The sequence below is a fragment of the Anastrepha ludens genome, chromosome 6, assembly GCF_028408465.1.
Source record: "Anastrepha ludens isolate Willacy chromosome 6, idAnaLude1.1, whole genome shotgun sequence".
Classification (NCBI taxonomy): Eukaryota; Metazoa; Arthropoda; class Insecta; order Diptera; family Tephritidae; genus Anastrepha; species Anastrepha ludens.
This window is the reverse complement of record NC_071502.1, coordinates 103,969,880-104,027,381: the sequence shown is the minus strand read 5'-3', so window position 1 is coordinate 104,027,381 and position 57,502 is coordinate 103,969,880. Positions and strand designations below refer to the sequence as shown.

General features: G+C 37.3%; 5 protein-coding genes and 1 pseudogene across 8 annotated transcripts in view; 5 read left to right on the top strand and 1 right to left on the bottom strand.

The window, feature by feature from the left end:
• Positions 1-3,626, bottom strand: part of LOC128866910 (ubiquitin-associated domain-containing protein 1) — a 6,842-nt gene extending 3,216 nt beyond the window's left edge. Inside the window, exons 1-6 of one of the 3 annotated variants that reach the window (XM_054107960.1) lie at positions 3,087-3,626; positions 2,422-3,029; positions 1,653-2,160; positions 1,385-1,590; positions 1,173-1,302; positions 798-1,101 (exon numbers count right to left, since the gene is read on the bottom strand). In XM_054107960.1, the coding sequence (XP_053963935.1) occupies positions 798-1,101; positions 1,173-1,302; positions 1,385-1,590; positions 1,653-2,160; positions 2,422-2,804 (1,531 nt within the window). In that variant the 5' untranslated portion in view covers positions 2,805-3,029; positions 3,087-3,626. Of the gene's footprint in view, positions 1-797; positions 1,102-1,172; positions 1,303-1,384; positions 1,591-1,652; positions 2,161-2,272; positions 2,376-2,421; positions 3,030-3,086 lie in introns of those variants that run through there. The other 2 variants (XM_054107961.1, XM_054107962.1) reach the window with 2 other exon arrangements.
• A 793-nt stretch (positions 3,627-4,419) lies between these two features.
• Positions 4,420-9,278, top strand: LOC128868952 (poly(A) polymerase type 3-like). 2 transcript variants are annotated; one of them, XM_054111608.1, is made up of 8 exons: positions 4,420-5,041; positions 5,761-5,952; positions 6,252-7,048; positions 7,112-7,308; positions 7,370-7,584; positions 7,662-8,019; positions 8,084-8,308; positions 9,015-9,278. In XM_054111608.1, exons 3-8 carry the CDS (start codon positions 6,268-6,270, stop codon positions 9,276-9,278), a joined length of 2,040 nt encoding a protein of 679 aa, XP_053967583.1. In that variant the 5' UTR covers positions 4,420-5,041; positions 5,761-5,952; positions 6,252-6,267. The 2 variants fall into 2 exon arrangements, with proteins under 2 accessions (XP_053967583.1, XP_053967584.1); XM_054111609.1 differs by lacking the exon at positions 4,420-5,041 and adding an exon at positions 5,171-5,429.
• Positions 9,279-9,519: 241 nt separating this feature from the next.
• LOC128868953 (probable WRKY transcription factor protein 1) lies at positions 9,520-16,267 on the top strand. The gene is made up of 3 exons (XM_054111610.1): positions 9,520-9,975; positions 15,135-15,307; positions 15,412-16,267. The coding sequence occupies exons 1-2, from the start codon at positions 9,522-9,524 to the stop codon at positions 15,137-15,139; spliced, it is 459 nt and encodes a 152-aa protein (XP_053967585.1). The 5' UTR covers positions 9,520-9,521; the 3' UTR covers positions 15,140-15,307; positions 15,412-16,267.
• Positions 16,268-25,760: 9,493 nt separating this feature from the next.
• On the top strand, positions 25,761-28,309 carry LOC128866859 (poly(A) polymerase type 3-like). The gene is made up of 6 exons (XM_054107874.1): positions 25,761-25,892; positions 25,975-26,753; positions 26,834-27,030; positions 27,107-27,321; positions 27,402-27,759; positions 27,874-28,309. Exons 1-6 carry the CDS (start codon positions 25,858-25,860, stop codon positions 28,114-28,116), a joined length of 1,827 nt encoding a protein of 608 aa, XP_053963849.1. The 5' UTR covers positions 25,761-25,857; the 3' UTR covers positions 28,117-28,309.
• A 6,846-nt stretch (positions 28,310-35,155) lies between these two features.
• LOC128866765 (poly(A) polymerase type 3-like) lies at positions 35,156-37,884 on the top strand (annotated as a pseudogene).
• Positions 37,885-47,832: 9,948 nt separating this feature from the next.
• Positions 47,833-50,205, top strand: LOC128866872 (poly(A) polymerase type 3-like). Its single transcript, XM_054107905.1, has 6 exons — positions 47,833-47,962; positions 48,045-48,823; positions 48,904-49,100; positions 49,177-49,391; positions 49,472-49,829; positions 49,944-50,205. Exons 1-6 carry the CDS (start codon positions 47,928-47,930, stop codon positions 50,184-50,186), a joined length of 1,827 nt encoding a protein of 608 aa, XP_053963880.1. The 5' UTR covers positions 47,833-47,927; the 3' UTR covers positions 50,187-50,205.
• Positions 50,206-57,502: the final 7,297 nt, after the last annotated feature.

The window sequence follows — 57,502 nt, the reverse complement described above, 5'->3', positions numbered from 1 at the left end:
TTGTTGTTGTTGTAGCAGCGTCCTAAGCGTGCCTGTCAGTGCAATGTAATTACTGGCCGTCTTCGTCTAGCTCATCTCACGGGAGGCCCAGCAAATTTGCTGTTTCGACAGGCTGGGTCCAGAGGAATAAGGGTGTTAGATGAGTGGGTTTGATGGGCTAAGTGAAAAGATGATTAGTATCGTGTGGGTTGCGTTTACATGCTGAACATATGTTTATTATGTCGGGTTCAATTCTGGATAAGAAGGATTTTAACCTTCTACAGCAAAAAACTCTTTCAATCGTTTGGTGTTTCATGCCCTGAGTTTCGAACGCGGGCACTACTGAGTAGTGCTGGTTGATTTGTAAAAAGATCTCACTTAGACCCCTAGGATCCATTGTGTTGCTAGTATTTAGACCATAACAAAAGTGAAAATTCAACTAAATGATTACACACATTTTGCAAAATCTTCCAACTTCCCTCCAGACTAGCAGCAGTCGAATAGACGCTTTAGTTAATGCAAGAGAAGCAGAATTTTTTTCTTGCTGTTATAAAGCATAAAACATTCTTCATAAGTTTTTGGTAAATATTGCCTTGGCGTGATATAAATTCGTGTCGCTTCGGCAATCCAGAGATGATTCTCGTCAGATTGTCGATATTCCGTAGTTGTTCCAAGGAGAAATTGCTTGCTGCACATGATCTTTTGCTCCTTAACTCGTAGTACACACCCCTCAGCGTGTAAGAAAAGAGTTCTGCGGGTGTTTTGACGCATCTGTAACTTCCTTCACTATACTAAACAAAACTCTATTTTAAACTTACCTATTAGTATTTTTGGATTACTTAAGTTCATCTGGACTTGCGGCATATCAAGTATGGCTTTGAGTATTGGCGAATCTTGTGATAGACCTTCACGCAATTCGATCAAACTACCAGTACGATTTCCACACAACCATTCACATGCCGCTGCTTTATTGTTGCAAGTCTTCTTCAAAGCTTGCAGTACTTCGGTCTCCTCGAAACCCATTTCCACTAATGAACTAATAGTTTCCGGCGTTGGTGGTATATCGCGATGACTATAAATGCGCACTATCTCTAGTAATGCTTCGGTGTTTTCAACAATGCTCTATTATGAAAAAATGTATATAGTTATTTTAATAATAGTGTAAAAATTATTCAATAACAGTGTGTTTTTACGTCATTAGTGATTATGCCCGAAGGTGAGAGCACTGATAAACTCTTCTGTAAGCTCATGGCTGTCTCCTCCATCGAACCCTCCTCACTTTGGTGTTGTATGAGCCATTCGAGTGCCGCTGAGTAAACACCTCTAAAAAGTGAAGCAATATAAGAATATAATATAAACGCATATAAAACGAATCGAGTTATCTTATTACTGAGTTATCACTTACTGATTGATCTTAAGCGCATACTCCGCTTTCTCCTTTTTAAAACCCATATCTACAAGGCACTGCAGTGTATCATTCTGATAGTTTCGTTTGTTGATCAGCTTTTGTTTCAGCATCGAAATCAGTCGTGTCGCATAAGGACCAGCGCCTATGATCGCCGCAGACGCTTGCGCCAAGGATATGAGTACTTTGCGAACATCAAATTGCAGCTGTAACAGAAATATAGCAACAATAAGTAATTCAAAGTTAAGCAAATATATTTTGTACTCACATTCGATTGCTGAAATATCTCATTGATGTCCACCATGGGCATATCGATGGTATGCGGCAGAATATTACGCGTAGCGGCGTTGATTTCCATTTCACGCGGTGGCTGAATCTCGCGCGTTACGGCAGTCATTTGTTGTAGATTTTGTCGCCGTGGCACCAACAACAGCATGGAGTTGTCCTCAATTTTCAACTGCGCAAGCGTCATAGTTTCATTTAGTTCGGTACCCTGATATTCCGCGCGCATGATGCGATAACGTGGTCCGAGCTGCCGGACATCCGGCGCAAATAGTGGCATGGCGGCGGGATCGTCCGATAACTCCAACATTACCTCGTTTTTAAGCTCTGTGATTCGTTTACTTACATCTGTTTCGAAAATAAGTATACGTGCACTTGGACAAACGACGCGCACTCTGATGATTTGTTTGGGAGTATTTCGATCGATGTTATCGGTGGAGCCAGCCGTAGCAGAATCTGTGCCCGAGAGACCCGATGAACGACGTGAGCCCCTTCTGCGAAATGTAAATTTGGGAAGGAATATAAATTTTCATTTATCAGGAAAGTTATCAGATGTTATAGAATTGCGGATAATGCTGCTAGACACCTTTAGGCGGATAAGCATACTTTGAAAATAAATTTCGTAGTTTCTGCATTTTTAGATGCTACAGCTCTTCGGGTTGTTAAATGATTTCAAATACAACTAAGAATTTTGACAACGAATTTAGAAGCGAAGAAAACTGAATTTTATTTTATTTTGTTGCAAAGGTACTCACATTTTGGGCACTCTGCGTGGCTGCGGCGTCATCAGTGGACTAGAGTGTTGCAGCTGCTGCGACTGTGATAGAGACTGCATTATCGTCGTATGTGCAACGCGCGTTCCAGTCTGGGGGATGCCGCTACGTGAAGGTGATGTCGGCATCGCGCTGCGACTTCGACGTTGTGGCGGTGCAGTGTGACGTGCGGGTGAAACACCATGTTTAATATGTGGCTCGCAAGCAATCGTAGCCGTATTCGCAGTAGGAGTCGAATTGGTACTTGTGGCACGTATTCTGTCTCGTCCTGTTCTGCTACAAGCGGCTTCTGCAGCATCAGCTTTATCTTCACTGGTGGTTCGTTTGCTGCGCGCCGCCCACCTAGCGCGCATCCAAGGGATCATCGGAATATATTTTGGAAATCGACGCAATTGGAAATAAACAAAATCACGCAAAGAAGGCGGCGATTTCAGTTGTATGGGCAGCGAGTTGCAGACGATTCGGACGCATGTTTCAGGTTATTGTTTAGGAAATGCAGGTGAAACGGATTTTCGCCTACTGCACCACTGAAGTATGTTTGTTTACAACGCCGCATAGCTGTTCGGATGAATCAAAATATAAAAGGTGGGCTAACCAAAACTATAGTGGAGTTGAGTTCAGCCGATTTTTTTTATTCTTGTACTCACTGAACTTAGTTTTATTTGCTTTCTTATCAATCGTTCCTTGCAAAGACAAAATTCATTAAGCATTCCACTGGAGATCCAACAAATTTATTTTATTTATATTTTCGAATAATATTAACTTTTCCACTTTTGTTTTGCTATTGAAGTATTTTTCCTTATCAAGCAAGATTAACACGCCGTCACCAGTTCCCAAATGACGGCGTTAAATTCAATACAACCATTCGGCCAAATTCAATGACAGGTTTGTTCGGCTAAATTTAGAGTAAATATTATCCAGCAACGAAATTCCGGCGAATTGGCATTTAATTTCTCTCAGAGATAAATATATTCAAAAAAAATAAATGAACAAAAAACCACTAAAAACTTCCAAGTTCCACTAAAAACGCCAATTAAGTATATATATAAGAAAATTGAAAAATTAAAAAAAAACTGGGCATAATGTGTTCTCTACTCCGAAGAGTAGAGCATAGCGAGTACTAACTAAAGTAGGATATTAAGTGTTGTTGTTTTCAACGTGATTCCCTTAAGTCATATCTGATTCATCACTTCCCCGATCGCTTGATGAAAAATTTGCTTGCGAATGCAACAACCAAGTTATCTGGCATGATTCGGCACTAGCGAGTATGATTATAGGCCTTCACCAGTTCTCTGCTCTGCTCACTGGATGAAAAATTTACTTGTGAATGCAACAACAAAGTTATCTGGCATGATTCGCCACTAGCGAGTATGATTATAGGCCTTCACCAGTTCTCTGCTCTGCTCACTTGATGAAAAATTTACTTGTGAATGCAACAACAAAGTTATCGAGCAAGATTCGCTACTGGCGTGTATGGATATACCTCATGAAACTGGTCTAACTCATTATTTAAAAAACAAATTTAAATCTAAGGCAGCTCTATTCCAGCGCTGCCAAGATATGTTTATTTATAAGAGTTACTTCATCTATTCGTTACTTGCTAACGCTTGGCGAAAAGAAGAGGCCTTATGCTTCATATAACTGGTGTAACTCATTAAATTCAATGCTGTCAACTCTCTTTCCTTATATTAGGCAAGCCTCACTATTAATAATCATGAAATACTTCCAAACAAATGCCTTTTTTGACAACCTTTTTCTAGTGCAATTAACGTATGTTTATTTATTCCAGTTGTTTCACCTATTCGCCCTTCGCTAACGCTAATCGAAGACGGCTTAAATGTACTAGTACTATTTTTGATGTAAGATCCAAAGAGCTATAGCTAATTAAAAAAAAAGCATTTTTAAACGACTAATTAGCTTTGAGTCAAGATCAGTGAAATCATGAAGCAACCCTGCACTAACTTAACGACAATTTGACGACGGAAAATTCGTTGTGTGTTTTTCGATTTTTCTGCGTGAGTGAGCATTGTTTGTGCTGCTGGGATTGAAAATTTCTGTTGTAAAAACTTGCTTAAAAATCGATGACAAATATAAATAAAACTAATATATGTTAATAATTTAAAGCAAAAGTGTCTTATGAAAGTGATCGTTTGTGAATACGAATTACGGAAAGTATTTATAGGTAACGGAAAGTTTTGTGTGGAAAGCAGAAGTTATGGTTACATGTGTGCGTGCATTGGATGGAAAATAATCAAGAGAGAGTGAACAACCGAAAATTGGTGGAAAGAATAGCAGTCGACAAAGGGAAGAATCGCCATCGCTACCGACGACGACGATGATTACGGTAGCACAATAGCTGTAGTGTTATAATGGAAATATTTATACATATTTAATAAATACGACGCATAATTATATCTATGTGTGTACAAATGAACAAAAAGCACTTGGCAAAACTTTAGCATAGAAAACGAAAAAACAATATAAAGAAAATGCTTGGTTAGGACGCGGCAGCAGAGAAAATAGAAAAAAAGTAGATAGCCGAACACGGAAAAGGGATACATAGGCGTTCACATACACGCTCGCACCTCCGATAAATGAACAGGTAATATTTTGCTATGGTATTCCAGGTATACACTAGAGTGAGTCGTCGCAAAACTTGACCGAAACATCTTTTTTGTGTTTTTTTTTTTGCTCTGCTCAACACTTCTGCTATTACAAATGAATAAGCGCTCTTAGCGTTAGTAGTGTGTTTTTATGTGTCAGTTTCAACATAAAGAGATTGCCATTTTTTATAATAGTTTATTTGTGCTCGTGGCAATTATCTCGAAACTTTTCGTTTATATGCTTTGTATTGCGTTTATGTTTCCAATACTTGATTTTGTGTTGTGACGTTTTACCGCTAGCTGTCAGTGCACCGTCGCAGATCTGCGTACAATGCATCAGCACAACTCGTAATATTCTTAGCCTATTGGACGATGAACGATTATAAGGTAACACAATTTGGGTAAAATTGTTTTAGTGAATACGAAATGTGCCCTTTTCATTATTATCTTTCGCCATTTTTCTAAAAGAGCCGTTATTTCATTATTCTCGAGAAGAATTCCCAAGCTTTCTCTGGTTTGGTGTTATGATGCGGCCGATGCAATTGGCGATTGTAGCGTGTGAACTGCTTCCGGCTTTCGAAAACTACAGTTCACTTCGTCGATGATTTTTATCTCTCGCGACTTGCTAGCAACATTTTTGGATAGCTCTGTAGCAGTTATATTCTTAATAAAAAATGTTTAATATATTGTAAACTAATTATTACTCTAATTTTTACAGAATTCTACCAGTTACGGATTTTTCAACTTTACTTAATATCTTGATCGAAAAATCCAAGTTATTTATATATCAGTGCACTACCTAAATAGTAGGCCATAGTCGTTAATTTACTTATAAATTAAAGGCTAGGATCACAGGTGGCGCAGACCAAAAAAAGGTGTTAAGTATTAATTGAGCCCTCGTTAATACCAGGTAATTGAAGAAATCCTTTAATAAACCTTAATCACTTTTTCCATGAAATATATTTTACATCAAATGAACCCTTTTATGATATAAAACTTAAAGTAGTGTAAAAACTGATGTTAAAAATTATTTAGAGTTAAATCTTGGTTTGATAAAAATGGCAACATTGTATTTTTGTGCCTAATACATTTATTTAAAAATTGCTAAATAAAAATGTCTGCCTCTAACGAAAAATTATATATATTTTATAAGTAAAAACTTGCTTTATTTAAACAGAACACTAAACACACTTCTACTTTTTCTTCCAGCTTATACTATTCCACAATGTGGAACTCCGATTCGCGTTCACAGAACGGTGTTGCGACAACATCAATGGGTTCGCCCATATATGGTAGTCACAATTCTAGTAATGGCAATGGTAGAAATGGCTCACCACAGCAGCAGCAACAACAGCCCGCCAAACAGTTGGGCATGACATCCGCCATTAGTTTGGCTGAACCTCGAACCGAGGATTTGCAGAAAACTGATGAATTACGCAAAGCTTTAGAACCATTTAAAGTGTTCGAGAGTCAAGATGAGCTTAATCATCGTATGGAGATTTTGGCTAAGCTTAATACGCTTGTCAAACAATGGGTTAAAGATGTATCAATGGCAAAGAATATGCCCGAGGCAGCTGCCGAGAAACTCGGAGGGAAAATTTACACTTTCGGTTCATATCGTTTGGGTGTACATCATAAGGGCGCTGATATTGATGCACTCTGTGTCGCACCACGCAACATTGAACGCACAGACTATTTTACGTCGTTTTTTGAATTACTAAAAAAACAATCCGAAGTGACAGAATGCCGTTCAGTTGAAGAAGCTTTTGTACCAGTCATAAAAATGAATTTTGATGGCATTGAAATTGATTTGCTATTTGCGCGCCTATCACTGAAAGAGATACCAGATGATTTTGATTTACGTGACGATAATTTACTTAAGAATTTAGATCCACGTTCAGTACGCAGTTTGAATGGCTGTCGTGTGACTGATGAGATATTGGCGCTAGTGCCAAATATAGAGAATTTTCGTTTAGCGCTGCGTTCAATTAAGTTGTGGGCCAAAAGTGAGTAAGAAAGTTTAAAAATTCGTGAAATACTACATGTTTTTTGTTTTGTTTTAATTGCAGAACACGGAATTTATTCCAATTCTTTGGGCTACTTTGGTGGTGTGACGTGGGCTATGCTAGTGGCGCGCACGTGCCAGCTCTATCCTAATGCAACGGCCTCTACGCTCGTGCATAAATTTTTCTTGGTATTTTCACGTTGGAAGTGGCCAAATCCCGTACTGCTCAAACATCCCGACAATGTTAATTTAAGATTTCCGGTAAGTAAATGCTGTTTGCGCGCATATTCTTAAACAATTGTTAATTTAATTTTTTTCATAGGTTTGGGATCCACGTGTTAACGCTTCGGATCGTTACCATTTAATGCCCATTATAACACCGGCATATCCGCAGCAGAATTCAACTTTCAATGTGTCGGAATCAACAAAGAAGGTTATACTTAATGAATTTAATCGAGGAATGATTACCACAGACGAGATTATGATTGGTCGCGCTTCATGGGATCGACTCTTCGAAGCACCGAGCTTCTTTTACAAGTACGAGAAATTATATAAAAGTTAAAGAATGTTCACTTATATATTTCATATTTTTTCTCTGCTACTACTCTGGACAGATATCGTCACTTTATCGTGCTTTTGGTTACATCGCAAACCGGTGACGATCAGTTGGAGTGGTGTGGCTTAGTCGAATCAAAGATTCGTCTATTGGTTGGTAATCTAGAGCGTAATCAACACATTTCATTAGCACATGTAAATCCTACATGTTTTGATTATAAAAAAGGCGCTGCCGTCACACAAAATAACAGCGGAAATGAGGAGGATAAAACACAGCCGAGCGGCAATCCGCCAGTTTGTACAGCGCCATTCTGTTCGATGTGGTTCATCGGTTTGGAATTCGAACGCACAGAGAATTTGAATGTGGATCTTACAGAGAGTATTCAAAATTTCACCGAACATGTTATACAGCATGGGGTGAGTGCAGACAATTGTTGGAAGATATTTAAAAATATTTATTTATAAAATTCTTTGATTTTAGGTAAATATAAAAATGCTGAAAGATGGCATGAACATCGAGGCGCGGCACGTAAAGCGTAAATCGCTTTCGCAGTATTTGGATACGGATTTCTTAAAACGCGAACGCAAATCCATGGAACAACATAATAATTTCAATAACTCAATTTTAGCCAATCGTAAGCGTTTGTCGACCGAATTGTCAACACAGAAAGATGTTGCGACTAAAAAAGCGCGCTTGAGTGAGTCGGTGAGTGCAAAAGACAAAGCGAATTTTTGGACCGTGAAATGCCAGTTGGGAGAAAATTTTTTATGTTGCTACAACAACAAAGCGAATACTCAAACTGCTGTAGAGAGTAAATAAGGCTTGCCAACCGCTTCTTATTGTGATAACGTAACAACTTATTAATATTTTTGGGGAAAACAGCTAAATTGATAGGGTGTGTTCGAGCTATCAATATTGTAGCCGTTTTACTCGCTTGATATTCCATTGCAATATTGCTCAAATTTTTTAAGTATAGAACGCAATATTTGGAAAATTTAGAAAGAAGTATTAGCCTATTTAATAATTGAGGAGGTAGCGGTAATAACGGAGGTAAATGAAGAGTCTTCTGGCGTAAACTTCATCGATTTCATTCATAGGTTGCGGTCATGTACACGAACTTCCTTTAAATTTGGTGCTTCAGAGAGGTAAAATCTGGAGTATGAACTTTCTTTTTGTCTAAACTTGCGGAAAGAACTAAAATTGTTCTTCTCATTTTCAAATGTGGTTTCCGCTTTTCCGACAATTCCATTTCATTCGTCATTAATTTTTCGGTAAAAGAAAACAGAATTTAGAAAAATATAATATTTATTTGAAAACTCGACGCAATATAAATTATTGGCATTAAAAAATAACGCTGAAATATTAAATAATTTACGTCTACCCATAATAATTATTTTCTTGTGTCCTGCAGCAAACAGAGGAGAACTCAAATACGAGTGATGGCGGTGTTACAACGCCGACCACGCAGCCTACCTCAGCGCCTAATTTTACACCGGAGGCAAAGAGTACCAATAATGATGGTTCTGACTCGAATTCGCCTCGTAACAGTAATGGCACCAATAGCAACAGTGTCAGCAACCAGAATCAGAGTAGTAATAGTAACAGCAATAGTAGCAGCAGCAGCAGCACACCGGCTGCACCTGCCGCAGCTACTGCGGAAGTGGCCTGCTCGTGACCGACGCTCAGCATAGCACCGAATCCAACACCGCCGCCGCCGCCGCCGCAACCACAACCGCATTATTTGTCGCATTCACTTCACACTGCACACTCCGCACACTCTACACATCATGCACACTCATCCATAGTTTCACATTCACAAAAATTTCGTAAAAATAATAATGCCGCAGCAGCTGCTAATTCAAATAGTATATTTAGTCAGCGCGCAACTTCAATCCCAGGTCACACCAGCACAGCTGCAATGGCATTCAAACAAGGCTTACTACCCACGGCATCGTCCATCTACCAAAGGAACAATAATCGACGGTTGCAAAATATGAGTGTATTGGGTAGTAGTGTTGGTGGTGGTGGTGGTGGTGGTATAATTGGCGGCGAGAAACCGTTGACATTTTCAACATCCAAATCGACAACTATTAATGCCAACACCAATCAGAATCTGATACTTCAAAATCATTATACAAATTATACAAATTGCGACAACCAAAATAGAAATAGTTGTTACAATGCTGCTGCCGCTGCCGCCGCCGCTCCCACAGTCACAGCCACCATTCCCAATAGCAACGACAACAACAATTATAGTTTTAATAGTTCATGCAACACAACCACTGATGTCAATAGCCACGTGAACGCTGATGAAGCTGATGACAACGACGATCTGTTGATGATGACCGATAACACTACAACAACTATTAATTGTAAGTTTTTAACACTGCAATACTATTTATTATTGGCTTTTAGCGACAAACAAAAAAGTACTCTGACTGGTGGATATCAATTTATCAATTTACCTCTATGCTCCTATTTTTCCTTTAACTGTACCTATTTATGTATGTATTTTATCGATTTACTTTGATTTATATATTACTTTTGTTACAATTTTACACGTAACATTTTTACAAAAAATATTTCTCAGCGAAGTATAGAAAAATAAATAACAAAAAAAAAAAAAGATTAAAAAAAAAGAAAATTAAAAAAGAAAAATAAAAAATAGAAACGAAAAAAAAAAAAAATTAAAAAACACAAAAAAGAGATATATTTTTTCAACAAAAAATTATACAATGGCATTTTTACAAAATAATACAAATAAAAAGAATAAAAAAAAAAATAACAGGAAAGTACAAAAAAGAAAATAAGTAAAAAAAAAACAAAAAACAAAACCAAAATCTTATTTTATTATTAATTTCAATTGATTTATTTTACTGATTGTACATATCTGTGATCGCAAGAGATGCTGGTGAAATGCCAAGTAAATATGAAATTTAAAAAAATAATAATAATTATTTCAAGCAGAAGAAAATCATAGCTCTCTTGCCGTCAACGATATGTGTATGTATGTATTAGAAGAGCACAGGCAACTTCTCAAACGTGTTGTTTAGGACCTTTATCTTAATGAATTTACTGGGAAGTGTAGCTTTAATTAGGTGGGTCATACATTCCAATTGGCTGGTATTTTTCATCCTTAGATCCTCTTAAGAAGCAAAAGCAAGTTGTGGCAAGCTTTTTTATTGGAGAAATTCAATGTTGTTGTTGTAAGATCATAAAATATACACAATCCCCATATATTTTTGGGGAATGTTGCCAAATTATTTGCCCTCTCCGGGTATAAATCCGTTCGTTCACGCAGGAGTTTTGTCATTGGCTGTCGGATTGCGACCTTTATTAGAAGCAACTTTTACCGCCGGCCTTCTAAAATATTTTTTCCAAAAATACATTGACTTACGAAAATCATGACCAACGTTTCGTTTCAAGTAGATAAAAAATCACAATTTCATAAAATTAAAATTTTCGTTAGTCAAAAGCAAAACCGTCAAAGTTAGTATACAATTGAAAGAAGTGGACAAAAATTGTCGAATCCACGAAGAGTGGAACTGCGACCCGAAATATCTTTTCTAGCGCGATATTATTCATAACCTGGAAAAAGCCTCATATCTCTAAAATAATAGCTTCTTTAGCGTAAAAATTTTTTTTCGAAAAAAAATAAATAAAATGCGTGATACGATCTTAAAAAAAATTTTGGATTCGAAAGGTTTAAAATATGAAATAAATTTATCATAACGCTCACGTAAAATTATAACTTTTTAATTTTGAGGTTATCGGTGGGTAATTTTGTAAAGACTTATGTATCTCAAGTCTGCTGCTGAGATATAATAAATAATAAAAAACAACATCGCAAAGTTTGTGTCGCTAATGATTGGAATTTTTGTTCTTTTTTTACTTCAGTATTTTTGTATTTTACTTCAAAAGTCAGAATTAGGCTTAAAAACTACTTCAATAGAAATTAAAATATATATAAAAAATAAAAATAAAAATAATAAAAAAAATAAAAGAAAAGAAAAACAAAATTAAAAAAATTCCACGATTAAGCACAAAATTTAAATAAATGCAGTTGAATGTTTCAGTGGTGGCGCCTTTGTTAATTTTTGAGTTATTAGTTTATGATATCACAGCTCAGCGTTAATGCTTGACAATATTTGTGAAAAAAAAACATCGTATACACTTCAGAACTATAGAAGATCGTCGAATATAATTAATATCGCAAAAAAAACTGTGCATCATTTAAATGGATATCGCTGGTACCTCCGACATCTGGTAGAACCAACGTTCCGGTCATTCAATGTTAAGTCAACACTGGTCAGCCAATGCTAAGCCTTCAAATCCTTTGCTAGTTCGAAGGCGGCTTACATTTTCAGTGCCCTCCATTTGTTGGAAAATTATAAAAAAAAATAATACAGACGAAACTTCCCACGGACTTACTACGGTCTAATTAAAGCCGTTATAATGGCATATACAGTCAACATCAAAAGAAATGGTACATCGCATATTGACAAGTTTCGACTATTTATTTATTTATTTTTTAACTTCAATTTTTGTTTTTTTAAATAGAGTTCATACTGCAATAAAAACGATATAATATAAAGCAAAGTTTCGAGCTTTGTATAAATTTTTGTAAATTTCGGCAAATCTCCATCGAAACAACTTTTTACTCAGTTTTGACTATGTATTTATTTACTTTTCATTTCAATAATTTTTTTTTATAAAAATATAGTTAATACTACAACAAAAACGAATAAAGCAAACTTTCGAACTTTGTCTAAAATTTGTCAAATTTTCATCGAAATTTCAAACTTTTTACTCAGAGTTTTTAGTAAAATTTTGGATATACAATTTTATGCATCACTCAATTTTGGCACAATAAAGTGCAAATTTCAAGTATATAGAAAATCACACTGATTTTTGAGAATTTTTTTTCGGTCGCGGTTTTGTGCATTTTCTCCATTCAACGCCTACTCAACATTTTTTTGTATTGTATGTATCGAAATTTTTGCACTCAATGATCTATAAAAGTGCATACCCGAAATTGTTCTAAAAAAAAGTCAAAACTTACCTGTATGTGGTGTACACTTTTTTGGCGCTTACAGAATGTAATACTTCTATATTGGCAGTATCAAAAAGTGCAGTCAGCAAACATTACCGTACAGCTAACAAAAAAAAAATTAAAAAAGGACAACCGAGTACAAATGTATTTGTCACATATATTCACATACATACAAAACCTGCGCATGCGCGAAACGTACATTTGTATCTAAACTATTTTCTTTTGATTGCTGAAGCCAAACACATTGCGCAGTTATAGTAGGTTACTGTCCAAGAATGATCGAGAAATGATAGAGGTGCTCAATTCGCCTTGGTTACTGCCAATATAGAAGTATTAAATAGCAAATGTATATTGGGCGCGACAACAACAACCACTCGTTTCCAATACACAGCAGGATTACAGAGTATTTGAAGCTCTAAAGCTCAAGGAGAAGGTAGAAGTAAAACAAAGTGGTTTAAGAACTGCATTAGATACTGAAATTCATTACACTGAATACTGCTGATTTATTGATTATAAAAACCATTTAATTAGAGAGAGTTTTTACTATAAAATAATGTCTTGAAGACTTGCAATTTGATAATTTGCCGCCCAGGAGCAGTTGAGATTTCTTTACACACGACTGGTCAGCAGTTATGTCTATAGTTATTTCTATTTCTCTGGTTTCTTTTTTGTCCAAGAGAGAATAACTTATTCTTGAAATATGTAGTTATGCATAAGGTGGCACAAAATTAATCATCCAATTTTTGTTTTGAATAACTACTTTTTACTAAATAAAAAAAAAGATTTTGAGTGGTGGAAATCTGTATTTTATCTCTCCGCACTCCATTGCTTGTCTGTTTATATACTGCAGCTGTCTAGTTCACAAGTGTCAAATATGATTCACGTACTACGCCATTTGCCAAAATTATAGATCTTCCGATAGGGTGCGTCACCTTGTATATCGTTTGTCTTAGAGAGAACATTTCTAGAGAAAATTAAAGCGAGAGAAAGTTAAAGCGCGCAAAAGCTGGTTGATTATAGTTTGATATGATATCGAAGAAGATCAGGTGTTTTTGTTATTGCAGTTGCAACTCCATAAACATTGGCGGATTGCTGCTTGAGTGACAGCCCTATAGAACAACCAACTTAGACCATTGCCGATCCGTTGCGATAAACTTCGGTCGTTCCGGTAAGGAAAAATCGACTGACGTAGATCAGTGCCATTCTTGTGCTGACACTGGTCATGTGTTGTGTCCTGTCTGTTGGGATTTTAATAAAAACACATTTTAACTCTCCAGCTGGCCTAATCTCTTTTAGACCTGCCATCTAAAATGCTATACTTTTGCATTGACAATGACTCGATAAATGCCTGTAAGGTACACAGTTGTGATTTTTCGGGATCGACTTGTACAATTTTTTTTTCCATTTCAATTCGGTTCGATTTGAAAAGCGAAATGCTATGGATTTTCCTAATTGTGGGGTTGTTTTTTCAACTCCAAAGATCGAAGACTAAAAGAAAACATCGATCGCAAATGGACTAACGATTTCTGAGCAAGTTTTTAGAAATCGAAACCAAAAAATAAATAAAAATAAAATATCGATCGTAAACTGACTAACAGAGATTTGAGGAGTTTTTCGAAATCGAAAGCACCAAAACATAAATATCGATCATAAACGAACTAACAGAGACTTGAGCAAGTCTTTTGAAATCGAAGGCAACAAAAAAATATATATACATATATATATATCTTTGGTAAACAGACTAATAGAGGCTTGAGCACGTTTTTCGAAATCGAAACCAACAAAAAAAAAGAAAAAATATCGATCGTAAACGGAGTAACAGATACTTGAGCAAGTTTTTCGAAATCGAAATCAAAAAAAAAAATATCGATCGTAGACAGACTAACATAGACTGAGCAAGTTCTTCGAAATCGAAACCAACAAAAAAAAAGTAAAAATATCGATCGTAAACGAACTAACAGAGACTTGAGCAAGTTTTTCAAAGTCGAAACGTAAAACCTGCCTGATAGTATATTTATGTATATTCTTCTGTATGAATTCTTTTAATTTCCTCGCATCGATACAGGTAAGGCAACTAGGCGCAACTACTTGAAGGTTTAACTAACTGTTTTTAGATTTTTTTCCCACAGTCAGATTGTTCTCCAGCGTTTCAAGATACTTTTTTTTTGTTTTATCGGGTAGATTGTTCCTATACTTTTCTTCTATTATCTATTAGAATTAGTTATACAACATATCACTGATATCACCGTATTCAACTATTGGGTAAGCTACGTAATTCAGTTGTAAGTAAAACAAAAAAAAAAAAAAAAAAAAAACAGCTACGAAATACCTCAGCTGAGAAAGGCAGCATTTATTTTTGAAATTAGCATTTTCCTTTAAAACTTTAATGCTGCAAATCATTTCAGTACAATAAAAACTTAAATGACATTTGTTTATATTTTGTTCTGCTCTCTCTTTTTTGCTCTCTTTCTTTCACAGCGTAAATCTTATACTTATAAGGATTCATATATATACATACATATATAAATACATCTATATATATAGCCTAGTTTGTAAGGACTCTCTGGAAGCGAGTAGGTCTGGTTATGTTAACCACACTCATTTGCGTGTACAAAAAAGTACAGCATATGGAATAACTCCTCAACTCGTTTGTAAGTACAACTTAAAGTCACATACATGCATGCGTGCATATCAACATACTATATGTACATACAAGTTATTAATATTTATTTATTTTTGTTTTTTTCATTTCCAGTAACTTTTAACTACAATCTTTTTGGTGTTTCGTACAATTTCACTGTATTGATCTATCTACAAACATACATACAAATATGATGGTTTATTTTGGAAGGATGCATAAACTTCCACATCCAGCACTAGCACTAGCATATTGTTCGATTGACCCGCTATGCGCTTCTGGGCACGTACTACGGCCATCATGCAGGGAATGCAGTGACATTGTTGGCATTTTGTCTTATTGGCCACACATTAATTGGCAACACATGGAACCTTCTCCCAACCCATAGAACCAACCCTCTTAAGCAACTCTACGCGGATAACAATTCGTAATAATTGTTATTTAACTCTTTTTTTTTGCAGCGCTTGTGCAATGCAGCAGAGAGAGAGAGAGAAAGAGTGTGTGATGCAAGCGCTGTTGCACCATCTGACAACAAAAGCAACAATAACACCAAGATCAAAAACCAAGCGATTTTTTTATTTTAGGGTTTATATCATCAATCGACCAATGATGACCAACCAACACATGACTTGACTATGGTTTTGGTTATGGCCTACTTCCACTATCTCTAACTCATACAATCTACATAGACTAGACAACTAAATACTGCTAAAGAACATTTTTTTTACTACACTTTTTGAAGAAAATGAAAAACAAAAATGACTATCTTAATAACAATCACAACCTTCTCCACACCATTTCACTTCACTCCACTCCTTTCCACTCCACTCTACTATAATCCATCTCGGCTCGTCTTAACGTAAAATTTAAGCTCGCCTGTTAATTGAAATTAAAAACAAATACAAAATGCAAGTATATTGAAAGTGTTACTTAAAGCTGAAAAAAGCCGAAAAAACAAAGAAGCAACAATGAAGCGAAAGAAAGAAAGAAAACTGGAGAGAAAAAAAGGTAAAGAAAAAATTTAATAATTACAAAAAAAGTTTCAAAATATTTCCAAATTACATTTTATGCATAATTTACATTAAATAAAATAAATAAAAGAAAGTTACAAAAAAAAAGCGCAAAAAAAATATAAAAAATAAAAATACTCAAATCTGGATTTAATTTATTTAAGCGTGGAAAATGTAAGTAAAATAAAATACTTGTTGCAGTCTATAGGCAAACCAACAAAGCTAATTGAACTTTTTATTATGACCCTTACAAATACGACAGCAAAAGTTATAGTGCAATGAGAATGTACGGAAGCGTTCTCTATTGTCTCAGGAGTTAAACAAGGAGATGCCCTCTCAATGCTGATATTTAACCTGCTGCTACATGCAATACTAAACGAAATAAACCCGAATGGAAGCATCTACAACAAGCCATTTCAAATGTGTGCCTATGCAGATGATATACTAATAGTGGCGAAAACTAGAAACGAGCTGCAGGCAGCGTTCAAAAAGCTGGAGGAAAGAATACATCTAGCTGGACTGATAATTAATGCAGAGAAAACTAAATATATGGTCCGGTCAAGATCAAACATTGTATCCAATGATCTGGAGTGTGGTGCATACACATTCCAATGTGTAAATGAGCTCACCTACTTGGGCATTACATTATCAGCCAACCAAGACATGTCGGTAGCAATCAATGGCAGAATACGGGCAGCAATAAAGCGTATAATGCTGAGCTAATGTTACTCAGATCTAAAATATTGTCGCGTGAGCAAAAATTAAGAATGTATAAAGAACTGATATGACCTGTGCTTACATTTGGCTGTGAAATATAGACACAAAGCTAACGAGACAACAGCTAATGTGAAAGAAGAGGGCTCCGAAAGATCTATATACGGTCCGCTTAGACTGGCAGATGGCACTTATCGCATTAGGCACAAAGCCGAACTGGAAGAAAGAAACTATAATAAGATTTATTAAGTCTCAACGACTTAGATGGCTGGGACATGTGGCTAGAATGCCAAGGGAGCGATTAACGAGAAAGACATTAGAACTAGACGAGGAAATGATGGCTAGAAGATGTGAAAGCAGATCTTGGGAAAACGCGTGTGCAATGTTGGACCGAAGTGGCTGTAAATGGAGATCGATGGCAAGAAGCTGTGAAGGAAGCAATGGTTCACCAAGGACTGCGACGCTAAGAAGAAGAACGTTTCCGCGACAGTCGGTTCTACGTTACCGAAACGACCCGGATTTATATCCGGCCAAGGACTGTCACTCCAGCAGCATTCCCCGTATGTAAGTATGGGGAATGTTTATGCTGCAACAACAACAACAACAACGCTAAGAAGAAGAAGGGAAGCGTTGGAAATGGTTAACTTAGCGATATATGAAAGAGCAAGAAAAGACTCCTGGTTTACATGAAATTCGGTTTCACATTACAGGAGCGAAATGAATTTATAACCGACCAAAGGAAATGTCTTTATTTTTACAACAATAATTTCCGATTTGGGAAAAACTTTTCAACGCCACCATAATATAAAGGGTGTTTCAAAAGTGGCGCCTAGATTACAGTAGTAAATAATTCTTACCTTTTTTATGCCATCTTTGACATTTGTCAAGTAGACAATTGTGCAATTTTACACAATAGATCAATGCGTTAAAATTATTGAAACTTTAAAAAATAATCGGCCATCATAGCCGATAGGGTTGGTGCGTGACTACTATTCGGGGGTTCGAATCTCCGTGCATGAAACAGAAAAACTCGGAGGTTTGCCATTGTCTGCCGCGGGTCGAACGCTTTAGAAAGAACCTTTTCCTGTAGTAAATATTTAGGTTAATTTATTGCCAGTAAAATGAAAATAGGCTTTATAGCCATTCTCTAATGAATTTGCTGCATATTTTTGTGCAGAATCCGAAACTGCTAGAAATGATTTCGAAAAAAAAACCGTTCCACACAAATTGACCTGCCTTAAATCATAAGTTATTTTGACAGGGGTCCGTGTTTCTCGCCGAAAATTTAAAAGGAAGCTCAAACACATCCAGCTACGGAAATTGTTTGCCAAAAGGTGGTTAAGTTTCAAGGGCCGGTGATGATTTTGAACAAAATACAATTTTTTGAGGAAATCATTGTCATTTCTCCTATTATGATAATATTGGTACGGCTCAATTACGTATGGAACAAAATATCGGCCAAATGGCCGCCGCGGCTTCGGCGGCACACCTCTATCCGATGGTCCAAATTTTCGATGACGCTGAGGCATAATTGAGGTTCTATGCCGTTCATGTGCCGAATTATCTCAACCTTTAGCTCTTGAATTGTTACTGGCTTATCGACGAACACCTTTTCTTTCAAATAACCCCAAAGAAAGAAGTCCAACGGTGTCAAATCACATGATCTTGACGGCCAATTGACATCGCCGCGACGTGAGATTATTCGGGCATCAAGTTTTTCGCGCAAAAGAGCCATTGTTTGTTGAAACCACATATCGTCCACATCCATATCTTCCAATTCGGGCCATAAAAAGTTCGTTTTCATCTCACGATAGCGAACACTATTCACAGTAACTGCCTGACCGGCCTCATTTTGGAAAAAATACGGCCCAATGATGCCGCCGGCCCATAAACCGCACCAAACAGTCACTCTTTGTGGGTACATTGGTTTTTCGGCAATCACTCTTGGATTATCATTCGCCCAAATGCGGTAATTCTGCTTATTGACGAATCCACTGAGGTAAAAATGTGCCTCATCACTGAAGGTGATTTTCTTCGAAATTTGAATGCCCGTTCTCATAATAAGCCTGAATAACTTTAACGCGTTGTTTGATTGTGTATCTTTCCATGGTTCAAATTGAGTTAGTCTGAAATTAAAAAAGTCAAATGATATGTACAAAAAAACTTGACGTTTAGGTGTGGTTCGCATTCAACATCCGCCCTTGAAATTTAACCACCCTTTATAATATTTTTATCATTCCAAATGATCGTTTAATTAGATCTACAGAATAAATATACGTGTAATGTAAAATATAGTTCGAAATTTCATAATTTAAATTAAGAAAAAGATTGATGGCATTGGTTTGACGAGGGTTTTCCTAAGGTTTAATCGTTCTTTTTTCAGTGATTTTTTTTTTAATTTTCGTGCGATGATTATCTACGACTTTCAAAAAGTTGATCGCGGAAGAAGCACCTGAAAGCAAATTTTCGCTTGTTTTTGCTGAAAATCTAGTCATATCGCAACTGTACCACTAGAGAAACTTAAAACAGTCAATTCTGAGTGGTATAATAAATATTATTAACGTTAAAATTTTTTAGAGAAGAAAATTTTATTAATTTATTGTAAAGAAATATTTTTTTAAATATTAAAATGCATATTGTAAATCTAGAAATAAAGGAATTAAATCACACAAAATTTTATTATTTGTGTTGCAAAAGGCGTTTAAAAAAACAATGCAGGTATTGAGCTAGAAGCTCTCAGAAACAGGCTGATTTTATTAGTTAACTTTAGGTTCAATCAAAACTAACAAATGTGTACTTATTTGCTTAGTTGGTATATTTTCCAATCATACATTGAAATGTTTACTTAACATACATATTTCTCAATAATAAACCTGCCTTTTAACGGATTCGCTGAACTATTGGGAAATTACGGAATTGGTCTCATATTAATTTTTACTAATTTCCTGTTGTCAGACTTATTTGACTCATGAAATCCGCAAACTTATCATTTTCATTTACTTGCCTATTTGTACATACATATGTATACATATGTATCTCGCGTATAAGCCTCGCTAAGTCTCCCATTTTCACCCGAAGGGAAGAATGCTAGAGCGACTACCAAACTAGCCCTCTGGATGTCGAAAGTCTATGAATGTTTGAGTTATGAAAGATTTATAAAACAAACTCCTAATATATTGGGCATACATACTTAGTATTAGAGAATACTCGTTTTCAATAAAAATCAATTTCAGTTTTTTTTCATTAAAATTTGTTTATTTGTCATTTCTAGGCCGACCGGAGCAAGGTGCATCTTTCACATCGAAATTTCCAGAACGGAAGCGAGTGAACCGTTGTTGTGCTACACGAACTGATACAGCATCGTCTCCGTAAACTTCACAAATTTCTTTGGTGGCTTGCGTGGCATTCTTCCCTTTTTTATACAAAAATTTCAAAATATAGCGAATTTCTTCATTATTTTCTCTCATTTTTGAACAGCTATAACTTTTTTTCAACTTCTCCGAATTTTTTGGTTAAATGAAGCTTAAAATGCCACCTTTCTAACACCATATGATATGACACAATGTGATTGGTAGCACTGGAGATAGATGATGGAGGAGGAGAAATACGAAAAGACTTTTTCGACTACCCAATATATAAAAATTGTATAGCGACGAGTACTTTACGTCAAGGGGAGGTATAGGAATCAAATTGATTTTGTCATATGTATGGATGTTTGTACAAAGAGTATATAATTTTATGTGAAACTATTTTCATTCGGATGACCACACATGTGGACTTTTGATTGAATTATGAATGCTTAAATTTAATGTTAATATTTAAATTGGGATTATTCTTCTTCTTAATTGGCGCGATAACCGTTTACGCGATTTTGGCCCAGTTTAACAAAGCGCGCCAGTCGTTTCTTTCTCGTGCTAACCGGCGCCAGTTGGACACACCAAGTGAAGCCAAGTCGTTCTCCACCTGATCTTTCCAACGCAGAGGAAGCCTTCCTCTTCCGCTGCCGTAGCCGCTGGGTCTTTATTCGTTGCGCTATGTCTATATCGTCGTAAAGCTCATACAGCTGATCGTTCCATCGCTTGCGATATTCGCCGTTGCTAACGTGCAAAGGTCCAAAAATCTTACGCAGAATCTTTCTCTCAAACACTCCAAACGTCGCTTCATCGGATGTTGTCATCGTCCAAGCTTCTGCGCCATACGTTAGGACGGGCATGATGAGAGCCTTGTAGAGTGTTAGTTTTGTTCGTGGAGAGAGGACTTTACTGCTCAGTTGCCTACTTAGTCCAAAGTAGCACTTGTTGGCAAGAGAGCTTCTACGTTGGCATTAGAACCAACAATTTGGTGAACGATTATCGAACTAATTGTTCTGTGTAAATTCTAGTACATAATATATGGATATATTTTTTTGTTGTTGTATCTTTTTTTTATTTTTTGGTTTTTTCCAATATCACTTAATAATAAATATATAACTAAATTAAATAACAGTATGTAAATAACTGTTGCATACATAAGTGCATATATATGTATATAAATATACTAGGTAGCAATGTAAGACATTTAAAAATCACAATCAAGTACTCGTACACTAAAAACATGAATGAGTTTGTGATAAAAAATATTTTAGCGAAACAATACACAAGTCTGCAGCCAAGTTGTTGGTGAGGTGTTGACTAGATGTGGAAAATGTATCATTTCGCGCTCTCTCCAAAAATATTATGAAGTTTTTCCGTCCTCACAACATAACGAATTCCCCAAGATATGGGATCTCTCAGTTAGAATTCTCCTTTAATCATCCGAACTCGTCGCTTCACTCAAGCGCGCCCCTTTAGCCGCAGGCTCTTTCTGTGGTGACAAATCCGTCAACAATCGTTTACAATTGGCTGAAATGGAGTTATTGAAACTACTTTCTTGTTCCATGAATCTGCGTTCACGTTTCAACAAATCCGTATCCAAATACTACGAAAGCGATTTACCCTTCACGTATTGCGCATCGAGTGTCATGTCGATTTGTCTTCGCCCTCATTGGAATTTTATTTGAAATAACATTCGAAGGCCATTTTATGTTAACGTCTTACGTAAATAAAAGAAACGCGAATACATTATTTAAATGAATATACATACATACATATGTACATGCAGGCAAACTAACACCGAGTTCTGAATATGTATGTATGTATGTACGCAAGCACTTGACACACAGCAGCTAAGCAGCGACAATAATTCCCTCGCGCATTACCTTACTCATAAAGCACAGCCGCACCCATACGCACTCACCACATACCACGATTCACCAAATTCGTGTGCAGGTAGTTGTGGTGCTCTCATTTTATGAATGATCGTACTTTCCTTCGCGAAATATGCCCTTGCGTTGTTTACGTAAAACGGTTACAATGTTGTCAATTGTTATTTCTTTAAGAGAAAGAAAGTTCGAGAGACACCTGCGGAAGAGACTACAATTCAGCAAGTCGGGATCATTGTTAAGAAAAGTGGGCGTGACAGTTTTAAGTACTCACGAGCGATAACCCTGAAATAAATGGGGAATTTAGCCTCCAAGCAGACTTTTGTGAAGAGGCATTCATGAAAATAAATTATATGGGCGTGTCAACAGAAAAAAGCCGTCACTGTCGAAAAAATATGTTAAGGCACGTTTGTCTTTCGCAAATTCCCATAGAAATGTGTAAAATTCTGAAAATAATACTTTTCACGGATGAAACTAAACCGGATTGGACAAATCTGATTGGTCCTTATGGGAAGGCTTTTGTTCAACGTGAAAAAAGAACAAAGAGTTCAATCCCCGATATATGAATGTATGTACAACAAAGACCTTAACTCAAAGTAACTTCAATCTGGGGATTTCCTGCAATATATAAGTACAATAGGCGCCTTCGATTCACCACTTCTCTGCTCGCTATCTCTGCTCACTTGGCGAAAAATTTGCATGTGAAAACAACAACAAAGTATTTCAGACTCTTCAGTACCGCCGCTATTAACGAATCATGCCATTGCGTCTGCGCTTATGAAAGTATTTTGTTTTTGTAGTTACAGGGCTTAAAACTTGTATGTATGTTAGGACAGCAAGTATACAACCCTATATACAATTATCGAAGTTTAATCAATAACCACTGTGCCCACCGTGATTGTCAGTGGCATTTTGTATTCCATTTGGCATAGAATCTTTAAATATCCCCAAAGGTTTTCAATGCGGTTTATGTCGAGTGTCTGGCTTAGCCCATCCCTACCTTAAACATTATTTTGCAAAAATCATTCTTGTACTAAATTGAGAAGTGTTTTGGGTCACTCTCTTGCATAAGAACCCACCGAAGTGGTAAATTCTCCTCAGCAAATGATAGCATCACTTCATGAAGTATGCCGTTGTATGTATATTAGTCCATTTTATTTGTTATGAGGGGTTCTACTCCATACCAAGAGAAGCATCCCCAGATCATTACGCTGCCGCAACCGTGTTTCACTGTTTTTCTATTTTTTTTGTGGATCGCGGTAAGAACTCTTGTTCTTAAGACGTTTGACATTTCGTTCAACATTTTTTCTAAATAAATTTATTTTTGTTTCTGTACATTCCCCTTACATGTGTGGGGAATGTTCATGCCGCTACACCAACACCAACTACAGTAGGGGAGCACGTTGGCTATTTCGTCTTAGGCACTAGCGCAAGTTTCGCCCGCGGTCCCAGAAACTAAATGCTCTACTTTTCGGATGGCCACCATGTTTCGGGGATTGGCAAAATCCTTGGCATAAGTGTATTTCATTGGGAGGGGATTATAAATAAAGATTTTTCATTTTACAACCATATTCACCTTACTTTTTGCCCACATGTGTATGAAAGGTTATACGAGAAATTTTCAATGATTACTAATTTTGGAGGTTTGAATTTCAAAGAGCTTCGTGAAGGATCGGAATATTTGAGAAAAGCTTATACTTCAGACCTTGAGATTTCACTCACTGACGAAATGATTCATTTTCACGCGTACTGTTCTGAACGAAAAATAGAACGTAACTCGTCATCTGATCTTCTGATTCTTCTGCGGACGAACGAGTTATATACTGAGTTTCCGAATGCATATCGAATATTTAACACATTAGCGTCAACAAACTGCAGTGCAGAACATTCATTTTCATGTCTGAATAGAGTAAAAAATCATTTGCGTTCAACAAGTCTGAAAACCGTCTGAATAGTCTGGCTCTACTGTGCATTGAGTCTGATTTACTTGAACGCATGAATTGTGACAATTTAATACATCAGTTTGCAGTACGAAAAGTCAGACGTGTTCGCATTTAAGGTGATGTGTCAAAACTTGACCTCATAAAAGCAATCATTCCTTTTTTTTTGCTCATCTAATAAAGATTGATAATATGTTTAAGCAAGTATGCTGTTCTATAGTTTCAATTGGATTCTATTATTTAAGATGTTCTACTATATTTTATGCTATTTATTACATTTTCTTGGCACCTAATTTATAATTAAACAATAAAATTTTGCTCAACAATAAAGGTTGAAATATATCAAATATTATTCTATAGTCTGTTAATTGATGGATAAAACTACCCAAAATTTGTTTTGTTACACCTGTTTATTGTGTAACGACGATTTTCTGTACTACAATACAAATACGCACACACAAATTAAAAAAATTAGGGCGGCATTCTTCATGGTGCACAGGGCGGCATTTTGTGTAAATCCGGCACTGACCGAAGTGGTAAATTCTCCTCAGCAAATGATAGCATCACTTCATGAAGTATGCCGTTGTATGTATATTAGTCCATTTTATTTGTTATGAGGGGTTCTACTCCATACCAAGAGAAACATCCCCAGATCATTACGCTGCCGCAACCGTGTTTCACTGTTTTTCTATTTTTTTTGTGGATCGCGGTAAGAACTCTTGTTCTTAAGACGTTTGACATTTCGTTCAACATTTTTTCTAAATAAATTTATTTTTGTTTCTGTACATTCCCCTTACATGTGTGGGGAATGTTCATGCCGCTACACCAACACCAACTACAGTAGGGGAGCACGTTGGCTATTTCGTCTTGGGCACTAGCGCAAGTTTCGCCCGCGGTCCCAGAAACTAAGTGCTCTACTTTTCGGATGGCCACCTTGTATTTTAGCATTAATTTGCTCTGAAAAATTGCAAAACCCGGTAAAAATTATATTGGCATAAGCATTGAACAAAAAATTGAAATTTCAAACTGTTTATTGTTTAGGGCGTAGCAACGTACGTTTGGTATTTCCTAGTTTTAAATATTTCTACGAATAGACACACCCAAAATTTCTAGAAAATGGGGTCCACATGTAAACAAATATATAAAGGCAAAGCAAATTAAATTTCTATGAGTCTGATTTTTAATGATGGTTTTTAATGAAACGAAAAGCGCGTAGTCTACACATACACACATATGTATGTATGTGTTTGACCACACACAAAAGACTGGTTTGAAAAGTAAATGGCTGAGTTACAGTTTCGTCCTTAATTGAACAAAGAAAAGGATTCGGGATTTTTAAGTGTCTCATCGCTGAAAATAATCTCTTTCGCTATTACGTAAATTCTTAACAATAAAAAAGGATCGCAGGCAAGGTAGCGCAGGCAAAAGGTAACGGTGCTATTAATTGTGCACCCGCAACAACAGGTAGGTGGAAATTCCACATGTGGTGCAAGTTAAGCCCTTCTGCAGTGCATAAAAGCTGATCTTACACACCTTTTAGAGTCATAACGCGGTTGACTAGCAAGTGCAACATTTCACAGTGTTTCAGTGCGCTCAAAAAATTTGTTTCAAAATAAAATTAAAAATTTGTTTAAAAATAAAATTGCATAACTAAATAAGAATGATTTCTTGCCGAAAACCATTGGCAGATAGAAGGTAAATATATATTTTTTACAAATACCATATAGCTACCTTAGTTGGAAATGTTAACTAAACTCGCTTCTCTTCTTTCTTCCAGCGCTTTCTTCTCGAACTCAGGTTCGCATTCACAGAATGGCGTTGTCAACTCAGCAAAGGATTGGCTGCGCTTTGCAGACTATAATTTCAGAAACGGAAATTGTGCATCGCATCCGGAACAGCAGCAGCGCGCCAAACAGATGGGCTTGACATCCGCCATCAGCTGGGATAAGCCTACTATTGAAGAACTGCAAAGAACAGAGGCATTATGCAAAGCATTACAGCCATTTAAGGTGTTTGAGAATCAAAATGAGCTTAATCGTCGTGTGCAGATTTTGGCTAAACTTAATACGCTTGCCAAAAAATGGGTTAAAGTTGCATCAATGGCAAAGAATGTGCCAGAGGCAGTTGCCGAAAAGCTCGGTGCGAAAGTTTACACTTTCGGTTCATATCGTTTGGGTGTACACCATAAGGGCGCTGATATTGATGCACTCTTTGTCGCACCACGCAACATAGAACGCACTGAATTTTTTACTTCCTTTTTTGAGTTACTAAAAAACCAATCCGAAGTGACTGAATGTCGTTCAGTGGAAGAAGCCTTTGTGCCAGTCATAAAAATGAAATTTGATGGAATTGAAATTGATTTGGTATTTGCGCGTCTAGCACTGAAAGAAATAACCGATGGTCTTGATCTAAGCGATGATTATCTGCTTAAGAATTTGGATCAATTTTCGGTGCGCAGTTTGAATGGCTGTCGTGTGACAGACGAAATATTAGCGCTGGTGCCGAATGTGGAGAATTTCCGATTAACGTTGCGCTCCATCAAATTGTGGGCGAAAAGTAAGTATAAAAGTTTAAAAATTTCTGAGACGTTACATAATTACAATATTATAATGTTTTGTTTGTTTCTGAAATTGCAGAACACGGAGTTTACTCCAATTCTTTGGGCTACTTTGGTAGTGTGACGTGGGCGATGTTAGTGGCGCGCACTTGCCAATTGTATCCAAATGCAACACCTTCTACTCTCATACACAAATTTTTTTTGATCCTGTCTCTCTGGAAGTGGCCAAAACCCGTACTGCTTAAACGACCTGTCGATGTTGATTTGCGATTTCCGGTAAGTATTATGAATAAGCACAAACCGCAAACAATTGCATATCGCTAAACAATTGCTAATTACTTATTTCTCTAAGGTTTGGGATCCACGTGTTAACGGTGCGGATAGGTACCATCTAATGCCCATTATAACGCCGGCATATCCACAACAGAACTCAACCTTTAATGTGTCGGAATCAACAAAAAAAGTTTTACTGAATGAGTTCAGCAGAGGAAAGATTATCGTAGAAGAGATTATGAATGGTCGCGCTTCATGGGATCGACTCTTCGAAGCGCCCAGCTTCTTTTATAAGTACGAATATTTATATTATATTTAACTAAGTATTATTTTCACTTATAAATGACATCACTTTTCTCTGTACTCCTTTTAAGATACCGCCACTTTATAGCGGTTTTGGTTACATCGCAAACCAGTGACGATCAGTTGGAGTGGTGTGGCTTAGTCGAATCAAGGATTCGTCTATTGGTATGTAATCTAGAGCGCACTCATCATATTGCATTGGCACATGCAAATCCTACATGTTTTGATTATAAGAAAGGAGCTGCCGTCACACTAAATAACAGCGGAAGTGAGGAGGATAAAACACATCCCAACGGCGATCCACCAGTTTGTACAGCGCCATTCTGTTCGGTGTGGTTCATCGGCTTAGAATTCGAACGTACAGAGAATTTGAATGTGGACCTTACGCAAACAATTAAATATTTCGTCGAAAGTGTTATAATGCATGCGGTGAGTAGAGACGATTTTTTGACATGATTTAAAATTGAAATTGTTTTGCTTATTGAATTAGTTTCAATCTAAAAAAATTATTTATTTATTAAATTTGTTTTTCTCTAATTTTAGATAAAAATACAAATGTTCAGAGATGGTATGAATATCGATGCGCAATACGTGAAGCGTAAATCGCTTTCGCAGTATTTGGATACGGATTTGTTGAAACGTGAACGCAGGTCCATGGAACAAGAAAGTAGTTTCAATAACTCCATTTCAGCCAATTGTAAACGATTGTTGACGGATTTGTCAACACAGAAAGAGCCTGCGGTTAAAAGAGCGCGCTTGAGTGAATCGACGAGTTCGGAAGATTAAAGTAGAATTCTAACTGAGAGATCCAATATTTTGGGAAATTCGTTATGTTGTGAGGGCGGAAAAACCTCATATCTTTGGAGAGAGCGCGAAATGATACATTTTCCATATTTAGTCGACACCTCACCAACAACTTGGCTGCAGACTTATGTATTATTTCGCAAAAATATTTTTTATCACTGTATTAAACTGTATTCATGTTTTTAGTGTATTTTATTGTGATTTATTAAAAGTCTAAGATTCTTATGTATACAACAGTTATTTACAAACTGCTTTTTAACTTAGTTATATAATTATTATTAAGTGATATAGGAAAACACAAAAAAACAAAAAAAATTACAATAAAAAAAAAATATATTGTATGTATATATATACTATTCTATCTGTCGCTTACCAAATTGTTGGTTCAAAAGTCAATTTAAATATTAATATTAAATTTAAGTATTCATCATTCAACCAAAATTCCACATGTGTGGTCATCCGTATGAAAATAGTTTCTCATAAATTTCTATACACTTTGTCCATCCATCCATATGAGAAAATCAATTTGATTTCTATAGATCCACTTGATTTTAGCTGTACAATTTTTATTTAGAAATGACAAATAAACAAATTTTAGTGAAACAAAACTGAGATTGATATTTATTGAAAACGAGTATTCTCTAATAGTAAGTATGTATGCCAATAAATTGGGAGTTTGTTTTATAAATCTTTGATAACTCAAACATTCAAAAACTTTCGACATCCAGAGTGATAGTTTGGTAGTCGCTCTAGCATTCTTCCCTTCGGGTGAAAATGGGAGACTTAGCGAGGTTTATACGCGAGATACATACATATATGTACAAATAGACAAGTAAAAGAAAATAATAAGTTTGCGGAGTTCATGAGTCAAATAAGTCTGACAACAGGAAATTAGTAAAAATTAATATGATACCAATTCCGTAATTTTTTTAATTTTAGACGGAGTGGGAGCGGGTATTTACAGCTCAAAACAAGGGATAAGGCAGCTTATCAAGCTGCCAGACCACAGCAGTATTTTCCAAGCGGAAGTTTTTGCTGTGGGGAAAGTCACGGAGCTAGCCTACACTAGAAAAAAAAGAACTCAACAATTAATATATACATACGTGGACAGTCAATAAAAGCAATAAGCTCATATTGTATTAAATCCAAAAATGTTCGACGGAGCAGGGAGGCCATAGAAAGGCTAGCCGCAAACAGTCGGCTGCATATCTACTGGGTACCTGGTCACAAAGGTATTATGGGGAACGAAATAGTAGATGAGATAGCAAAAAGTGACTACCTTTTGAACAAGAGATCGACATACCATAACCGCTAAATAAATACAATATACAATACAATAAAATGGACGACTACATGAAAAGGCGAGTGGAAGCTAGGTGGACTAATCTGACCACATGCAAAACAGCAAAAGTCATGTGTAGAACTAACGACAAAAAACTGACTCAATTCGTACTTACGCTCTCGCGAAAGGACTGCAGAACTACCATAGGTATGCTAACAGGTCATAATCTTTTGACTGCACATGCGTACAAGATAGGGATTGCTAACACGGACAAAGGCAGGAAATTCAGAGAGGATGTTGAGGAAACTTTAGAACACCTTCTGTGCATTTGTCCGGCATTATTAAAAACGCCTTTAAAATGCCTGGGAGCCCCATTGTTTGAGGGTCTGGAGGACGTCTCAAAAGCGGATCTCCCAGCGCTGCTTAGATTCGCCATGACATCCTACATGATGTCTACTGTCGGTATTCATAGAGGTCGGTCTCCATCTTCTCTAGGGACCAAAAGGTCTATGCGTGTCTTGTTGCCAATATTTCCCGAATCCGTTAAATAAGCAGTTCTATTATTAAAGAATTAGTATGTTAAGTAAACATTTTAATGTTTGATTGGAAAATATACCAACTAAGTAAAGCAAATGTGTACCTATTTGTTAGCTTTGATTGAACGTAAAGTTAACTAATAACATCAGTCTATTCCTGAGAGCTTCTAGCTTAATACCTGCATTGTTTTTTAAACGCCTTTTGCTAAAGAAATAATAAAATTTGCGTGATTCGATTCCTTAAACTCTGCCCCATCCGTTATCGTCCCACTTGAGATTCTTGATTTTTCAAAGCATCATCACGATATGCCGGAACTCAGTATAGATTGAAGCCGTGCTGTCTATGTGATTGAGTGCAGCTGCACATTCGAAGGCCATTTTATGTTAACGTCTTACGTAAATAAAAGAAACGCGAATACATTATTTAAATGAATATACATACATACATATGTACATGCAGGCATACTAACACCGAGTTCTGAATATGTATGTATGTATGTACGCAAGCACTTGACACACAGCAGCTAAGCAACGACAATAATTCCCTCGCGCATTACCTTACTCATAAAGCACAGCCGCACCCATACGCACTCACCACATACCACGATTCACCAAATTCGTGTGCAGGTAGTTGTGGTGCTCTCATTTTATGAATGATCGTACTTTCCTTCGCGAAATATGCCCTTGCGTTGTTTACGTAAAACGGTTACAATGTTGTCAATTGTTATTTCTTTAAGAGAAAGAAAGTTCGAGAGACACCTGTGGAAGAGACTACAATTCAGAAAGTCGGGGCCATTGTTAAGAAAAGTGGGCGTGACAGTTTTAAGTACTCACGAGCGATAACCCTGAAATAAATGGGGAATTTAGCCTCCAAGCAGACTTTTGTGAAGAGGCATTCATGAAAATAAATTATATGGGCGTGTCAACAGAAAAAAGCCGTCACTGTCGAAAAAATATGTTAAGGCACGTTTGTCTTTCGCAAATTCCCATAGAAATGTGTAAAATTCTGAAAATAATACTTTTCACGGATGAAACTAAACCGGATTGGACAAATCTGATTGGTCCTTATGGGAAGGCTTTTGTTCAACGTGAAAAAAGAACAAAGAGTTCAATCCCCGATATATGAATGTATGATTTCCTGCAATATATAAGTACAATAGGCGCCTTCGATTCACCACTTCTCTGCTCGCTATCTCTGCTCACTTGGCGAAAAATTTGCATGTGAAAACAACAACAAAGTATTTCAGACTCTTCAGTACCGCCGCTATTAACGAATCATGCCATTGCGTCTGCGCTTATGAAAGTATTTTGTTTTTGTAGTTACAGGGCTTAAAACTTGTATGTATGTTAGGACAGCAAGTGAACAACCCTACATACAATTATCGAAGTTTAATCAATAACCACTGTGCCCACCGTGATTGTCAGTGGCATTTTGTATTCCATTTGGCATAGAATGGATAATCCTACAGTGGGTTTCTGTGGGAGTGAAATATTACAGTTCTTTGATTTTTTCAAATTCCTATTTTTGAATGTTTCCGTCTCCATTCGCATCTTTAAATATCCCCAAAGGTTTTCAATGCGGTTTATGTCGAGTGTCTGGCTTAGCCCATCCCTACCTTAAACATTATTTTGCAAAAATCATTCTTGTACTAAATTGAGAAGTGTTTTGGGTCACTCTCTTGCATAAGAACCCACCGAAGTCAGTGGCGGATTTACACTAAGTGCCAACGGTGCCTGCGCACAGGGCGGCAGATTCTAGAAGGGCGGCAAAACTAGGAGAAGAAAATTGGGAAAACGCTTATGGAGAAAATAAGAAGCTGATCTCGGATTAGTTTCTAACAGTTAGTGAAAGTTTAGACATTCATCTATGCGAGAAATAATTGTAAGAATAGAAAAGTTTATTTCTGAACGTTAATTAATCGTGCACGCAGAAATAATCGTTATCTATTGTTATATATTACGTGGCCCACAATACCCGCCAGAGCGATTTTATTCATTGACTTCTCTAGGGCATACAAATTGATTTTATTCGCAATAACAAAAATATTTCGAAGCTGGAGAGAGTCCGGTTAGCGCAAATGTGGCGCAAGATGTAACTGAGAATGCTATAACGAGACAAAAAGCTAGAGTACTGAGGATTCAACTAGAGAGACTTGAGATAACATTCATGCACATTCTTTGGCATTTTTTACTATCACGACTCCACGCGGTTAGTAAAAGATTACTGAAAGTTGAAATCAACATTACTGATGTAGTTAATGACTATCGTGGACTAATAAAAGTAGTAGCAGATACAAGAATGCAATTTGAAATTTATGAAAAAGAAGCGTTGGACATGTCAGAGAGTCAAGAATATCAGACGACTGTTTCGAGAAAAAGAAGAAGAAAGTTACAAGCTGACGAATCAAGAGATGGGGAAGTTCAATTGACAGGAAGCGATAATTTTCGAGTAAATACCTTCAATATCATACTAGACAACGTTGATTCAGAATTGAGAAAGAGAAGCCAAGCGGGGCAAAGAGGGCAAAAAGTAAGGTGAATTTATTTATCAAACTTCGCGGGATTAAAATTTCGCTCTAGCTATTTTTTTCATAAGTTGGCAGCACTGTTAGTAACATCTGGGCCAACTTTCATGTGAATGTCATTATCAGTAATATATTTACGCTTGTGTTTACCAAACGACCAAGAGTGCATTTTTCGATTTTTACAATGTCTGATTTGATTGAGCAGAGAAGTGCCACCATGTCGCAGACCAATCAAGCGAGTTCGCCAGACCGAAAAGAGCACGTCCAAGTCGTTCAAAAATAAAGGTCATGATGACAGTTTTTTTCGATTTTCGTGGTGTGGTCCACTATGAATTCCTTCCACCTGGCCAAACTGTTAATAAGGAATTTAATTTGAGCGTTATGCGTCGTTTATGTGAAGCAATTCGTCTAAAAAGACCAGAATTATGGGTCAACAACTGTAGGTTTTTGCATCACGATAATGCACCGTCTCACACTGCACTCGTTCTTCGTGACCATTTCGCCAAAAATTCCACGCATATCGTTCCGCAACCACCGTATTTGCCTGATTTGACTCCGTGTGATTTCTGGCTATTCCCAAAACTCAAGAGACCACTCCGGGGAACGCGTTTCGAGTCGATTGAGGAGATAAAAGCTGAATCAAAGAAGGTGCTAATGGCATGTTTCGGGGATTGGCAAAATCCTTGGCATAAGTGTATTTCATTGGGAGGGGATTATAAATAAAGATTTTTCATTTTACAACCATATTCACCTTACTTTTTGCCCACATGTGTATGAAAGGTTATACGAGAAATTTTCAATGATTACTAATTTTGGAGGTTTGAATTTCAAAGAGCTTCGTGAAGGATCGGAATATTTGAGAAAAGCTTATACTTCAGACCTTGAGATTTCACTCACTGACGAAATGATTCATTTTCACGCGTACTGTTCTGAACGAAAAATAGAACGTAACTCGTCATCTGATCTTCTGATTCTTCTGCGGACGAACGAGTTATATACTGAGTTTCCGAATGCATATCGAATATTTAACACATTAGCGTCAACAAACTGCAGTGCAGAACATTCATTTTCATGTCTGAATAGAGTAAAAAATCATTTGCGTTCAACAAGTCTGAAAACCGTCTGAATAGTCTGGCTCTACTGTGCATTGAGTCTGATTTACTTGAACGCATGAATTGTGACAATTTAATACATCAGTTTGCAGTACGAAAAGTCAGACGTGTTCGCATTTAAGGTGATGTGTCAAAACTTGACCTCATAAAAGCAATCATTCCTTTTTTTTTGCTCATCTAATAAAGATTGATAATATGTTTAAGCAAGTATGCTGTTCTATAGTTTCAATTGGATTCTATTATTTAAGATGTTCTACTATATTTTATGCTATTTATTACATTTTCTTGGCACCTAATTTATAATTAAACAATAAAATTTTGCTCAACAATAAAGGTTGAAATATATCAAATATTATTCTATAGTCTGTTAATTGATGGATAAAACTACCCAAAATTTGTTTTGTTACACCTGTTTATTGTGTAACGACGATTTTCTGTACTACAATACAAATACGCACACACAAATTAAAAAAATTAGGGCGGCATTCTTCATGGTGCACAGGGCGGCATTTTGTGTAAATCCGGCACTGACCGAAGTGGTAAATTCTCCTCAGCAAATGATAGCATCACTTCATGAAGTATGCCGTTGTATGTATATTAGTCCATTTTATTTGTTATGAGGGGTTCTACTCCATACCAAGAGAAACATCCCCAGATCATTACGCTGCCGCAACCGTGTTTCACTGTTTTTCTATTTTTTTTGTGGATCGCGGTAAGAACTCTTGTTCTTAAGACGTTTGACATTTCGTTCAACATTTTTTCTAAATAAATTTATTTTTGTTTCTGTACATTCCCCTTACATGTGTGGGGAATGTTCATGCCGCTACACCAACACCAACTACAGTAGGGGAGCACGTTGGCTATTTCGTCTTGGGCACTAGCGCAAGTTTCGCCCGCGGTCCCAGAAACTAAGTGCTCTACTTTTCGGATGGCCACCTTGTATTTTAGCATTAATTTGCTCTGAAAAATTGCAAAACCCGGTAAAAATTATATTGGCATAAGCATTGAACAAAAAATTGAAATTTCAAACTGTTTATTGTTTAGGGCGTAGCAACGTACGTTTGGTATTTCCTAGTTTTAAATATTTCTACGAATAGACACACCCAAAATTTCTAGAAAATGGGGTCCACATGTAAACAAATAAATAAAGGCAAAGCAAATTAAATTTCTATGAGTCTGATTTTTAATGATGGTTTTTAATGAAACGAAAAGCGCGTAGTCTACACATACACACATATGTATGTATGTGTTTGACCACACACAAAAGACTGGTTTGAAAAGTAAATGGCTGAGTTACAGTTTCGTCCTTAATTGAACAAAGAAAAGGATTCGGGATTTTTAAGTGTCTCATCGCTGAAAATAATCTCTTTCGCTATTACGTAAATTCTTAACAATAAAAAAGGATCGCAGGCAAGGTAGCGCAGGCAAAAGGTAACGGTGCTATTAATTGTGCACCCGCAACAACAGGTAGGCGGAAATTCCACATGTGGTGCAAGTTAAGCCCTTCTGCAGTGCATAAAAGCTGATCTTACACACCTTTTAGAGTCATAACGCGGTTGACTAGCAAGTGCAACATTTCACAGTGTTTCAGTGCGCTCAAAAAATTTGTTTCAAAATAAAATTAAAAATTTGTTTAAAAATAAAATTGCATAACTAAATAAGAATGATTTCTTGCCGAAAACCATTGGCAGATAGAAGGTAAATATATATTTTTTACAAATACCATATAGCTACCTTAGTTGGAAATGTTAACTAAACTCGCTTCTCTTCTTTCTTCCAGCGCTTTCTTCTCGAACTCAGGTTCGCATTCACAGAATGGCGTTGTCAACTCAGCAAAGGATTGGCTGCGCTTTGCAGACTATAATTTCAGAAACGGAAATTGTGCATCGCATCCGGAACAGCAGCAGCGCGCCAAACAGATGGGCTTGACATCCGCCATCAGCTGGGATAAGCCTACTATTGAAGAACTGCAAAGAACAGAGGCATTATGCAAAGCATTACCATGGCTTTGGCCCATGGCCATTTAAGGTGTTTGAGAATCAAAATGAGCTTAATCGTCGTGTGCAGATTTTGGCTAAACTTAATACGCTTGCCAAAAAATGGGTTAAAGTTGCATCAATGGCAAAGAATGTGCCAGAGGCAGTTGCCGAAAAGCTCGGTGCGAAAGTTTACACTTTCGGTTCATATCGTTTGGGTGTACACCATAAGGGCGCTGATATTGACGCACTCTTTGTCGCACCACGCAACATAGAACGCACTGAATTTTTTACGTCCTTTTTTGAGTTACTAAAAAACCAATCCGAAGTGACTGAATGTCGTTCAGTGGAAGAAGCCTTTGTGCCAGTCATAAAAATGAAATTTGATGGAATTGAAATTGATTTGGTATTTGCGCGTCTATCACTGAAAGAGATACCCGATGATCTTGATCTAAGCGATGATTATCTGCTTAAGAATTTGGATCAATTTTCGGTGCGCAGTTTGAATGGCTGTCGTGTGACAGACGAAATATTGGCGCTGGTGCCGAATGTGGAGAATTTCCGATTAACGTTGCGCTCCATCAAATTGTGGGCGAAAAGTAAGTATAAAAGTTTAAAAATTTCTGAGACGTTACATAATTACAATATTATAATGTTTTGTTTGTTTCTGAAATTGCAGAACACGGAGTTTACTCCAATTCTTTGGGCTACTTTGGTGGTGTGACGTGGGCGATGTTAGTGGCGCGCACTTGCCAATTGTATCCAAATGCAACACCTTCTACTCTCATACACAAATTTTTTTTGATCCTGTCTCTCTGGAAGTGGCCAAAACCCGTACTGCTTAAACGACCTGTCGATGTTGATTTGCGATTTCCGGTAAGTATTATGAATAAGCGCAAACCGCAAACAATTGCATATCGCTAAACAATTGCTAATTACTTATTTCTCTAAGGTTTGGGATCCACGTGTTAACGGTGCGGATAGGTACCATTTAATGCCCATTATAACGCCGGCATATCCACAACAGAACTCAACCTTTAATGTGTCGGAATCAACAAAAAAAGTTTTACTGAATGAGTTCAGCAGAGGAAAGATTATCGTAGAAGAGATTATGAATGGTCGCGCTTCATGGGATCGACTCTTCGAAGCGCCCAGCTTCTTTTATAAGTACGAATATTTATATTATATTTAACTAAGTATTATTTTCACTTATAAATGACATCACTTTTCTCTGTACTCCTTTTAAGATACCACCACTTTATAGCGGTTTTGGTTACATCGCAAACCAGTGACGATCAGTTGGAGTGGTGTGGCTTAGTCGAATCAAGGATTCGTCTATTGGTATGTAATCTAGAGCGCACTCATCATATTGCATTGGCACATGCAAATCCTACATGTTTTGATTATAAGAAAGGCGCTGCCGTCACACTAAATAACAGCGGAAGTGAGGAGGATAAAACACAGCCCAACGGCGATCCACCAGTTTGTACAGCGCCATTCTGTTCGATGTGGTTCATCGGCTTAGAATTCGAACGTACAGAGAATTTGAATGTGGACCTTACGCAAACAATTAAATATTTCGTCGAAAGTGTTATAATGCATGCGGTGAGTAGAGACGATTTTTTGACATGATTTAAAATTGAAATTGTTTTGCTTATTGAATTAGTTTCAATCTAAAAAAATTATTTATTTATTAAATTGGTTTTTCTCTAATTTTAGATAAAAATACAAATGTTCAGAGATGGTATGAATATCGATGCGCAATACGTGAAGCGTAAATCGCTTTCGCAGTATTTGGATACGGATTTGTTGAAACGTGAACGCAGGTCCATGGAACAAGAAAGTAGTTTCAATAACTCCATTTCAGCCAATTGTAAACGATTGTTGACGGATTTGTCAACACAGAAAGAGCCTGCGGCTAAAAGAGCGCGCTTGAGTGAATCGACGAGTTCGGAAGATTAAAGTAGAATTCTAACTGAGAGATCCAATATTTTGGGAAATTCGTTATGTTGTGAGGGCGGAAAAACCTCATATCTTTGGAGAGAGCGCGAAATGATACATTTTCCATATTTAGTCGACACCTCACCAACAACTTGGCTGCAGACTTATGTATTATTTCGCAAAAATATTTTTTATCACTGTATTAAACTGTATTCATGTTTTTAGTGTATTTTATTGTGATTTATTAAAAGTCTTAGATTCTTATGTATACAACAGTTATTTACAAACTGCTTTTTAACTTAGTTATATAATTATTATTAAGTGATATAGGAAAACACAAAAAAAATGAAAACAAAAAAACAAAAAAAATTACAATAAAAAAAAATATATTTTATATATATATATATACTATTCTATCTGTCGCTTACCAAATTGTTGGTTCAAAAGTCAATTTAAATATTAATATTAAATTTAAGTATTCATCATTCAACCAAAATTCCACATGTGTGGTCATCCGTATGAAAATAGTTTCACATAAATTTCTATACACTTTGTCCAGAAACTCAATTTGATTTCTATAGATCCACTTGACTTTAGCTGTACAATTTTTATTTAGAAATGACAAATAAAAAAATTTTAGTGAAACAAAACTGAGATTGATTTTTATTGAAAACGAGTATTCTCTAATAGTAAGTATGTATGCCAATAAATTGGGAGTTTGTTTTATAGGTTAGGTTAGGTTAGTATGGTTGCCCAGGGAGTGGGCACACTTGGACGAAGAGAGACTCGTCCTTTGTGATACCATTGTTAAGGAAGTGAGGAGAGGGGAAGGACCGATGAGGTGCAGGGAGAGGGCGGGGAGAGGTGGTGATGGGAAGGTTAGGAGCGTGCGGATTATGAACGATGACTATGTTTGCGTCAACCGCTTAATGCTGCTGATGAAACTCATCAGATTTTTAATGTCAGCGCCAGCTATCTCAGCAGGCGTGGCAAAGAAATAAGAGCCAAGATGCCTGAATCTTAGCCCCGCCAGGGCATGGCAGCTAAGGAGAAGGTGCTGAGATGATTCCACCTCATCCTCCATACATCCAGCACAGAAAGGACTCGAGATGATTCCAAGTCTCACAGCATGCATTCCTCGCGCATTGTGTCCTGTGAGAGAACCCACTAGATTGGAGAGCTGATATTTTGTCAGCCTCAGAAGCTCACCCGAGCGCCTTCGGTCCACACGTGGCCAGAAGGATTTCGCGACTTTGCACGTTTGTGCATTTTCCCAGCGCTCGCTGAGTTTGCGCGATGCCCATCTTTCCAGGAGCAGACCGCAGGTAGTCAGGGGGATTCCAATTTTCTCCCTCCGCGGGGAAATCACCTCACATGTCCCTTGTCTAGCCAGCTCATCCGCCTCACAGTTTCCCGCAATGTCGCTGTGACCGGGAACCCAGATGAGGCTGATGTCAAAGAATTCGGACGCAGTCGAAAGTGAGGTCAAGCATTCCTTGACCAATTCCGAATGCACCGTCATAGACCCGAGGGCCCTTGTTGCCGCTTGGCTATCGGAGTAAATATTTACCTTCTTGACTGTTAGTACACATTTGAGCAGCCAATCAGCTGCCTCCTTGATTGCGGCTACCTCTGCCTGGAACACACTGCAGTGGTCCGGTAACCTGAATTTTAGTCTGACTGGGAGCCCTTCGCAAAATACTCCTCCGCCAACCTTTCCTTCCAACTTCGATCCATCCGTGAACAAGTTCACCAGGCCCTGCCCCCAAGTGTAGCCCCCCGTCCACTCTTCCCTTGACGGGATGTGAGTGGTGAATGTTCCGGTTGGACTAAATGAGGGTATACACTGGTCTGTTGACAGAGGGATGAACTCAAAGTTTCTAAGGATGCTTGAGTGCCCATAAGGGAGATTGAGCTTATAGCTCCAGCCCCTCAGCCTGATTGCGGTACGTGTAGCGGCAGTTCTGCCTGCGATATCTACGGGTACCACATTTAACATTGCGTTGAGCGTCAGAGTAGGAGTCGTTCGAAGCGCCCCACTGATTCCAATGAGTGCCGACCTCTGAACTCTTTCCAGCTTCTTCACCAATGTCGTCTTCTCTAGTGAGTTCCACCAGACTATGACTCCATATAACAAGATAGGCTTTACAATGGTATTATACAGCCAGAAAACAACTCGAGGCGAGAGGCCCCATCTTTTGCCAATTGCGCCCTTGCACCCATACAAGGCGATTGTTGCCTTCCTCACCCTTTCCTCAATATTGGGCGTCCATGTAAGCTTGCTGTCAAGAATAATACCAAGGTACTTCACCTTGTCAGAAAGCATCAGAGGAGCGCCCCCTAGTGAGGGAAGTTGAGCTCTGGGTATTTTATATTTCCTCGTAAATAGGACGAGCTCCGTCTTAAGAGGATTCACCGACAGGCCACAATCCGTTGCCCATCTAACAACTGCATTCAGATATCCCTGCATCAAGTTGTACAGAGTATCCAAAAATTTTCCTCTAACAATTAGTGCCACGTCATCCGCGTAGGCAATTACCCTGCAGCCTCCCTTCACCAGCTCCTCCAACAGATCATTCAGAACAACAACCCAGAGGAATGGTGAGAGAACCCCACCTTGCGGAGTGCCTCTACTCACCTGCCGGTGGATGGAGATACCGCCCCACTCTGCCGTGACAGTTCTGTCGCTAAGCATTTTGTGGATAAGTCTTATAAGGTCGGTTTCGACCCCTAGTTTACCTAGAGACCTGGTAATTGCCTCCGGAAGGACGTTGTTAAAAGCCCTCTCAATGTCGAGGAAGGCGCCTACCGCAAACTCCTTCTGAAGAAGAGACTCTTCGATTTCTTCCACGATTGTATGTAGGGCAGATTCCACCTATCTACCCTTGCAATAAGCATGTTGAGTATGCGACAGTCGACCCCGAGGAATTTCGCTTCTTATGTGCAGGTCAATCAGTCTCTCAAGGGTTTTCAGTAAGAAAGATGAGAGACTAATTGGTCTGAAGTCCTTAGGGGAGACGTGCGAGCTCTTACCTGCCTTGGGTATAACGACAACCCTCACGGCCCTCCATGATCTTGGTATGTAGCCCCTGGCTACGCAGCTCGCATAGATGGGGCTCAACCAACGGCATGATACCTCCACAGATTTCTGTAGTTGGGCAGGAATGATGCCGTCAGGACCAGGAGACTTGAAGGGCCTAAAGGAGTCAATGGCCCAAGCCAGGCGACGCTTATCCAGCAACCAGCCCCGGTCCGGAATGCAAGTTGAAATGCTATCCAGGCCGGTGCTGCTAGGTGCTGGGCTCGTCGGAAAATGGGCGTCGAGAAGTAACTTCAGTGACTCCTCGCCGCTCATCGCCCAACGCCCCGATTCGTCTCTTAGGTACCCCAAGGGAGCGGAACTCTTCGTGAGTACTCGTCTAAACCTGGAGGACTCATGGCAGCCCTCTACGCTTTCGCAGAAGCTTCTCCAGGAGTCCTTCTTAGCCTTCCTAATTTCGGACTTGTATATTCCTAGCCCTGTTTTATACAGTTCCCATCCCGAGGGAGACCTAATTCTTTTAGCCCTGTTAAAAAGGCGTCTGCATTAGGCCCTAAGCTCAGATAGCTCCGTTGTCCACCAGGGCGGTTTTTCCTTCCTGGGAAAAACTGTTATTGGACAAGAAGTTTCCAAGGCCGTGTTGCAAGTTTTATAAATCTTTCATAACTCAAACATTCAAAAGCTTTCGACATCCAGAGTGATAGTTTGGTAGTCGCTCTAGCATTCTTCCCTTCGGGTGAAAATGGGAGACTTAGCGAGGTTTATACGCGAGATACATACATATATGTACAAATAGACAAGTAAAAGAAAATGATAAGTTTGCGGAGTTCATAAGTCAAATAAGTCTGACAACAGGAAATTAGTAAAAATTAATATGATACCAATTCCGTAATTTTTTTAATTTTAGACGGAGTGGGAGCGGGTATTTACAGCTCAAAACAAGGGATAAGGCAGCTTGTCAAGCTGCCAGACCACAGCAGTATTTTCCAAGCGGAAGTTTTTGCTGTGGGGAAAGTCACGGAGCTAGCCTACACTAGAAAAAAAAGAACTCAACAATTAATATATACGTGGACAGTCAATAAAAGCAATAAGCTCATAGAGGCCATAGGAGGCCATAGAAAGGCTAGCCGCAAACAGTAGGCTGCATATCTACTGGGTACCTGGTCACAAAGGTATTATGGGGAACGAAATAGTAGATGAGATAGCAAAAAGTGACTACCTTTTGAACAAGAGAACGACATACCATAACCGCTAAATAAATACAATACAATATACAATAAAATGGACGACTACATGAAAAGGCGAGTGGAAGCTAGGTGGACTAATCTGACCACATGCAAAACAGCAAAAGTCATGTGTAGAACTAACGACAAAAAACTGACTCAATTCGTACTTACGCTCTCGCGAAAGGACTGCAGAACTACCATAGGTATGCTAACAGGTCATAATCTTTTGACTGCACATGCGTACAAGATAGGGATTGCTAACACGGACAAAGGCAGGAAATTCAGAGAGGATGTTGAGGAAACTTTAGAACACCTTCTGTGCATTTGTCCGGCATTATTAAAAACGCCTTTAAAATGCCTGGGAGCCCCATTGTTTGAGGGTCTGGAGGACGTCTCAAAAGCGAATCTCCCAGCGCTGCTTAGATTCGCCATGACATCCTACATGATGTCTACTGTCGGTATTCATAGAGGTCGGTCTCCATCTTCGCTAAGGACCAAAAGGTCTATGCGTGTCTTGTTGCCAATATTTCCCGAATCCGTTAAATAAGCAGTTCTATTATTAAAGAATTAGTATGTTAAGTAAACATTTTAATGTTTGATTGGAAAATATACCAACTAAGTAAAGCAAATGTGTACCTATTTGTTAGCTTTGATTGAACGTAAAGTTAACTAATAACATCAGTCTATTCCTGAGAGCTTCTAGCTTAATACCTTGTTGCGTTTAAAACCTTTTGCTAAAGAAATAATAAAATTTGCGTGATTCGATTCCTTAAACTCTGCCCCATCCGTTATCGTCCCACTTGAGATTCTTGATTTTTCAAAGCATCATCACGATATGCCGGAACTCAGTATAGATTGAAGCCGTGCTGTCTATGTGATTGAGTGCAGCTGCGACATTTTTGACTATCTACAAAAGCGAGATTTGAAGGTAACGAGTACTCTTCTGCTTACCTACTTTGCTGTCAGGTCAAGTAGGAAAAGTGGTTCGAAAAGCTCAAGTTCTTGAAAAAAAGAAACAAAAATCCTTTTCAATGCTGAGTACTTGAAACGTCTCTGAAGTAAACTCCTGCACAAAATTCATCGGTTCCTCGATCTGTCTTTGCCTCTCTTCACGGCACAGTCAGCAGGCATACGGGTAACATGACTTAACCATCTTATGACCTGCGCTTTAACAAAACGCACAGCTGTCTCGTTCTGACGTTCGTTTAGTTCGGAATTGTCCCGTATTCTATAGGTACCATCATCCATTCCTATTTGCCCAAAAATCGTTGTTAACATTTTTTTTCTATGCTAGCAATCAGTGCGCAGTCAGCAACTTTAAGAATCTATACCTCACATCCATGCGTTAAGATTGGTCGGATAGGGATCTTGTACGTAGTTAGTTTTAGACAAAAGCCGGGACTTGGCAAATGATGGCATCACTTCATGAAGTATGCCGTTGTATGTATACTTGTCCATTTTATTTGTTATGAGGGGAGAAGGTTCTACTCCATACCAAGAGAAGCATCCCCAGATCATTACGCTGCCGCAACCGTGTTTCACTGTTTTTCTATTTTTTTGTGGATTGCGGTAAGAACTCTTGTCCTTAAGACGTTTGACGTTTCGTTCAACATTATTTCCAAATAAATTTATTTTTGTTTCTGTACATTCCCCTTACATGTGTGGGGAATGTTCATGCCGCTACACCAACACCAACTACAGTAGGGGAGCACGTTGGCTATTTCGTCTTAGGCACTAGCGCAAGTTTCGCCCGCGGTCCCAGAAACTAAGGCCCCTATTATGAGTTACATTCGATCTTCGATATTCGCTGGTTGTCGAAGATCGAAAATCGAATGTCAATTTGGTATTATGAGTGGTGCAACCCTATCGAAATTTTCGTTGTTTACCGAATTTAGAGTCGAATGCAATTTTGCTTTCGATCGTGTAGCGTATTGTGGGAAAATTTGTTAAAGTGTAAGTTGTTTGCGATTATTTATGGTTTTATAGTAACCAAATAATAAATATATACTAATTTTGTTAATTTTATGCAGGCCGAAAGTCGTGAGTACCAAACAACAATTAGAAAGGCGAATCCACAATTCGCAAAAGGGATTTGCACCAAAGTTCAAGCAGCAAAAAAAATGGTAGGAATTTACAACGGAGCTGAATTGCTTGGGACCACCAGTGAGAACGGCAGCAAAAGGGATTAAGCTTAATAATGGTTTTTTTTTGTGATGTTAATAGAAATACATTTTTATTTTCCCTTGGTAGGTATGAGCCATGATTCAATTATACAAGGTTAAGTAAAGTTTGACAACTGATTTCGGATGCTACTTAATCCACTGATGCAATTTGGAAGCAAGGGGGAAAAGGGCATAAGTTTATCCCTTTTTTGAAAATGTAGTAAAAAATTGAAAAAGGTCGTTGTAAGCCATAGAATAATTTTATGTTATTTTTTAAGTGGTACTTAATTATTTATGTTTTTAACTTAACTATTCCCATGGATTTGTGTCATATATATAATATATATGTATTTTGACCATGCATCGGATTGGAATCTATAAGTGCCACTTGTAAACCTACACTGAAGTAATAAATAAAACAACTTGAGAATAGTGGAAACTTTTAACGAGGAAAAACCACTTTTATTTCGTCATGTCCGCTAATCATACATTTGATTTTTTAACGAGATTACCTGCAAAGTTACAAGTATAAAATCTGTGTTAAAAAAAGATAAATTTATATGTACGCAGAAACACAAGTAGACGCCCAAAGCATTGCATACTTTACTTACAATTATCTTATCGAATGCTCATTTTGTTTATTGCACCGGTTAAGATGCTTTATTCGAAAGTGCATCCGGCATTTAAAAAAAATCGTTTAACATCATCGCGTAAACTCACGTTTTCACTTAATGTGAACAATTTTTATAAAAATGATATCCCACCGTAAAGCTTCCTGCCGTTGAACTGGTTAAACGCTGATTCCAACATTTACTAATCCGCCCTTAGATAAAGTGCCAACCCAAGTAAATGTAGGCTCATTGCATGAACAATCGGTTAACTTTAATTTGCGTATTATGTAACCGGCAATATATTCAAGGGCATCTTCGTGTAAGCTATCAAAGTCAGCGTCCTCATTTAATGAATCGTTGGCGAAGAGAGAGTCGTCTAAAACTATCTCATCTTCTGTTAGCAAACTTTGTAAAGTTTCTAAAGAAGTATCATTGAGACGGAGCCCGCTAGTTTCGTCGGCCTCAACATTGCCACGATCAACTAATATTGAAGTATTTCGTGCTGTTAATAGAAAGCGTTAAGTTATTCAGAAATGAGTAATACATATATGCATTCATTCACCTAATAAATATCTTCGTAATCTATATTTAAATTTCATAGGACTAGGATTGTCATACAACCCGCCTTTGGCACGCATCGCCCCGAAAAAATGCTCCAGTACATCCTGATTTAATCGATAAGTCAGAATGTACTGAAAGCAGTACTTTTCCTGAACATAACGATGTAAGTCCCTGAGGGACTTGTTGCTTAGTTGTATGCCTCTTTGAAAAGGCAACATTGAAACAATGATTTTCACAGAACTTTCAATAGAATTGAAAGATGCGAAAGTCTAAGCAAAATGGAATAGGCAAAACAGTATTGCCTGCTTACTTTTTCAGCAAACGTTTTAATTTCTACTCTTTTGAGTACTTTTTCTTTAGAATTTGCTCTGAAATAAAAAGTAGCTTTTCCAAGAGGACAACACGGATTTATTAAGGGGGTAGTATGGTTAATTCGGTGTAAAACAAGCATATTTTTCGAAATTTTTTTTGTCGACACAGTTGATTTATTCAAAATTTTAAAATTACTTCATTATAAAGTCATATTTAAAGAATATTGTGTGAAATTTTCATTGATTTTTATGAAGAAATGAGTTGGTGGCAGCGAATCTTCGCGGACGTCTCATAAAAAAGTTTTATTGCGGTGTCCCTCAGAACTCATTACTGGATCAACTAAAATCAAAAAACCAAATTGATTTCATCAGCTAATAAAGTTTCGCAGGTAACAACGTCGAATTTTTTTTTTTTTTTTTTTTTAATTTTTTAAAGCGCTTTGAAGTCAAAACACCGATTTTTCATAAAAAAACTTGAAAACTTTGTTGTTTTAAAATATGACAAAATTTAAAAAAAAAAAAAAACTCGACGTCATTACCTCGTGAATAAAGTAAAGAAACAAAAAAACCAAATTTGAAAAGAATCGGTGCAGTAGATATGAATCTACAGTGGACACCGACCGTAAAAAAGGCAAGTGTGAGAAAAACGCGTTTAAAGATTTTCGGCAGCGTGAAATCCGGTTGGAGAGGTAGATACTTAATCCTTTGTGTCTTTGTCAATTTTACTCTAATGCACTTCAAACTTTCACACAATAATCTTAAGATGTTATAGAATAATTAAAAAAAAAAAAAAAAAAAAAATGAAAAAAAAAATAAAATACCATACTACCCCCTTAAGTAGCTTCAAGATGGCTAACACAGGGTGAAATTAGGCTACTTACATCACCTTTAATTATCGTTTCATGGGTATGAGCTGAAATACGTAGAGGAACTGAAATACATATTTTTTTCGAATGACGAATAATTGAATAAAGAAAATTTATAACAAAAATAAAACAGAAACTGTGGCGTAAAGGTTTCTATTTAATACTTTTTAGATTTTTCTATAATATTCTCAAAATTTCATTTCTTATGTTTTCTACTTCTCCGTTATTTGACTCCACTTCAAAATCTTCAGCATCATCGTACACAACGGGTTGAGCAAGTCCTAGCATACCTTCATTACCAGTACTCAATTGGTACGATCCCTGAGCACAAAATCGCAGAACTGTGGCTAGCTTTAATATATTTGGAATGGATTTGGCTCGGGTGCACTGCTGCAACTGGTTTTCTGTACTGGACAGTAGGTTCATAAACGCCTCTTTAGATAATCTAAAGTTCTATAAAAATCTGTAAGGAAATTTCTGTAATATTAAGTACGTCAACACATTTTGAAAATTCTAAACTTACTCAGTGGAAGCCATTTCTAGGGAGTTGGATGCGCCCCTCAACTGTTTTCTACTTCTAGCTAGTTCACTAATCTTTCATCGTCCGATGAATCGTCGAACCACAACTCCGTTGTACTCATTTTCACAAAAAATACTTTTTTTAACTTTTAAAAATGTTGTTAGCAAAGAATTTCAACACAATCGGTTTTTCTTTTATTTTGATTTGCTGTATCAGCTGAGAAAAATTATCTATTGTAAATGCGTCGAGCGATCGAAATTCACAATAGTCCTATTCTTCAACGAATGAGCACCATAATACCAAATGAAAATTCGTTCGATCAGCACTTTCGACTACAGTCGAAGATCGAATGTTGCTCATAATAAGGGCCTAAGTGCTCTACTTTTCGGATGGCCACCTTGTATTTTAGCATTAATTTGCTCTGAAAAATTGCAAAACCCGGTAAAAATTATATTGGCATAAGCATTGAACAACAAATGAAAATTTCAAACTGTTTATTGTTTAGGGCGTAGCAACGTACGTTTGGTATTTCCTAGTTTTAAATATTTCTACGAATAGACACACCCAAAATTTCTAGAAAATGGGGTCCACATGTAAACAAATAAATAAAGGCAAAGCAAATTAAATTTCTATGAGTCTGATTTTTAATGATGGTTTTTAATGAAACGAAAAGCGCGTAGTCTACACATACACACATATGTATGTATGTGTTTGACCACACACAAAAGACTGGTTTGAAAAGTAAATGGCTGAGTTACAGTTTCGTCCTTAATTGAACAAAGAAAAGGATTCGGGATTTTTAAGTGTCTCATCGCTGAAAATAATCTCTTTCGCTATTACGTAAATTCTTAACAATAAAAAAGGATCACAGGCAAGGTAGCGCAGGCAAAAGGTAACGGTGCTATTAATTGTGCACCCGCAACAACAGGTAGGTGGAAATTCCACATGTGGTGCAAGTTAAGCCCTTCTGCAGTGCATAAAAGCTGATCTTACACACCTTTTAGAGTCATAACGCGGTTGACTAGCAAGTGCAACATTTCACAGTGTTTCAGTGCGCTCAACAAATTTGTTTCAAAATAAAAATAAAAATTTGCTTAAAAATAAAATTGCATAACTAAATAAGAATGATTTCTTGCCGAAAACCATTGGCAGATAGAAGGTAAATATATATTTTTTACAAATACCATATAGCTACCTTAGTTGGAAATGTTAACTAAACTCGCTTCTCTTCTTTCTTCCAGCGCTTTCTTCTCGAACTCAAGTTCGCATTCACAGAATGTCGTCGCCAACTCAGCAAAGGATTGGCTGCGCTTTGCAGACTATAATTTCAAAAACGGAAATTGTGCATCGCATCCGGAACAGCAGCAGCGCGCCAAACAGATGGGCTTGACATCCGCCATCAGCTGGGATGAGCCTACAATTGAAGAACTGCAAAGAACAGAGGCATTATGCAAAGCATTACAGCCATTTAAGGTGTTTGAGAATCAAAATGAGCTTAATCGTCGTGTGCAGATTTTGGCTAAACTTAATACGCTTGCCAAACAATGGGTTAAAGTTGCATCAATGGCAAAGAATGTACCCGAGGCAGTTGCCGAAAAGCTCGGTGCGAAAGTTTACACTTTCGGTTCATATCGTTTGGGTGTACATCATAAGGGCGCTGATATTGACGCCCTCTTTGTCGCACCACGCAACATAGAACGCACTGAATTTTTTACGTCCTTTTTTGAGTTACTAAAAAACCAATCCGAAGTGACCGAATGTCGTTCAGTGGAAGAAGCCTTCGTGCCAGTCATAAAAATGAAATTTGATGGAATTGAAATTGATTTGGTATTTGCGCGTCTATCACTGAAAGAGATACCCGATGATCTTGATCTAAGCGATGATTATCTGCTTAAGAATTTGGATCAATTTTCGGTGCGCAGTTTGAATGGCTGTCGTGTGACAGACGAAATATTGGCGCTGGTGCCGAATGTGGAGAATTTCCGATTAACGTTGCGCTCCATCAAATTGTGGGCGAAAAGTAAGTATAAAAGTTTAAAAATTTCTGAGACGTTACATAATTACAATATTATAATGTTTTGTTTGTTTCTGAAATTGCAGAACACGGAGTTTACTCCAATTCTTTGGGCTACTTTGGTGGTGTGACGTGGGCGATGTTAGTGGCGCGCACTTGCCAATTGTATCCAAATGCAACACCTTCTACTCTCATACACAAATTTTTTTTGATCCTGTCTCTCTGGAAGTGGCCAAAATCCGTACTGCTTAAACGACCTGTCGATGTTGATTTGCGATTTCCGGTAAGTATTATGAATAAGCACAAACCGCAAACAATTGCATATCGCTAAACAATTGCTAATTACTTATTTCTCTAAGGTTTGGGATCCACGTGTTAACGGTGCGGATAGGTACCATCTAATGCCCATTATAACGCCGGCATATCCACAACAGAACTCAACCTTTAATGTGTCGGAATCAACAAAAAAAGTTTTACTGAATGAGTTCAGCAGAGGGAAGATTATCGTAGAAGAGATTATGAATGGTCGCGCTTCATGGGATCGACTCTTCGAAGCGCCCAGCTTCTTTTATAAGTACGAATATTTATATTATATTTAACTAAGTATTATTTTCACTTATAAATGACATCACTTTTCTCTGTACTCCTTTTAAGATACCGCCACTTTATAGCGGTTTTGGTTACATCGCAAACCAGTGACGATCAGTTGGAGTGGTGTGGCTTAGTCGAATCAAGGATTCGTCTATTGGTATGTAATCTAGAGCGCACTCATCATATTGCATTGGCACATGCAAATCCTACATGTTTTGATTATAAGAAAGGCGCTGCCGTCACACTAAATAACAGCGGAAGTGAGGAGGATAAAACACAGCCCAACGGCGATCCACCAGTTTGTACAGCGCCATTCTGTTCGATGTGGTTCATCGGCTTAGAATTCGAACGTACAGAGAATTTGAATGTGGACCTTACGCAAACAATTAAATATTTCGTCGAAAGTGTTATAATGCATGCGGTGAGTAGAGACGATTTTTTGACATGATTTAAAAATGAAATTGTTTTGCTTATTGAATTAGTTTCAATCTAAAAAAATTATTTATTTATTAAATTTGTTTTTCTCTAATTTTAGATAAAAATACAAATGTTCAGAGATGGTATGAATATCGATGCGCAATACGTGAAGCGTAAATCGCTTTCGCAGTATTTGGATACGGATTTGTTGAAACGTGAACGCAGGTCCATGCAACAAGAAAGTAGTTTCAATAACTCCATTTCAGCCAATTGTAAACGATTGTTGACGGATTTGTCAACACAGAAAGAGCCTGCGGCTAAAAGAGCGCGCTTGAGTGAATCGACGAGTTCGGAAGATTAAAGTAGAATTCTAACTGAGAGATCCAATATTTTGGGAAATTCGTTATGTTGTGAGGGCGGAAAAACCTCATATCTTTGGAGAGAGCGCGAAATGATACATTTTCCATATTTAGTCGACACCTCACCAACAACTTGGCTGCAGACTTATGTATTATTTCGCTAAAATATTTTTTATCACTGTATTAATGTTTTTAGTGTATTTTATTGTGATTTATTAAAAGTCTTAGATTCTTATGTATACAACAGTTATTTACAAACTGCTTTTTAACTTAGTTATATAATTACTAGCAAACCCGGCCCCCTTCGCTGGGCACACTAAAATAGAATAGATATGGTTTAGAACAGAAAATATATGATTTTCATATTATTTATTTCTTTATTCTTTATTCAAGCGCTTTGGCATAAACAATATTTTTTGTTTTTCTATTTGTTTTTGAGTAAATATAAAATATAAATTGAAAATCAGGAAAAAAGAAGATTGTTTTTAAATTTCAAATCATCGCATATGAATAAACAATCGTCTTTTTTCCTGATCATCCATGAATTTGTCGTTTCAATTTATATGTTTTATTAAGCATTGGAGCTTTTTTAACCATTATCCATTTATATTTTTCAAGAAAAAAAAAAACGAAAAAAATTTTTTTTTCCACGAACACATAATTTCATTCGGATATCACATTAAATTCTCAAATTTCGTAAGAAATTATTCACTGTTACAACCAAACTTTACGAAACCCATTTTCAATACTTACTTAACAATGTGCGTAAGTTTGGTTTAATTCGGTGCAAAGACACGGCGGGTCCACGTTTTGGCATATATTTCGAGACCCTAGTCATCAATAGGTATGAAAATTACCCCGTATTAAAACACTTATCAACAGCTTCCATTTGATACCCATATTGTACATACACGTCCGAAGGTTACCCGAGTCCACGTTTTGACCTATATCTCGAGACCCTATCTACCAATAGGTATTCAAACTATACGGAAATCATCTTCAATACTTACTTAACAATGTGTGTAAGTTTGGTTTAATTCGGTGCAAAGACACGGCGGGTCCACGTTTTGGCATATATTTCGAGACCCTAGTCATCAATAGGTATGAAAATTACCCCGTATTAAAGCACTTATCAACAGCTTTCATTTGATATCCATATTGTACAAACACATTCTAGGGTCCACGTTTTGGTTTCTATCTCGAGACCCTAGTCACGGAGCGGATGGAAATACTCTGAACTAAAGCATTCACCAACAGCTTCCATTTGATACCCATATTGTACATACACAACCAAAGGTTACCCGGGTCCACGTTTTGACCTATATCTCGAGACCCCAGTCACGGAGCGGCATGAAAAATACTCTGTTATAAAGCATTCACCAACAGCTTCCATTTGATACCCATATTGTACATACACGTCCGAAGGTTACCCGAGTCCACGTTTTGACCTATATCTCGAGACCCTACCTACCAATAGGTATTCAAACTATACGGAAATCATCTTCAATACCTACTTAACAATGTGTGTAAGTTTGGTTTAATTCGGTTCAAAGACACGGCGGGTCTACGTTTTGGCATATATTTCGAGACCCTAGTCATCAATAGGTATGAAAATTACCCCGTATTAAAGCACTTATCAACAGCTTTCATTTGATATCCATATTGTACAAACACATTCTAGGGTCCACGTTTTGGTCTATCTCGAGACCCTTGTCACGGAGCGGATGGAAATACTCTGAACTAAAGCATTCACCAACAGCTTCCATTTGTCCACGTTTTGACCTATATCTCGAGACCCTATCTACCAATAGGTATCCAAACTATACGGAAACCATCTTCAATACCTCCTTAACAATGTGTGTAAGTTTGGTTTAATTCGGTGCAAAGACACGGCGGGTCCACGTTTTGGCATATATTTCCAGATCCTAGTCATCAATAGGTATGTAAATTACCCCGTATTAAAGCACTTATCAACAGCTTTCATTTGATATCCATATTGTACAAACACATTCTAGGGTCCACGTTTTGGTTTCTATCTCGAGACCCTAGTCACGGAGCGGATGGAAATACTCTGAACTAAAGCATTCACCAACAGCTTCCATTTGATACCCATATTGTACATACACATCCGAAGGTTACCCGGGTCCACGTTTTGACCTATATCTCGAGCCCTATTTCCAAAATAAAATATATTCCATGTTTACCATTTTTAAAATTGGTCCAGTAGTTTTTGAGCCTATTCATTACAAACAAACAAACAAACAAAGTTTTCCTCTTTATAATATTAGTATAGCTAATAATTAAAAAAAACGGATGTAGGGTATTTCTACCTGAAACACATATGGTCCATGAGCGTAGAGGGACATTTTTGCTTCTGCACGTTCATGAAACACATGTGGTTTATATACCCCCTGACGCACATATGGCTCAGGAACGTATCAGTGCTTATCAGGCGCACGTTTCCTGAACCATATGTGGCTCAGCGGACAGGGAACGTGTTAATTATGTGGGATTTACTAATATAGAACGTGAAAATAGCGTTTTATTTCGCTGTAAAACTAATAATTAAAAAAAACGGATGTAGGGTATTTCTACCTGAAACACATATGGTCCATGAGCGTAGAGGGACATTTTTGCTTCTGCACGTTCATGAAACACATGTGGTTTATATACCCCCTGACGCACATATGGCTCAGGAACGTATCAGTGCTTATCAGGCGCACGTTTCCTGAACCATATATGGCTCAGCGGACAGGGAACGTGTTAATTATGTGGGAATTACTAATATAGAACGTGAAAATAGCGTTTTATTTCGCTGTAAAATTGTATGTGCATATAATTACATGGAATTCAGTACATACATAGATACATATGTACATACGTCCGAAATGAAATAATGCGAGCGATTCGTAAATACATACATACATACGTCACCATACGATGTAATTCAACATTAATGAGGTGTGGTGAGATTATCGCTTAACGCCTGTTGCTTCATTCGGTTGACAGCGAACAAACACACAAACAGCTTTTTTTGGAAAAAGAGCTGCTTTTGTTTAAACAATTTTGGTTAAATAACAAATATATCAATTTTTTTTTTATGCAGAACGAAAGCAAATATTTCAAAGTTAAACTCTAAGAAAGTTTCATTTTAATTGGTTGATTCGTTTATGATTTATGGCCGTGAAAACAAAAAAAATATGTTTTTTTGCCACATTTTGACCGATTGCCACGCCCCCTTTATATATTTCTTCACATTATATAGATATAAACCTTCCTCTTCAATCAATCTATCTTTAAAAAAAAACCGCATCAAAATCCGTTGCTAAGTTTTAAAGATTTAAGCGTATACGGGGACATAGGGACAGAAAAAGCGACTTTGTTTTATAATATGTAGTGATTATTAAGTGATATAGGAAAACACAAAAAAAAAAAAACGAAAACAAAAAAACAAAAAAAATTACAATAAAAAAAAATATATTGTGTATATATATATACTATTCTATCTGTCGCTTACCAAATTGTTGGTTCAAAAGTCAATTTAAATATTAATATTAAATTTAAGTATTCATCATTCAACCAAAATTCCACATGTGTGGTCATCCGTATGAAAATAGTTTCACATAAATTTCTATACACTTTGTCCATCCATCCATATGAGAAAATCAATTTGATTTCTATAGATCCACTTGATTTTAGCTGTACAATTTTTATTTAGAAATGACAAATAAACAAATTTTAGTGAAACAAAACTGAGATTGATATTTATTGAAAACGAGTATTCTCTAATAGTAAGTATGTATGCCAATAAATTGGGAGTTTGTTTTATAAATCTTTGATAACTCAAACATTCAAAAACTTTCGACATCCAGAGTGATAGTTTGGTAGTCGCTCTAGCATTCTTCCCTTCGGGTGAAAATGGGAGACTTAGCGAGGTTTATACGCGAGATACATACATATATGTACAAATAGACAAGTAAAAGAAAATAATAAGTTTGCGGAGTTCATGAGTCAAATAAGTCTGACAACAGGAAATTAGTAAAAATTAATATGATACCAATTCCGTAATTTTTTTAATTTTAGACGGAGTGGGAGCGGGTATTTACAGCTCAAAACAAGGGATAAGGCAGCTTATCAAGCTGCCAGACCACAGCAGTATTTTCCAAGCGGAAGTTTTTGCTGTGGGGAAAGTCACGGAGCTAGCCTACACTAGAAAAAAAAGAACTCAACAATTAATATATACGTGGACAGTCAATAAAAGCAATAAGCTCATATTGTATTAAATCCAAAAATGTTCGACGGAGCAGGGAGGCCATAGAAAGGCTAGCCGCAAACAGTAGGCTGCATATCTACTGGGTACCTGGTCACAAAGGTATTATGGGGAACGAAATAGTAGATGAGATAGCAAAAAGTGACTACCTTTTGAACAAGAGAACGACATACCATAACCGCTAAATAAATACAATACAATATACAATAAAATGGACGACTACATGAAAAGGCGAGTGGAAGCTAGGTGGACTAATCTGACCACATGCAAAACAGCAAAAGTCATGTGTAGAACTAACGACAAAAAACTGACTCAATTCGTACTTACGCTCTCGCGAAAGGACTGCAGAACTACCATAGGTATGCTAACAGGTCATAATCTTTTGACTGCACATGCGTACAAGATAGGGATTGCTAACACGGACAAAGGCAGGAAATTCAGAGAGGATGTTGAGGAAACTTTAGAACACCTTCTGTGCATTTGTCCGGCATTATTAAAAACGCCTTTAAAATGCCTTGGAGTCCCATTGTTTGAGGGTCTGGAGGACGTCTCAAAAGCGGATCTCCCAGCGCTGCTTAGATTCGCCATGACATCCTACATGATGTCTACTGTCGGTATTCATAGAGGTCGGTCTCCATCTTCGCTAGGGACCAAAAGGTCTATGCGTGTCTTGTTGCCAATATTTCCCGAATCCGTTAAATAAGCAGTTCTATTATTAAAGAATTAGTATGTTAAGTAAACATTTTAATGTTTGATTGGAAAATATACCAACTAAGTAAAGCAAATGTGTACCTATTTGTTAGCTTTGATTGAACGTAAAGTTAACTAATAACATCAGTCTATTCCTGAGAGCTTCTAGCTTAATACCTGCATTGTTTTTTAAACGCCTTTTGCTAAAGAAATAATAAAATTTGCGTGATTCGATTCCTTAAACTCTGCCCCATCCGTTATCGTCCCACTTGAGATTCTTGATTTTTCAAAGCATCATCACGATATGCGGCAACTCAGTACATTATTTAAATGAATATACATACATACATATGTACATGCAGGCAAACTAACACCGAGTTCTGAATATGTATGTATGTATGTACGCAAGCACTTGACACACAGCAGCTAAGCAACGACAATAATTCCCTCGCGCATTACCTTGCTCATAAAGCACAGCCGCACCCATACGCACTCACCACATACCACGATTCACCAAATTCGTGTGCAGGTAGTTGTGGTGCTCTCATTTTATGAATGATCGTACTTTCCTTCGCGAAATATGCCCTTGCGTTGTTTACGTAAAACGGTTACAATGTTGTCAATTGTTATTTCTTTAAGAGAAAGAAAGTTCGAGAGACACCTGCGGAAGAGACTACAATTCAGAAAGTCGGGGCCATTGTTAAGAAAAGTGGGCGTGACAGTTTTAAGTACTCACGAGCGATAACCCTGAAATAAATGGGGAATTTAGCCTCCAAGCAGACTTTTGTGAAGAGGCATTCATGAAAATAAATTATATGGGCGTGTCAACAGAAAAAAGCCGTCACTGTCGAAAAAATATGTTAAGGCACGTTTGTCTTTCGCAAATTCCCATAGAAATGTGTAAAATTCTGAAAATAATACTTTTCACGGATGAAACTAAACCGGATTGGACAAATCTGATTGGTCCTTATGGGAAGGCTTTTGTTCAACGTGAAAAAAGAACAAAGAGTTCAATCCCCGATATATGAATGTATGATTTCCTGCAATATATAAGTACAATAGGCGCCTTCGATTCACCACTTCTCTGCTCGCTATCTCTGCTCACTTGGCGAAAAATTTGCATGTGAAAACAACAACAAAGTATTTCAGACTCTTCAGTACCGCCGCTATTAACGAATCATGCCATTGCGTCTGCGCTTATGAAAGTATTTTGTTTTTGTAGTTACAGGGCTTAAAACTTGTATGTATGTTAGGACAGCAAGTGTACAACCCTACATACAATTATCGAAGTTTAATCAATAACCACTGTGCCCACCGTGATTGTCAGTGGCATTTTGTATTCCATTTGGCATAGAATGGATAATCCTACAGTGGGTTTCTGTGGGAGTGAAATATTACAGTTCTTTGATTTTTTCAAATTCCTATTTTTGAATGTTTCCGTCTCCATTCGCATCTTTAAATATCCCCAAAGGTTTTCAATGCGGTTTATGTCGAGTGTCTGGCTTAGCCCATCCCTACCTTAAACATTATTTTGCAAAAATCATTCTTGTACTAAATTGAGAAGTGTTTTGGGTCACTCTCTTGCATAAGAACCCACCGAAGTGGTAAATTCTCCTCAGCAAATGATAGCATCACTTCATGAAGTATGCCGTTGTATGTATATTAGTCCATTTTATTTGTTATGAGGGGAGAAGGTTCTACTCCATACCAAGAGAAGCATCCCCAGATCATTACGCTGCCGCAACCGTGTTTCACTGTTTTTCTATTTTTTTTGTGGATCGCGGTAAGAACTCTTGTTCTTAAGACGTTTGACATTTCGTTCAACATTTTTTTTAAATAAATTTATTTTTGTTTCTGTACATTCCCCTTACATGTGTGGGGAATGTTCATGCCGCTACACCAACACCAACTACAGTAGGGGAGCACGTTGGCTATTTCGTCTTGGGCACTAGCGCAAGTTTCGCCCGCGGTCCCAGAAACTAAGTGCTCTACTTTTCGGATGGCCACCTTGTATTTTAGCATTAATTTGCTCTGAAAAATTGCAAAACCCGGTTGGCATAAGCATTGATCAAAAAATTGAAATTTCAAACTGTTTATTGTTTAGGGCGTAGCAACGTACGTTTGGTATTTCCTAGTTTTAAATATTTCTACGAATAGACACACCCAAAATTTCTAGAAAATGGGGTCCACATGTAAACAAATAAATAAAGGCAAAGCAAATTAAATTTCTATGAGTCTGATTTTCAATGATGGTTTTTAATGAAACGAAAAGCGCGTAGTCTACACATACACACATATGTATGTATGTGTTTGACCACACACAAAAGACTGGTTTGAAAAGTAAATGGCTGAGTTACA

Coding starts and splice junctions, on each gene's coding strand:
- LOC128866859 (XM_054107874.1), top strand. CDS start 25,858: ATGATTTCTTGCCGAAAACCATTGGCAGATAGAAG. Junction 25,893..25,974: donor AAACCATTGGCAGATAGAAG/GTAAATATATAT, acceptor TCTTTCTTCCAG/CGCTTTCTTCTCGAACTCAG. Junction 27,031..27,106: donor ATGTTGATTTGCGATTTCCG/GTAAGTATTATG, acceptor TATTTCTCTAAG/GTTTGGGATCCACGTGTTAA.
- LOC128866872 (XM_054107905.1), top strand. CDS start 47,928: ATGATTTCTTGCCGAAAACCATTGGCAGATAGAAG. Junction 48,824..48,903: donor CATCAAATTGTGGGCGAAAA/GTAAGTATAAAA, acceptor CTGAAATTGCAG/AACACGGAGTTTACTCCAAT. Junction 49,101..49,176: donor ATGTTGATTTGCGATTTCCG/GTAAGTATTATG, acceptor TATTTCTCTAAG/GTTTGGGATCCACGTGTTAA.
- LOC128868953 (XM_054111610.1), top strand. CDS start 9,522: ATGGCATTCAAACAAGGCTTACTACCCACGGCATCGTCCATCTACCAA.
- LOC128868952 (XM_054111608.1), top strand. CDS start 6,268: ATGTGGAACTCCGATTCGCGTTCACAGAACGGTGTTGCGACAACATCA. Junction 7,309..7,369: donor ATGTTAATTTAAGATTTCCG/GTAAGTAAATGC, acceptor TTTTTTTCATAG/GTTTGGGATCCACGTGTTAA. Junction 7,585..7,661: donor GCACCGAGCTTCTTTTACAA/GTACGAGAAATT, acceptor TACTCTGGACAG/ATATCGTCACTTTATCGTGC.